This window comes from Simochromis diagramma, unplaced genomic scaffold (genome assembly GCF_900408965.1).
Source record: "Simochromis diagramma unplaced genomic scaffold, fSimDia1.1 OVJJ01000590.1, whole genome shotgun sequence".
Lineage (NCBI taxonomy): Eukaryota > Metazoa > Chordata > Actinopteri > Cichliformes > Cichlidae > Simochromis > Simochromis diagramma.
The window spans coordinates 942,808-1,013,693 of record NW_024387057.1 but is presented as its reverse complement, the minus strand read 5'-3'; the positions used below and the strand labels follow the sequence as shown (position 1 = coordinate 1,013,693).

The window sequence follows — 70,886 nt, the reverse complement described above, 5'->3', positions numbered from 1 at the left end:
GGAGGTGGCCATGCGGCTGGTGACTGTGGTGGACACGCCGGGCTGGGAGGCGGGTGTGGCAGGTGCAACTCCAGAGAGAGTGAAGAGAGAGATTGTCTGCAGCGTATCTTTGTGCCCTCCGGGTCCTCATGCACTCCTGCTGACTCTGAGGGTGGACACACTGGTGAAAGCGGGACATGTGAGAGAACATCTGGAACTTCTGGGAGAAGGTGTATGGAGACACACAATCTTGCTGTTCACCCATGGAGATCAGCTCAGAGAGGGAGTGGATATTGAGCAGCACATCCAGAGTGGAGGCAGGGACCTGCAGTTGCTTCTGGAGAAGTGCAGGCGGCGATACCACGTCATCAGCAGTGTAGATGGTGGAGGAAGAGGAGGTAGAGGTTCCAGTAAGGTGACAGAGCTGCTAGAGAAAGTGGAAAAGATGGCAACAATGAACAGATGCGAGGCTTTCTCCGGTCTGGTTCAAGAAGTCAGGGATTTGAGCCAACAAAGAAACGAAAAGTTCAACCAGCGTCTGAAGGAGATTGGAGATAAGATGCTTCGTCAGGAGGCAGAGCTGAAGAACATGAGGGACAGGGAGATGAAGAGCATCAGATGGTTCTTTGATAGAAGGAAGAAGGTGAAATCTCCAGGAAAAGCTGACATTCAAAAGGAAGAAGCGGAGGATGAAGACATGAGGGTCGGCGAGAGGAAGAACGATTTCGGTGAGCTGGAGGAGAGGATGCAATGGCTGACAGAGGACAGAGAGAAAGAAATTCAGGATCTGAGCCTGGAAAAGGAGAGAATCCGCATAGCACTGAGCCAATCTCAACAAGAAAGGGAAAAACTGCTTTACAAACTGGAGATAAAAGAGAGAGAGATTGAGGAACTGCAGGAAAGAACCGAGGAGCAGCAAATTAAGCTTCTTGACCTTGAGCGTGTCAGCGTAGAAAAGGAACATGAGACGAAACAAAGGGAGGATGCTTTTAGAGCAAAGACACAAGAATGGATGAAAGAATATGAGAAACTGAGGCAGACCATAGAGCTCCTCAACAAAGAGATATCTGACTGGACTGAAAAACACGAGTCTTTAATAGCAGAAATCAGCCGGACTAAAACCCACTATGAGAACACTCTAAAGAGAACAGTTCAAGAAAAAAACAGGGAGACGGCAGAGATGGAACAAAAACTAAGGAGTGAGATGGAAGTAAAGCTGCTCGAAAAAGACAAACTGATGGAAGAACTGAGGAAGAAAGCCTCGGAGGAAAAACAGGTAACTCTCAATAACGTAAAACAACATGAGACAGATATGGAGAGGAAATTGGAAGAAATCAAATCACAGCATAAGAAAGAGATGGAGGTAAAAATACAGGAGAAGGAAGCAGAGATAAAAGGCATAAGGAAGCAGCATGAGGAAGAGATGGCCACAAGCATTAATGAAATAGAAAAAATGATGGAGACAGCAAAAGTTCAACAACGGCAAGAATATGAAAAGAAGCTGAAAGAAAAAGCTGATGACTTGGAAAGGATGGCACAAGAGCACGGTGATGAAATAAAGAACATACAGCAAGAAAAACAAAGGCAGGCTGCAGAGCTGAAAGAGCTGTTTGCTAAAGAAAAGAAGGAATGTGTGGAGGCCAAAGAGAAAGCAATAGCAGATATAGAAGAAAAGTGCCGTGCACAAATGGAAGAAAAGATGCTGGAAAATGACAAAGACAAAGAGATGATTCATCAAAACCACAAAAGAGAACTGGAACAAAAGATGGGGGAGAAAGAAAAGGAGATAGAGGCCTTAAAACATCAGCATCAAGAGATGACGCTAAAAATCAGTGAGATGGTAAATCTGATCGAGACGAGAAGTGCCCAACACCAGGAGGAAGTTTATAAAAATGTGAAACAAAAGGAGGAGGATGTGGAGAGGATCCAGCAACAGTATACTGAAAAACTAAGGGGCGTAGAGCAAGAAAGGCAAAAGGAGACCGAAGAGCTGAAACAACAGTTCACAAAAGAAATAGATAAACAACTGCAGGAAAGACAGAGACAGATAAGAGACTTGGAAGAAACATATGCTGCCCAAGTTGAAGAGATAAAGCTAAAGCATGCAAAAGAAAAGCAAATACTGAATCAGAACCATGAAAAGTATGTTCTGGAAAAACTGCAAGAGAGAGATCGGCTAACAGAGGAGTTAAAGTGTCAGCTTAAAAACGAAATCGAAGAAAGTGAAAAGGACAAAGAGCGATACAAGAGAGAGATGGAGCAAACGCTGGAGGAGAAGGAAAAAGAGATCAAGGAGTTTAAAGCGTTTGTGGAAGAAATGAAAGAAAAAATGCAACAACAGCAGGAGAAAGAAAGGGATCGCTTAAAAAACATGCAAGAGACTGAGCAACAGCTGCAAGAAAAGGAAAAGGAAACAGAGGAGATGAAATCCAAACTCGTGGAAATGAAGGAGAAGCTTCGACAGATGGAGGAGAAAGAAAATGATTATTTGAACTACAAAAAAGCTTTGGAGCAAAAGCTGGAGGAACAAGAGGCAGAATTAGAAAGGTTGAAAGAACGTTTAAAGGATCTCGAGCAACGGTTGCAGCAGACAGAAGAGGAAAGAGAAAGAGACAAGTTAAATCACGATAAACAGATGGAGCAATCTGCGGAAGAAAACAGCCGAGTGATAGAAAAGTTAAAACAGCACATTAAAGATATTGATGAGATCCTGCAAAGAAAGGAAGAAGAAAGAGGGGAAATCATTCTCAGCCAAAAGAAAGAGGCAGAGCAACGGCTGCAAGACAAAGAACGAGAGATGGAGGAGATGAAACGGCAGCTTTTAAGTGACATGGAGAGAAAACTGAAAGAGAAGGAGGCTGACATTGAAGGCGCCAAACAGCTGGCCGACTCCAGGGAGACACGATGGAAGGAAGAGCAGATGGTGAAGGATGAGAAAGCGGCGAACGAGGTGAACAAGCTGATAGAGATCATCGACAAGAAGACAAAGGAACTGACACAAGCCCAAAGTCTTCTTGCACAGAGAGACGGCGAGATTGATGAGGCAAAACAGACATGTGCGAGCTCCTTAAGAGAAATAGAAGAGCTGAAACAAAGCAACGACCGCAAAACATCCGCTATCGACGAGATACAGCAGCGGCAAAAAGACCAAGAGAGGGAAAAGGATGCGGAAATGACGGAAAAACTGCAGGAGAAAGAGAAAGAGCTTGACCGCCTCAGGCAAAGAGACAGGGAAAATGAGAAGGAGACCGTCCAGCTGAGGCTAACAATCGAGCAGACAAAGTCAGAGCTGAAGGAGCTCACTGAGAAAATGGAAAAGGAGATGACGGCCATGATTCGGGAATACGAAAAGGAGATCAAGATGAAAGATGAGGATATTGAGTCAATCACACAGGAAAAGGACAGCATCATAAGTCAGCTAGAGGAAGAAACGCTTAAGAGCATTCAGGTCATCACAGAGAAATACAAGTTAAGTCAGAAGAGAGTTGAGGAGCTGCAGGAGCAAAATGAGATGATGAGAAAAGAGACTGACAACCTCAGAGCTAAGTGTGAGGAAGTGAAGAAGGAGAGTGACGAAGAGGTCAGGAAATATCTCAGAGGATACGAGGAAATCCAAATCACGCTAAGAGAGAAAGATCTGGAGCTGGGGCCTTTAAAAGACACCAGTGCCCAACTAAAAGTGGAGCTAGAAATGGTGAAGGAGAGAGAAGATGAGACTAAGGCGCAGATGAATGAGCTGAGAGAGCATTTTGAGAAGCAGATGATGGACAAACAAAGCGAACAGAGAACGAGGGATGAGGAGCTCGAAGAGAAATTCCTAAGAAGGGAGAAAGAGGTGAGTGAAAGGGAGCAAGTTCTGCTACGAAGCGAAGAAGGGCTGAGCAAAAGACGTCGCGACATCGACGCACAACAGGAGGAGCTTGGCGAAAAACAGGCAAAGTTGGAAAGTAAAGAACAAGAACTTAGAGAACTGGAAATCAGTCTGCAAATAAAAGAACAAAAGAAACGAGAGGAGAAGGATAAATACGAGCAAGAAGTGCAGCAGAAGGCGCAGAATGTTGAGAAAATGGAGAGGGAGCTGGAAAGCTTACTGAATGTCCTGGAGGGCAGACAGAAGGAGCTAAGCTCTCACGGTCACGATCTACAGAAGAAGGTCAGAGGACTGAAAGACCAAGGGAAAGAGCTGAAAGACAGGGAGTACTACTTGAAGAACGAAGAACAGGAGTTGCTCAATTGGAAGTCGGAGCTGCAGATGCAGAACGAGCACGTGAACTACACAACACAGCAGTTGAATGAGATGGGCAGGGAAATGACTCTGCTGAAGGAAGAGCTTCGCAAGAAGGAGAGGAATCTAAAGGAGTCGCTGAAAAAACTGAGCACGTGGGAGCAGAACCTCAAAGAGCGAGAGGAAGAGTTGAACCGGAGACAGCACAGCGTTTTGGAGAACGGACAACACGGGACTGATGATAAGAGATCGGAAGACAGCTCGCCTTTAGAGTGCCGAGAGGTCAGCGAGAGGAGGGAAAGAGGAAGAGGAAAAGATTCAGATAATGAAGATCAGAGGATGAAAACAACTTTGTCAGCTGCAGAGAGCAATAACTGTCATCTTGAAACACTAAAAGTCGAAACGCTGACGGAGACAAAGAAGACAAAAGTGAGACAAGAAGCGGTTGAAAGTGCTAAGGTGATCGGCGAGTTGAAGCTCCTGTCTCGACCTCGCACAAGAGCAAACAACAAAGGCTCTCCCGGGTCAGATTTGAGGGTGATGGTTTTGGGAGAGACCTGGTCTTCCTGCTCCCCTGCTGGTGTCACCATCTTGGGTGGAGAAGCGCCCAAATTCAGCGGCTCTAGTTTCAGGTCGTGGAAAGGCCAAATAGCCGGAAGGCGCCTCGCCGTCGCAGAGCCGCTCGGCCTGAGGTGGCGAGACGGACCCGACGAGGCAAACGCCTCTCAGCTGAAAGGCATTCTCGACAGCATCTCCTGGTGTCACCCGGGTCCCCACGTCGTCCTGCTGCTCATGCCGGCCTTCCTGACCTGCACGCAGAAGTACAGACGAGCCGTGGAGGAGCACATGAGCCTGCTCGGACAGGAGATCTGGCAGCGCGCCCTGGTGCTGTTCACATGGGGGGAGATTTTAGGGGAGAGCGCAGAGCAGCACATCCTCAGGAACGGAGAACTGATGGGGCTCGTAGAGCGCTGCGGGGGCAGGTACCATATGCTGACCAGCAAAAAGAATAACGCCGCGATTGAAGGCTTATTCGACAAGATGGATGACGTTGTTACCCTGACCAGCAGAGAGCAGTTTCCGGTGTAAAACTTTTACAGAACTGATTGAATTCATCATGCAAAAAATAAAAATGTTAAAATGTATATTTCCTCCTAATATGTAAAAATATTTGAATAAATGTGAGTAAAGGAAGAATAAGCTCTCACATCCGGATTTTTGCTACAGATAATCTGTAATCAGTCTGATTAGTTTTACCTTTTCAAGCCTCGAGTTTAGAGTGTTTGATCGAGCTGCTGCATTTATAACACAGTCTCATGGGTGTCAGGCCACACAATGAACTGATTCATGTGGGACAATAACTGTAGTTTGAAAAAGCAAGTATCATTTAACCGCTAGATCCAAACAGGTCTGCTGCATTTATACTTTGGTATTTGTTTATCTCCAGGTTTAGAATGATTCGGGTTAAAATAGAGCTCATGCCTCTAAGTTTAAAAATCTTTTCTCTGTGTCGCCTGGGTTAGATTTAACATAAGATAAGTGCGATGTGAAAAAATATGTGACACATAGAAAAAAACACATCCCACTGAAACACATTTAGTCCAAAGCTGTGCTGACTGTCACAAAAAAGGCAGTTTGTGTGTGCGCACATGAACAAGCACCACATTCTGTGACTAACTCAGGATTAGCCATGAGACTGAGCTGACATTTAGAGCCACAACTACAAACTGACTGTGTGTGTAGGAGGTTACATGATTGGTAGTTTGTCTTTTACCAGGATTACTCAGAAAGTTATAGATGGATGTGGACGGAAATATTTTCGGAGATAGGTCTTAGCTTAGGAATTTTTTTAATGTATTCTTTCTCACTGTGATATAAGGCAAAACTGAACATTTGACATCACAGCTTCACAAATACCTATCAATGTGACACAAGGACGCTTGGGAATATCTTTATTTTCTTAAGAAGACTGTGAAATTCATCACCCTTTATATCCTTCTGGATCCAGGGATTCAGTCTGAGCGTGGCGTCAGGGGAATTTTGAGCCTCGGTGAAAGTGTGTGGTCTACTGTTTTTATGAGGTCACGCTAGCGATAAAGAACAAAGTGTTTTAAAAGCTTGTCATTTATTGGATAAACGTGAAATCTTAATCTAAAACCTTTATGGCTGTTAAAAAATTGTAAGAGTAAAATGTACGACGACACGACACCGGTGTGTTTGAAACATGTGGGATGCTGCCTGCAGGTCAGCTAAAGTTCATCTATATGTGTTTCATCATGTTAAACTTATACATCATGCTATTTAGATCTCTTAATAAAGCTATATATATCTTTATCTTCCTATATATCTGTATTGATATCTATATATATATATACATAGATAGTGATATATAGACACAGTATATATCTCCTATCCGGCGTGCACCCTGCCTCTCGCCCTGTGACAGCTGGGTTAGGCTCCAGCCCAACCGTGACCCTGAATTGGATAAGCAAAAGAAGATGGATGGTTGGATGGATAAATACATATACATATAAAATTATCCAACATGGTCTCACACGTACACATGTATATTTACATATTTCTATATATAAAATAATGGAACATGATTTTTCAGATGAACCTTGGCTGACCTGCAGGCAGCATTTAAGTCACTTTCATACTTCATCCACAAGGTGGAGACCTTGTGTCAGTGTAGAGATTACCAAAGTAATCAGTGTTGAAAGTCACAGATTATAAGGAGTTGATGGTGAAAGTATAGTGAAGCTACTCAAATATATATATATATATATAAATATATATATATATATATATTCGTTTTTTACCGTGTTTTACAATTTTCTGTGTAAATGGCTACTTTTAAAAGGAAAGAGTACACAAAGCCTGAGTAGCAGGCCCGTGCTCCGTCTTGCCTGGAGGCATTTCAGGAGAACCAAACCGTCTCGCAATTATAACCCCAGGGAGCCTCCCACATGCTGAGAGGACTCCTGCTTTGACAAGTAAATTATGACTCTTGATGAGAGAAGTACGGCTTTCTCAGAATGCAATTTTTGACAGCCAGAAAAATGCGGGTGGATACATACAACAACTTCCATCATCCGCCGAGCCAGATGCAGCATCCAAAAACACTTGTGTGCAATCATCAGGCTAATAATTATGTAGTGTGAGTGCTGGTCTGTAGCTAACATGGCAGCAATGTTTTTATAATCTGTCCATTCAATGCGAGCTGCCTTTAGAGGCGAGATGAGAGGGTGTTGTGTCAAGATGGAGCGCTGCTCTTTTGATCATCTCCGCAGGGTAGGCCTGCTTTCAAAGCGTCTGGGGGGAAATTAGGAAGAAAAAAGTTGTCAAATTAAAGTTGATGGAGACATAATTTTCATACATTTAGCATAATGTCTTAAAGATATGAGGCAGCCAACACAAACCCAGCTATAATATCCCATAAGCATTGCTCTTTTTCATTTGTAAATCCTTTAGATTTATCATTACATATATTATTTATAATATCACAACACTTGATTTATTGATTATAAGTTTGCATTGATTGGAGTGCATTTCTGAAAAAATGATAATAGCCATAAAGATAGATAGATAGATAGATAGATAGATAGATAGATAGATAGATAGATAGATAGATAGATAGTAGATTCAGCATTTAGTGCTTTACCACATATGTCTTAGAGACACTTCTACCAGAATACAATAGAAATTCGGTCTTTTAACCCAAAACCGGAACCCCATGTTTGTGCGTGTGTAACATAAATATTATAGCAAACAAATAATAGTCCTGTAAATTTGCACTCGATCTTTGAACGATTTCACAAACTGACATAAGACTTTGTTGTCCTACAGACTAAAAACTGCTGTGATTATACATTGAGCGGCCACTTTATTAAGTACACCTTGTTACTACCATGTTCAACCACCTTTTGCCTTCATAACTACTTTAATTCTTCATGACACAGTTTCAACAAGATGCTGGAAACATCCCTTCAAGATTTTGGTCCATATTGACATGAAAAAATCATACAGTTGCAGATTTGTTGGCTGCTTATCCATGATGCGAATCTCCCGTTTCACCACACCCAAAAGCTACTCCATTAGATTCAGCTCTGAAGACTGTAGAGGTCATTTGAGTACAGTGAACTCACTGTCAGGTTTAAGAAACCAGCTGAAGATGATCGAAGCTTTGTGACAAGAAGTTCACCTATTTTCTGGAAGCAGCCATCAAAAGATGGGTACATTGCGGTTGTAAATGGATAGATATGGTCTGTCACTCCGTTATACCACCATCAGCAGTGTGAACTGTTGACACAAGCCAGGATGGTTCTGTGTTTTTATGCTGTTTATGCCAAATTCTGACCCTACCATCCGAATATTGCAACAAAAATCAAGACTATACAACATTTTTCCGATCTTCTTTTGTCCACTTCTGCTGAGCCTGTGCCCGCTGTAGCCTGAGTTTCTTGTTCTTAGCTGACAGCAGTGGCACCTGATGCGGTCTTCTGCCCCAGCCCATCTGTGCATTGCGATGCTCTTCTGCATACCTTGGTTGTAATAAGTGGTCATTTGAATTATTGTTTCCTTCCAATCATGTGAAAGCAGTCTGACCATTCTTCTTTGACCTCTGGCAAAAACAAAGCATTTTCACTTAGGAAACTTAGGGAACATTTTCTCATGTTTGGACCAATTCTTGAAAACTTAAGAGATGGTTGTGTACAAACATGCGGGTACTTGCCTTCCAGAAAACACAAATAGGCCTTCACCTAGTAGAGAAAAACTAATAATCTACAAGTTTAGGATTTTAAAAGTAGAAGCATATAAAATGTGTTTATTATGTGAACTGTGACCCCAGGAAATCCATCACGCCTGTTCTTCTTTCCATTCAAGGTCACTCGCCATCCAAAAATCACCACTATATCTGTGAGTTCAAAGGTGAATACGTGCTCCACATCAGGATTGTCTCACTGAATGGTGAAAACAGTGTTTGATGAAACGACTCTTGGGCACTCATTTCGGTTTTAGCTGGCATTATTTCAGATTAAGGCAAAATGCTAACCCTAGTTTATCTTTATTTGGAACCTTTTAAGGACCTGGATGAGGCTTTTTGGGAAATATGGAAGAGGGCCACATTTACATCCACCACAATAGACAGGAACAGCTCAGTCAATCACGTCCACAAATGCTGGAAACAAAATTACTGGGCTGCGTTAAAACAGAAGTTAATGGTTTGGCTGATTTCTATTAAGGTCTGTGCACTCTCATTTGAATAATGGTCTTTCCAGCACTGTTTTTTTCTTTTCGGTACTTGACCCGGGAAGGAAATAAATGTGATTCCGCTTTAACACCTCCATTAATATTCAAGTGCCTTTAATACTCCAGGTTTAATTCGGATTCACCGTAATTAGCACGGCAGCCTGGTGCCAGTTTATGACAACTCATGTTGTGATTGCACATTTGCTGTTGCTAAAAAAAAAAAGTGCCATTCAGAAAACACAAAGCCACCGCGAGGATCGAATACCTGGAAGACAAGATAGTGATTTGTTCACCGTGCTCGAGGATGATTAGTCACAACAAAGAATCTGATGCTTCGGTCACGTGTGACGAATGCTTTGGATGAGCGTATCTTTATCACCATGACGCACTGATTTAAAGTTTCAAGCCAGTTTTCTTCCTTTTGTGCCTGTTGACATGAAACCCCACGCTTTTGATTCAATTACGCAAATCCATTTGGTCTTATAGCGTTTTTATAGCTGCATCTTTAAATTAAATCTAAATTGCCCATTAGTGATTAATTGAAGTGAAACTAATGGGATTTATTAGAAAGCATGACTCCTATGTTGCATTTCCAGTTTGAAATGTAGGTATCTGCGTGATTGTGGTTGCAAAGGTCAGCACTGATCCCTCGGTCCTTATTGAACCTGATGGACCATGAGGAGATCCAAATCTGCGCTCCCTACTGACTCTCCCCACCCCAGCCACCTCCCAGGGGATGCATTTAGATAGCGTTAGTCTTTGGAAATGAGAGGGACCGTTCCACACGGTTACATAAACCACCCATGGTCCCACACAGGCCCTCTGGAGTATGTACCCAAAATAGTTGTAGTGTAAAGGAGCGCCACAAAAGCACAAAATGTTCCTGCCGGAGTAAAGAGGTGGCCAGATGTCTCAGAGAGCAGCCACTTTAGCTGAGCTTGAAACCAGAGTCGACTTGTCGTGTATGAATTGTTCATATTTTGGATGTTGGAGAGAGTTGGTTATCAAAAAATCAAACTGTACAGTGATCTAGTGTGCAACAACACACAACAGCACAAGAGGCAGGCACTGTTGGCATTAGCTATGTAGATATATGGAGAAACCAGCTAATTATAACAGAAAAATGTGTAAAATGAGGAGATTATGATTGTTGAATGACAGTGTGTTTATGATTTTCAGAAAAAAAAATCGAAGAGGCTGCCATTTTTTTTTCCCTTTGTGCTTCAGTTCAAATTCCTCCTCCTCCTCCTTCTCGTCTGCTGAAGATGGAGCAAAAGAAGAGAGAGAGAGAGAACGAGGAAGAGGAGATGATGCTGCAAATGATGAATCCCCCTCTGGACTGCATCCTTTCTGGCTGAGCGCTTCCAGTGGGCCACAGCCAGGTCCTGGAATCTAGCTAATGAGACCCACACCCCACCACCGCCACCACCTACCCACCCACCCCGAGGGCTTAATGTCACCCTATTGGCTGAAAACCTGTCAGGAGGCAAATGATTGGCTGATCAAGTCCTGCGCGAGCAGCTGTCAGAGCGTGTTACGAGTCAAACTCACAGCATTCATATCCAGTGTGGCACAAGGTAAAGAAGCTAAATAAGCGAAGTATAAGTATAGACAAACTCAACAACTTGCACACTACAGGTGCTCTGTGGGGCAGACATTTGCATTTTTCTTTCTTTTTTAAATGTTATTAACTTTTGGTGTAACACATGAGAGTGTCGAATTATCTAAAATGATGTAAAAATGTGGCAACATTCGTTTACTGCTTTTTTATTTGAAGCAGTTTCATGCACATGTACATCACTCTGTATCTGCAGCAGGCGAGCTGTATCGTTCGTGTGTTTCGGTTCCCTCTTATGGCTGAATGAGTTATGATGCGTCCACAGAGGATCTTTTTTTCAGGGCCGTAATTCATTCTTCCTTCAAGACTTCATTAAACGTAAAAACATTGCAAAACATCATCAGGATATGATTTACTTCCACTCACTGTAAAAAAAAAAAAAAAAAAAAAAAGAGTATGTACATATGGCTTTTATTTATTCAGAGAGACTTCTAAAAGGGGGGATTGCAGCAAGAATAAAATATTTTAGTTTTTACATATTAAAGACAGAACCTCTTATGTGGAACATCCTACAAATGTTTTTATAGTTGTACTTTGACTTGAATAAGCTGAACAGGATCTGGCCAGCTGGGTCAAAGAGAAATTTTTTTTACACACACTGAAACTTTTGTCTTGACAGGTGGTGATGATAGTGGTGAAGAAAGACGTTCCTGGATCCAGGCTTAAAAACAGATGAGAAACGGAGGCTTTCACTTGTTCTTTAGCAAGATAAATGACTTTTTATCACGTGAGCATAGTCTGATTTATTTCTAAACTGGTATATGCGGTGATGTTTTCATTTAGGTTTATTCTGTACTGGTTGAATTACAGTTGTTAATTGTTTGTATATTTTGCACAGCCTGTACAATACTTTGGTCACCTGAGGTTGTTTTAAATATGATATCGATACAAAGCTTGGTTTGACTTGACCTGACAAATGCCACTTGTTGACTGGGTTTGGTGACAGTCTTTTTTTTCTTTAAAGTTTGGGGTTTTCTATTTATTAATAAATATTTTCTGTTTGTCTTATAATCAGCCAATCTATCCACCCATGTTCTTCTTTTTCTTCTTCACTTCAGGTTCGTGGTGGGGCCGGAGCCTATCTCAGCTGTCTTTGCAGAGGAGTCTGGGAACACCATGGACAGGAAGTCTATCAAAGGGTTACAACACTTACATTCACACCTATGGCCAATTAGCCTTTCACTACCACTGAGACCAACCACCAAATGTTGATGCTGATGAAACTGATGATAGAGTAACAAGCTAGCCGGGATGCTGACTGAAGACAGCAGTGGCTCTCATTTGAGAGTGATTGACAATGCTGAGAAAACTACAAAACAAGTGGCGGAGTGTGGGGCACAGAAATGAGAACAAACAGGTGTGTAGTGCAAGTAGTTATGTATTTACATATGACAGGAAGGGACCTGCAGGACACCGGCAGGTTAGAGTTTAGAGTTTAGTTCCCTGAGTGTTGTTCTAACCGTTCCTCCTTCTGTCTCATGGTTCTCTGTTCTCACCTGAATTAGCTCGTTCACATGTACTATTTCTTTTCATGTTTCAGTCATGGCTGGTTGCTCAATATCTGTTTTACTTCTGTAGTCGCCTCTATATGGGCGGCAATGGGTGGAGGGAAACCTAACAGCCACAAAGTTAGCATCACAAAGATCCCCATCTATTCATAGTGTCTTCATCAGTGACTGCCAAGCCAGCTACTCGTGCTTCTGCACCACACAAATCGGTTGCTTGATTTGGCCATACATACAAGGGGAAATTATCTGAAATATTCAGACATATTTTCTACATTTTGCCCCAAAAAATAAAACCAAGGGGGACAACAGAAGTTTAAGACATTAGAAATGTACTGAAGCTTTTTCAGTCCATGTTTGACATTCAGCCTTTCTGTCTGAGTGGCCTCCTTGGAGCTGTGAGTTGAGTTCAACAGAAGGTCAGGATGCAAGAAAACCAGATGACGAACATTTCCAGTCCTAGGTGAGCGCGCTCTGATCAGTTCACGGTGGCAGATGCCCGAAGGCTGATAAACGGCAGGAATAACCAGAAGAGGGGGAGAAGGCAAAGGAGGACAATGGTATAGCTACAAAGTCATGAGAAAAACAGATTGATATTGGGGAAATCCAAACTGTGTCTGACAAGAAAGCATGAATGGGTTTTAAAGCTGTATGTCCTTAGACATTCACATGTAAAATGCCCGCCAAGCTCTCCACATAGGAGCCAGATGCATCTCTTCCTATTTATTTGATTGACTTATAAAGCATTTTAAACCTGAGTCCCCTGACCCCTGAGGTTTCTGGGGGCAGCAGTGCAATTTAGTGATCTAACCTTGGTAGAAATAGATGAAAGATGAAGAGAGCCATCAGAGCTACACATCTATGAGTGGAATCTGTTGGCACTCTTGTGTCACCCACCCTCTCCCTTCTCCACCCACGTTGGCATCTTTCTCTTTTCTCTTCCTCCTCTCTTTCATAGTTTGTCAATTTGCATCCCTTCAAGGCTCTGCTTGCGTTGCCCCTTTAATCATCTGGCAGAGGTTCTGTCCGCATTTGGAGAAGCCAGTACTACCATGTTCGCCTAATACATTAAAGTTGGATCACGTAATAACAGATGTTGTCTGAATGCCCAGGAGCAGGGGTCAAAAATTCACAGAGGATGAGCGCACTCTAGCGGCGAGCACAAATCCCCGTGTGTGCAGTATGTGCTCTGTACAGTCTGTGCTCTGTACAGTCTGTGCGCTCTATAATGTTTTTCGCTTATTGCGTAATGGCTGTCAATGTATACACCGTAGCGATGCGAGCGTGAATGTACAGCTGTAGGCAGTGTTTATTCTAGCGTATTTGCATCACTTGCAAATGGTTTCTCTGCCTCTTCCTGTGCACTGACGCGTCACTGGCAGTTACACACACTGAAACTCACACACCACATGCCTAATCCAGCATATCCTCGAATGACCTGGTAACCTTATGTAGCTACTTTATATAAGACTGAGCAGAAAAAAAACAGATCTCTGTGATGGAGTAATGGGGTATTACACGACTTATTACTCATGCCCTCGCTCTCTTTTCCACTCTGCAACAGGACAAGGACGCTTTTTACCTTATTTGAACTCCTTACTTTCTTAATCTCTCAAAGATAAAGAATTTCAATTGCATTTTAGAACAAAATATCCACCCTCTACGCAGAAAATCCTTAGCACTATGAACCACACATACACACACAGAGACCACTCCCCTGGCCCCTGCAGAATATTTTAGTGGCTGCATATCTGGGAAGCGAAGCCAAGTTGGAGAGCTGTCTGGCACCATGTAACACCTTGAAAACGTTTTCTTTCACCTTTCCTCCGGGATTACCGCCTTTCCTCGGGAAGGAGGGGTTTTTTTCTTCTAGTTTTATCTCGATTACTCTTATGAAATTTTGATAAGTGACAGCTCTGGGTTGAGGGTGAGGAGATTAAAGATTAATTTTGCATGTACGCTGAAGTCACTTTGAGAAGAACTATTCTTCCACTGCTTAGTGTGCAAAAGTGTTACATGTTAAGTAGACAGTATCGGTGGCTTGCATGTTGTGGATAAATCCATGCAACTACTGTCCAAGAGCCAACTCGTATTTCTTTATGTTTTGCTAGAAAGATGAGAAATAGGTGCAGTAATTTACTGAAACATGTACAAACATACATAAAATGCAGTTTTAAAAAAGGTAGAGATTGTATAATTCTAACAAGTTTTGAAAATAATATGTAACTTCCAGATGGTATTACATGGTGGATCAAATCAGTTTTGACAAGGTCTCCAACACCACTGACTGCAATGTAGCAACGAATCATGACAGAGCCTCCACATGGCTGTAGACACTCACTTCCATATCCCTTTCCTTACCTCCTCTCAATGATTTTCCTTCCTATTTTTTAAGACGATGACTTTCAGATGGGAATAACCTCATTGGTGCAAAAATACTATTTTATTCCTGTGAAACTGCATCATCTTTGGCAATCACTGCAAATTCAACTAAAGAAATGGGAACAAATGATGTATTTTTGTGACAGGCTGCTGATGACAAAGTGTATAGAGATAGAATTTCAGTTTTGTTCTTTGTTAAGTTATCTATGTGTAGACACAACACTCGTTTATTTCTTGAGTTAAATAACTTTTATGTTTGAATGAAGGTCTGTGTTAACTAGTTATAGTTAACACAGAAAGAAATAATCAGATACAAGGACTCCACTGAAAATGAATGAAAACACATCAGCAAGGCAAACTTTGAAAGAACCCGGAGAACTATTGGTTTAAAAATGACAAGGAACTCATTTTTCCATTTCTTCTGGAAGAGGAGACAATTTTTAAGCTCCTTCTGAGTTTCTGAGTGCCCTTGTTGTTGTGTTGTCTGTTTTGTTTTGTTTTTTTCTTTATATTAAAAATCTTAATAAACATATATTTTTTTAAATGACAAGGAAGACTGGCTGCTGTCTTATATTAGGGTCTTTACCTTATGATAAAAGCTCCTTGAGGCAACTGTTGTTGTGATTTGACACTATATAAATACAGTTGAACTGAACTGAATTTAATTGGAAGCAAACTGTAAAGAAAGGAGGAGTGCGTCAAGGTTTTTGCACAGCACTGTGAATAAATGCAAACTGTAGGCACCAACAAGTCCCATTGTTAAAGTGTGGCCCGAAGTAAAACGAAGCCCATGAGTCAGTGTGGCTGAATGTGTCAGTGACCCTAATTTAGAAATAACGAGAAAACTAAATAAGCCTCCACATACGAAACTGAACGATAACGAATTTTACCAAGCAACATGTTTCTGTTTCAGTCAGTTTCAGTTAAATAATTTCACTAATTTATTCAGTAGATCTCACCATATATGCACCAAATATCTCAGCGACAAGAGACGAGACAACATTGTTCCCTCAGTAAAACACAGTCACGATTGGACAGCAATTTCAAACAAGAGAAACTGAACACATTATTACTGTGAAAAACAAATCCATTTGGTTTTGTTTTTTAATTCAATGTTTTCATTGACAGTTGTGAAATGGCTGCAATCACACCGCCAGACAACATCTACTCCATGTATCTGATGAGCAGGTTTTTTCCATATAAAGCTCAGTTGTTCATTCATATATATCTACTCAGATAACATAATTGAGTATAAATTGTTGTGTTTCTCATTGTTCCCATGTTCTAGATTTATTATTGCTTTGGTTTAATTAATAAAAGAATAAAATGCACAAAAACAAGTTTCGCAAGCAAGCTCATCGGATGTTCATGAAGGAAAAATAGCAGTCTTAAAAATCTAAATCGTTCTACTGAATACCAACTCCACTGATTGTAGTAAATGAACCACCCTCAGTTGTCTTACGACAGAAGATATTAACACACACACACATGCAGAAAAATTTCTAGCTGGTTAACTGAAAATGTCTTGGCACGCATGATGAGGGCCACATTTAATGCCTGAGTCAACAACCACAAGTTCACAGACACCTATAAAGTCAATGGACTCACAAGATTAAGCTGTTGTCCTACCACTTCTCTGACCCCAAGTTTTGTGTTAGAAGCATTTTAGAAGAAACGAACATCAAACACCCTTGTTTGTTTCCACATCATAATCTGAATACATCAACAATGGTGAGACAATAAATACCAGTAACTACACATGGCCAGAACGTTAATAAGCCATTTGACTGAACATGATGCTGATTATTTCTATGTTGTAGCTAAAATCTAAGGTGAGGATGTCACACACGCTGCCATGCTTTCTATAAACAGTACCCATGACCTCATAAGAGCTCAGTCTTGATGATCATTATGAAATGATGTCAGTTTTATTTCATCCATCCAGCAGAGTTTTATTTAAGGGAAAACACAACAAACCTCACAAATTCAAGGTTTCAGAATTCCAAGAAGGAAAAACACTGACCTTAACTTCATGTTAGGTGCCTGGAATTCATAGTTAGTTAGCGTTTCTATAACTCTTTCATATCTCCCTGTATTTTCTTTTAATTTGGCACCAACCCAACATAGTCGTTTGCATACTACTCCAACCCACCTTGACCTGAAACACCATTATAATATGACCTTATACGAAGTCATCAGGGTATGTCTCCAGCACCTTCTACTTTATAAGCGATAAATGACGGGTTTTTAAAAAAATGATTCGTTTTATAGCGCCACACACCCGCGGGTCAATGTCGCTTTTTTCAAACAAATGCCATCTCATTTTGAATCACACATTTTCCTCACACTTTGATCTGCAACCACGTCAAGGCTACTGTCAGGGACGCAAATGACATTCATATCTGAAACATCCAGTATGGCGACCTTGTGGTAAAAGAAGCAATCCTGTAATGGTGAGATCATTTCCTCAACCCCTGCAGTACCCGATGTGTCTTTTATTATGTCCTTGAGCGAGATGTCGCTTACCTCAAACGCTATAAAAACAAGACCCCCTGAACCAGAGAGTTTAAACCAAGAGGTACAAGGCCTGTCATGCCTCTGTGCACTGGGAAGGCTGATGGGTGGGGGAAATAATCAGCTCAGTGGCCGGACAGAAATGGGTTTGTCTCTTTGTGCGTTTGTTGTAGAACTGACCCAAATTTGGAGTGAATAAGAGGGCCAACTATGAAAATAACACCATTTTTAGTTAACGTTTTAGCAGCTTAGGCAGTTTTAATCTTAATAAGTCAGTAAACAGGCATGAAATAGAGAGAAAGATCATCACAGAGCAACAGTAGAGGAAAACACTACTTACTTTCTGACTTACTATATGTAAACTAAGTAGTTGACTGTATAGGAATACATAGGATTACATTTTTGAAGAAACCTAATTAAATAAATTATAACAGACGAATTGAAGTTTTTGGATTCTTTCCTAGAGTCCAGCCTGAGGCCAGTTTTAACAATGATGGCTTAATAATCCCTGAAGTCTCCTGTGAACTCGTGGGAAATGATTACAGGATACAGCGCAAATCTGCTGCTAAATACACAACATAAATGCTACCAAAAGAGACAATCATCCAGCTTCTTGTCTGTGTATGTAAGATGTCACAGTGCCTCTGCACACTGCATATTGTCTCCTTTGAAAAGCATACAGAAGAAGGCCCTTATGGTTACTGTAGCTTTGCTGTGACTCACGTTGTGCCCAAAGCCATTAAGGCATATTTGTATCCCAATCTGTCAAATTAGATCTACAGCGGGTTCAGATGTGTGTGTGCGTGTCTGTGCACGTATGTTTGTGAGAGTGTCCCATTCAGCAGGTTCAGCCATTCTGCATTCGATTGCAGTGCATTGTTTCCACTACACTTTGATTTATTGCATTGATCCTCGTCTACAGCAGAGCCAGAGATTTAACATGGCTGCAAAAAACCTGCTGGAGGAGACAGAGGTTTGACTCTAAAGAGCCCAAAAGCAGAGTGAACGTGCGCCGCAGAGGAGCCTTAAACCTGGCGAGCAGAGTAAATCATTAAATGCTTGCGAGTAAGAAGGCCCGCATCATGAAAAATGCAAACGGTGGCATATGGGGTGCCAAGCTGTGTCAGAGGCAACATAGTTACAGCCCATACATAAATCCATATCCATTACTGCCATTCCTCTCTCTCTCTCTCTCTCTCTTTAAAGGCAGAGGTCAAGAGTTCAAATCTCATCACACAGGAAACACCCCTCGGTGTCTGCTTCTGTTGCCATGGTAACTGCCTTCGCCTGCCACCGCCATCTGACGGACAGATAAAAACGAGAACGAGAGAGCAGGGGGTGCTTTCATTGCTGCAGGTGCATTTTGATGCAGTCTGACGCAAACTAGACGCCTTTCTACAGCTCTGCAGGTCTCGGTCCCCCAATCCTCTCACACACCTGGACTATTACAAGTGTTTTTCCAACACATCGCAACGCATCTTATTCACACGCTCCTGAAGGGAACATGTGCAGCAGCACCGTACATCAGAGAACTACAACGATACGTGTGGGGTTTGATATATTAACCCGGTTCTGCTGAAGAACACTCTGTGGAAAGTGTTCTTAATAGAGGTGAACTCAGGTGCTCTATTCTAAAATGTTCTGAAACAATATAACAGAATGAATATGATAATATTAATAAATGAGCAAATATTAACACAACATAAATGTTTTAGTACATAGTGATTACTGAGAGTATATGGGCCATAGGCAGGTCATTTGATAGTGAGATGAATATTGCTATGATTGATTAGGCAGGAAGGAAGGGGATCATTTAAGTTTGTAGATCGTTATACTCCTTCTAACGAGTAAAAATATGGCTTACTTATATACTATTGATTAATATAATGAGTGTTTTGTTTAGTTAAAAGTCAATATATGTCAGTTGTACTAGCTATCTATCTATCTATCTATCTATCTATGTCATGGTCCCTTGGTATCTGACTTGTGATTCTTTGGGGGTTTGGGGGCTGGAGAATTCAAGTTCAATATTATTTGATCCTTCTAATTTTGTATTCATTAATAGTTCTTTTTATTCTTGTTAAATTTTTATACCTTTGTTAGATGGTGGTTTAGATTATGTTGGTGACATCCCATTTGTTTCTATTCCGTCCCAGCCTTGTCTCTGTGTTTTGTACTTTAATATCTTCTCTAAGAAGTCAGTCTTGTCTCCATGTTTGTTTACCTTTTGTTTCTGTGTTAAGTTCGGATGTTTGATGTTCGATGTTGACTGTCGGTGTCTTGCTGTTGGTTAGTTCCTGTTTTATTTTGGTAGTCTGTTGTTTCGCGCAATTTGTTTTGAGTTTTACCTCTGCTGCCTTGTTATTTCCTTATTTGTTGCTGCTGTGTTTCCCACCTGTTTACTCTTCTTTCATTACTTGGTGTATTTATTGTCTGCCTCTTCCCTCATCCTTTGTGATGTCCTCCCTCAGTGCTGTGTCTGCCTGGATTCCAGCTTAATTTTGAATTCCTGCCTGCTGCTCTTCATTTTCAACACAGTTCCAACAAAAAAGCTGAGTTTAAGTTCAGCGCCTTCAAAACCCTGCATTTGGTCTCTATTCTGCCTGTGACGCAGCATTTCATCGCAATCTTATATATTGTGAAACTAACCTCCGAAAAGTTTTGAAATCATTTTTATTTATTTGAAATCTTTTGAAAGTTTCAAAAAAACCCCACCGTAGTAGCTGTAAAAGTGGTCAAGTTGTGAATTTGGATTTACGTGATACACTGAAAAAGGTAAACTATCATTTATTCAACTATCTTATGAAATATAAAAGTTCAAATTAATAAGAAATACAACAGGGTCGCGACATATGAAACGTTTCATGCAGCTAGCATCCATATCCGTGCACGCAGAAAGGAAGTAGCAGTAAACCAGCTGGGCCTTTAGCATCGAGCAGTAAGTGTAGTTGTTCCATCAATTTTAAATGTAACCTGAAGTGTCTTTTTTATGTCAGTGCGAACCTCTTCTTCCCCCCCAAAAAACAATAAAAGTGTGTGAAAGAAGGGAGAAAAGTACATTCAGGAAATATATTTAATCAGTCATGAACTTAACTTGACCTAATTATGTTTGGATTAAGCCTCAACACGTGTTAACCTCCGTTTAACTGCATCACTGTAAGGCGCACACTCAGCTGTCGGGTGTTTTAAAGGAGAACACACACACTCACATAATACACACTAATGCGACTCTGTGTTTGTGAGTGCTCCACTGGAATGCTAATTTGACGTTAAAGAATTACCAAGGGACATAAAGTGAAGGAAGCGGGCTAAAGTAGCAGCTCTAATATGAGACTTAAGTGACTATTGAAGAAAAATAACTTCTGGCATTTTTTTTTTCTTCCTACACATAAAATGCTGATCAGAATTTGTTTTCAATATTTAGCTCCACGCTGACTTTATTTAATCCTCTGAGGCTCCTCCCCAACACACTGGCTCAAAAAGAAATATTAGCATATATCCACTGGCAAAAGTAAGCAAAGCTATTACACAAATTAATACTTAAATTAGCTGTTTGGAGTTTGTCGTCTTCCCCTCGCAAACTGTGCTCAAATTTGAAATTAATTTCCCAGAATGTGTTTTCAAATTAACAAGAGGGTTAATGCAGGGCTATTAGAAAAATATTTTTCTCACCATCACATTAATTTAATTTCGTGTTTAATTGCACCGCAGCAGAGATGGGAATAATAACAATAATAGTGATTGTGATATATTTGAAAAAAAAAAAAAAAGGCAACCAATTATCATTTGTGATTCTGACTGTGTGATGAATTATTCATGAAATCAGAGTTAACGAGACGCAGAATGAAGGGATCAGCTTGCCCACTGAGGAGAGATTGGTATAAAGACAGGAGACTGCCTTTTCTGAGAGGACACACATTCAGGCTGCTGATGCTCCTGCTGCTGCTGCTTGGTGACAGAAATCAGGTAAAAAAAAAATTTTTTTTTCTCAAACAAATATAATAATTTATAATTTAGTGGCAATTTACAGCCTGACTTGTTGTTATCTATTTTTAACCAATACTTTTTAAATAATAAGACAGCTTATTTACCTCAAAGAGCTTGCAGTGCTTAATGATGTTTAGAATTATTTTAGAAATATTGCGTGGAAATATATATTTTTAGATACAGATATCTGCTTTTAAATAACAATTTGTATTTTTTTTAATTTACAAAACAGTCACCTTCATATTTTATTGCATTCTTCTTGCTGTTAATATTTTATTAACTGTTATTAAAAATATATATATATTTTTTTAAGGCTCTATAATCTAATGGGAATGCAAACATATGTGTTAAAATTTCTACTCTACTTTTTTTTTAATGACACAGGGATTAATTGCACTACTCATTCAGCAAACTCAGGCATGATTATAAAAACACTCCCTCAGCACAGTAACCTTCCCCTGAACTCGGTGGACGTCAGGACCCGGGAGCCTCAGCGTGGCCGAGTCCCTCCGTGCGGTTCTTTCACAGTTCACAGGCATCTCGACCTAAATGCGATGTGACGGGAGAACCTTTACAGAAACAAACGGGAATATAGTATCAGGGAAGGCTGACCGAGCTGTGAACCAGGGCCCTAACACAGAGCAAATTAACATCAGCAAAAATAGCTCCACGTTTTCAGATCGCTTATGTTCCGGGCAGCGAAATGCATCAAGTCCTGTCAGGTCATTTTAGTCCGCAGAAGCCTAACAAAAACAGGCCAATGTGAGAGGGCTCCTTTGACCAGGCATCATCTTCAAACTTTGACCATTGAGCTGGACCAGTACTGAGGTGCTGCTGTTTGTGTCCTGCGGGCAAAAGTCCCCCTTGGTATAAGCTTTCAGTTCCACTATAATCCATCATGAGATCTCTTTTCTGATGCCTTTGGCTGAGCTGACTTGTCTAATGATGCCATCTTTGCCACTCTGCCCATCCAGCCGGAAGAAAGACTGAAGAGGCTGTAATACAGTTAGTTTGTAGGGCCACTTAAAGGCTTTTCCCTGTACTGTGATTGTGCAAGGTCAGCATTTAAAGAGCGCGACAAACAGCTGTCAAACCAAACCCTCTTTCCAGCGGACAGAAAGCTAATCATAGAGCCCAGACTGGACTGGTCTGGTGATATTAACATAGGACAGCTACATAAGATGGATTTCAAGGTCAGTCTGGTTCAATAGATAGACCAGCAAAGGGTTTCAGACCAGTGCAAATCAGGTCTTGAAAGATCTAGTAGGCATACAGGTTTTGGTTGCTCCTTTTAATTGCATTTGACTACATGAGCTGATTATACCGACACAAACACCTAAAGTAACGAATTCCATTTCTTTTAGACTGATATGATCCTGGATCAAATCACTTCTTGCATTTCCAGCGTGATCGGTTTGTGCTGTTTCAGTCATGCAGTGAATTAATTGATCTCCCTCATTAAAGCTGCTAATGAGGAGAAAACATCTACACAAAAGGGGGGCAAATAGTAAATGAACTCTCTCCCCAACCATCATCCCAAGGCTGAACCCAGTCTGACTGTGATCTCTTCAAACATGTGAAATGTTCGATTTCTAAGCATCAAACGCGTAGCTTCACCCCAGCGCGTGCCTGTCGGCGAATTCTTCTTCTGATTAATTGTAGACCAGCAAACTCACAGGAAAAATACAGCCAGGACCAAATACTGAACCGAAAATATGAAAAGACGGAACATGCACAGGAGAAAACAGACAGGCAGAGGTGTGAGATAGCCAGCCCCCTACCCCTCCTCCCCGCCCTCAATGCTTTACAGCCCATTAGGTCAGAGCAGAGCAGGGAGCACAGCTCTTAGGCTGGCGGTGTAATATTGGAGAGGACACAGCTGAGGAAAGGACCGGGGAGGTTTTTAAAAGCCCGTGTTGTTGGCTGTGTAGGTGAGGTGAGATGTCATTTCCTCTCACTGCCTGAGAGCAAAATCGCAGTGATATAAAAGCGTGCGGTTCCTCTGCAGCTGCTGAAGGGTGAAGGGACCTGGCGGGGAGCAGATGATGTGGAGGGTAAAGGATATTCTGACATTTGCACGGGCGAACAGAATGTGATGGAGCTGCTGCTGCATAGGAGCAGCAACACCAAAGGAATTGTTGGTAGGACATTACAGTAGAGCCCACTTGGGAATAGTGGGGTAATATTTTCATAATAGTGCTGTAATAAAGGGTAAATATTGTGTAATTACAAAGTCATAACATAATAAAGCTGGTGCTATTAGAATGACGTTTAGATAACAGGCAAAAGGGGCATTTAGCAGCCTATAATACATATAATATATAGTTTATCCTAATGGGGATGTCTGGGATTATAATATGAGGTGGAGTGAGTAAGATGTCATCAACATACAAACAGACCATCATGTAAAAAAGAATGTTTTCACAGTATTCGACAATGTCCTTTAACCTCCTAAGACCCGAACTCTTCCACGGCATGCATTTTTAATTTCTCTTTGATATTCGGGCATATTGGGGCCTGATGAATGTAAAAACAAAGAATTACCAGATTTTTCTTTTACCTTATTTTTGTTTTGAAGAAAAATAAGAGCCACATATGAGGATATTCGTTTAAAATTTTGATAGAACAGTAGCAGTATAACGTCTTCGTAAGTGGATATCAGGCCAAATTGAGTATTTTGGTCTAAATAACCCAAAATGTGATGTCCACATATGTGGACGCCAGGTCCTAGGAGGTTAAAGTTTGACAATGATGCACTGTGCCACATTAGGAAAAAAACTAACAGAGCATATCAACACAAACAGCTATCAGCAATTGTCAAGCACGGTGGTGGAGGGGTGATGATTCTGGCTTTTATTTGCAGCCAAAGCACCTTGCAGTCATTGACTCGAACCATGGACTACTCTGTATACCAAAGTATTCTAGATTCAAATGTGAGGTCATGTAAAAGCAAAATGATCCCAAACACAGGCAACGGTCCAGTCAAAGTCCAGACTTGAGCCTGATTTAAACGCTGTGGTGGGACCTTAAGACAGCTGTGCATAAATGAGTGTCACTAGACATCAGTGAACTGAAGTAATGCTGTAAAGAAGAGTGGGACAGAACTGCTCTACAAAGATGTGAGAGACTCAGAGACTTACAAGAAACAATTACTTCAGGTTACGTCAAGTAGTTGCTAAATGTGATTATACAAGCTCCTGAATTATGGTGTGCAGTTAATTTTTCTCAGAATTGGTCTCCTTTGAAAATTTTGCTTTTTTATATAGCTGTAACTAGTTTCTGACACAGTGAAGCTGGGTTGGATGAAAGTCCAACCCAGCTTCAGCGGTTGGAGGTCTCTGTGTAACTGATTGTCACATCAACCAACAAATCTAAGTCAGCAGTAGATTAATCTGAAAAACAGACAAATGGCAGGTGTCCTTTTGCACGAGGTCCTTTTGTGCATAACCTTTGAACACCGCGAGCACTAAGATGACTCTCTATCTCTCAACAAGCACTTAAAAGATTACACTAAAACAGCTCTGTAGTAATATATATGTAGAGTTTAGTGTCTCGTCTTTTTAACCGTCATCTTTGCAACTATTAATTTCAACTAAACTTTCGTGGGCAACATAACAGGAGCAGCAAATGCCGTTTTTGCTGGCCTCTAGTGGATTAACCGGCTATCCAGCAGCGGTGACGTAGCGGTGTACCCCAGGTTATGTCGGGACATCTGATTAACTGTGAGAGCACAGTAGAAGACAGCAGAAACACGAGCTGCTCTATCAGTTTTTCTTTCCTTTTTAGCATCTATATGGTGCACATGCTGTACCTCTGAGTCCTTTTTTATAAAGTTAAATATGTGTGGGGACAAACCAAATATTAAAGCTGCTTTCTCTACAATAAACTTTTCCCCCCTCTCTCAAAAGAAACCCTGCAGTGCTCATCACCCTCCCCTATGATCCTCTCTGTATCTTCACCCTGCACGTTTCTGTCTTGTCATGTGCCGCGCTTCATTTTCGGTGCATATATTCATATTCATATCTGCAACTCTGGAGTTGTTACACACAAATGTTGGATAATATGTAACTCTGCTTGTCTCCGGGGAAACTTTTACTTTGCTTTCAAATCTGTGACTCGCCGGTGTTTGAGATGAGAGAAACGTGAGAGAACAATAGCCCTCTAACAATGTCTCTTTGTCCACCGCTTTTATGAAAACACCCTCTCAACGCTCCTCTCTTCTCTGCACATTAGAATTATCTGAGGTGAGAAAACACCTGAGAACAGAGGAGCTAGACTCCAGGTCCAGGGTGCGATTCAACCCTGATTTCTCATGCCCAGACTTCTTTTCACACTTTGATCACAATTGCTAAGTCGACCTTGGGTCAAGTATCTGGAGAAACCCTCACCTGACTTGCCTGAATTTATGGGTCATAACCCATCAGCGCAAGCTGGAAACAGACAGAAGTGACCGTGTGAAGCCGCACACGCATAGCATCCACACGTTTTACTGATATACAGATCATGTGACAGTGTAAACGAGCACCACATGTTGCAACTATACGCACAAGAGGAACGAGACGTGCACCAAGCTGTAGGTGTCTTCACGCGGACTGACTGAAAGTGCAGGAAAACCCAGACATGCCAGACGGCATCAAAATCTATTGCCCTGTGCCCCGCCGACATCGAGACCCCCGGTAAGAGGAGCCGGAGAGGAAGGGTGGCAGACCTCAGCGTTGGCACTGCAGGGAATGCCAGGGGAGGTGAGGATCACACACTTGCTGAAGAAAAAACATATAGCCCGGCTCCTCTTACTGTATCTGAGAAAGCAGCGTATCACATTTTCACATTTGAGTCAGTACTGTTAGTTAAAGCTGCTCTGATCACTATACTGAACTTTATGGGTCTTTATCAGTTATAAAATAATGACTTTTCAATAGAATAATACAAACTGAAGGGGAAATCTAGCTTTAAACATTGAAACAATAATATTATTGGGAGAATCTTTTACATATTTGTGGAAATAATACGCACCGTGACCTCAAACTAATAAGCAGCTGCAACACAAATTGAGTAAAAAAAAAAACATTTTGAATAATCTATCAAATGTTTTCAGCATTTTTAATCACCAGGAGTGCTCAGACTGAACACTGACGACCTTCCATTTATGCCCAGCAGAGGAATGCTGGCTTGATCATTTTCATTTCTGCTTTTATTTTTGTTTCTTTCGCAGGAAAGAAGGAAGACCTTTGTTTGAACTTTGTATCCTCGTGCTCTGCAGCCTGAAACTGCAGTCCCTTTACTGATGATTTTTACATCTGCCCAAAGGGGAATCCCTTCCCAACCTCTTGAACTTTTGAACCCCTTTCATAATCAACCTGATAATGCCAAAAAAGGTTTGCTGTCAAACTAAAAACCAAAGTTCTGTTTTTTTCATCTCCCCCCCAAAAAAGCCAGCGTTTACGCCCTTTTTTGCGCTGATTCTAAAGCTGTTTTATCTCTCTCCAAACAATATTGACCGAACCAGCAGCAAAAGAAGATCCAAACTACGCCTCACATAAACATCGTCATGAATTCCCTCTGACTTTTGCTGTTTTGCTTCCACCACAATAAAATCACACTTCATGCACATCTCTCTCTCTCTCTCTCTCTCTCTCTCTCTGTACTTCAAGAACAGTTTCCCATCTAAAAATCTGTTTTCTGCATTATCCGCTTGCTTGTCACGCACAAGTCTACCATTGTTTTTTCCTTTTACTTACCTCATTTCTTGAAAAGAAAGCCTCATTTCTGCTCTTCAATAGGCTTCTGAACAAATGTAAACTTTTTAAAATTATGCAAAATGCAAAACGCTTAGCCGTGTCTCTAATAAAACCGCTGTAACTTCAGAGGTAATGTTCATATGTTCATTAATGGTTTTCTTTCGTTTTTGATGTACTGCAGAATATTTTTATAAAATCCCAGGCCAGGAAAATCACCTTCATGTTTTTCTGTGTTTTATCTTCAGCTACTTTGACACAAAGGCATCTGCTGTGATGCTCACACCTTTGATAAAGTCTGGAAAGTGTCAGCTTCCTTTTTATAGATACAAAAATATGTAAATGTACTGATCTGAATTATAATATTTCTGACTGTCTGAGGCAAAATTTCCCAGATTTAAATCGAATTGAATCGAATCGAATTGAATCGATTCTAGAAATCAGTGATGATACCCAGCACTAATACAGAGCGCCTCTATTCTGAGCACCATAGTTAAAACATGCCTGCTCTCCCTTGTCAGACCAGCCACTTGTACTCAGAGAGTATGAAGAGCAATAAGAACTACACATTTATGCACTGTTTCAGTTTCAGTGCACCCTAAATTGCTTTCCAAAGTGGATGTTGGTTTTTCATGCGTCAACCGGTACTAGCTGTTTACCCTCAGCTGAACTTGATGCGCTAAATATTTCTGCATAAGACATCTGAGTCTCCCACATGTTGCAGGAGTGACGTGAGTTTAATCAGAGTTCTTCGAGCACAAGTAAATGTGGCCTTAGAAGATTTGCTCAACAATAAACTGATTCAGCAGGTTTTATTTGCGATGCTATTCACTTACACTTCTTCAGTTTGTTTGTTTTTTTTAATTTATGTGCGCTTTAGTCATAATACTGGTCTTCCTCAGTTCTATCTGATAAAACCGGCAGCACATCCAGCATCAATAAAACAGCAATTAGCGTGTGATACACGTGGTGTGCAGCTACATCATTTTAGCCTGAAAATGGACATTTTATTTTGCATGTAACTTCCATCCTACTGAATCATTTAAGGTGGTAACTGGGTGATTGAGGTTGGTGTGTGGCAAGTTCTGTCAGAATACTCTTAGGTTTTGTTTTTAAGAATAAGTGAGGGCTTGTCAAACTTTTGGGGGTTTCACAGACTTCCTCTTATTCCTAAAGGAGGCTTAGCTAATTCATGTGAACTGACGCAAACATTCCTCTGTGCTTACCACCAGCTTACTAGTTGCTAATACACCAAGAGGTTTGTTGCGGTCTGAGACAAGTGACAGAGGACAGTGTTTCTGCTGACTCAATGATGACATGCAAGGCTGTAATGGATACACACTGATGACAAAAGAATTAAGGGAACAGTGGCTCATCAGAGTTTCCTAACAGATGTTTTTCTATTTTTTTCTTTTTGCTAGCATTCTTCTCACTACATGAAATATATACATGGTACCTGTTGCCCACTCAAGTTGCACTGATAGACCAGCTCTTCCACATCCATCAAAAGAAAGTGTGCTGTTCCTCCCATCACAGCCTCAAAGTGTGGAGGAGATACCACACAAACAGAACTGGACAGAGTCAGGGCAGGAGGACTGGTATCTGCTCTTTTGTGGGTACATAAAGACCACTGCTGGAACCCTGCAATGACCTCCAGCAGGCTACTCATCTGGATGTTTCTATCAAAACTGTCATAAACAGACTGCATGAGGTCCTTTAGTGGGACTTGTGCTCACAGTCGAGCATCATGCACTGATCATACTCGGATTTTCTTTCCACTTGTCTTAACAAAACTTCCTCAGAGCCTCTGTAGGTTCTTCAGAACATCACTGCTGAATAAGTCCTCGAAATGATCATACGAGGCTGAAAACTGAAGGTAAAGGTGACAGACGTTTTGCAACAATGCCCCTCAGACTCTGAAGCTCTCCACCTGATCTGTAACATTTTATGTTTATTTTGCAGTAATTTGGCCTCTAAGGATTTTGTGATATTTATCTTAAAAGATATGAGATTAATTAATTTTACTGTATTTACTTATCTGGACATATTCATATCCCAGAAGTTTGACTTTGTGCTATGCTGAGTTATACTACTATACTAAATATTTTAAAACCTGAAAATTTTGCAGACTCCTTAGCTATGTGTCACCGTGCCCTGTAGTGATAACACTCTGAGATCCAATCAATTAAATCATCATATCAGTTGTCCATCTACTAGACACACATCTATCCATCCTCCACAAACATCACTGTGTTTGCTTTGGCCTAATTCCAGCACTGTGGCTTCAGAAAATGAGTAAAACGCAAGCACTTTAATTGAATAGATAAAAAAAAAACCTCAGGCAGAAAACACCATTTGTACTTTGTGTTGGCCAGCATGCTTGTGTGTGTCTTTCACTTCTGGTTGTATCATGTTTGTTTAAGCGTTGTGTGCACACATTATAAAGTGGCTGACTGACCTGAAGCTGTTGTGGTATCACTGTCCCAGTGGCATTAGCATTTTGCGTCATGGTGTCCCTTCCAACACCATTTTATGAATATAATCAGGATGTGTGTCAGAAGAGCAATGAGTTTTGTGGAGCGCTGCCCTCATGATGACCCGGGCTGATTCAATGCTCTGTGACCTGGATGGAAGAGGAGAGGTGATCCTATAAGAAAGGATCAGAGTGTTAGTTGCAACACAACATATGACTCTGCATACAGGACAGATTGGTTATCGTACACTAAGTCATGTTGTTTTCAATTTAGTGTCTCAACGTTTTAGGTTCATCTGCAGTGCAGCTGCTAAAGCGCACTCCCCTGACAGATATAAAGTACATGTAAATTCGACCTTGTCTGTGGTGTTGCTGAGTGGTTGATCTTTGCAGCTTTACACACACTGACGGTAAGTGCACGCAGGAGTTGAGCGAGTAAACTGTGAGACCGTAAAGTCAATGAGTTTCAAAGAAATCTGTCTTCAGAGTGCTTTTGTATGGTTTATTGATTTTATTTAAGCCCTCCTTTGTTCTTTTACCATCTTCAAAGCAACCATATGATATATGCATCTCAGACTAGTCCCTGATGCTAGGAGAGACGTGCTTGTTTTAATGCAAGTTAAATTTAAGTTTGCTATCTTACCCTGAGGCTAAAACCCACGTTTCCCTGCTAACAGTTAGTGACATTGCCTGACCACTGGCACTAAATTTCATTAAAAGGAAAACATGGATTATAATTTATGGCTTACTAATGATCTAGTGGAGCAAGTAATGAGAAGCAAAAGAGTATTTACATATTGCAGATTGAACTTGATGCAAATATTCAGTCATTTTCAGCTAGAATGAGCAGATGTGGTTACTCAGACTGAAAAAGCCATGTAGGCTCTCCTATACATCCAGGTGATGGTTGTCTTCACTCTTTACCTCTTGAAAGCCTACTGGGGTAACCCTAGAAGCTCTTTTGTCAACAGAGCAGTTTGTGTCGTGTTTCAGGCCTGCTCATACAACAAAATAACATGGTGTGCATCGGACGTTAGTGAGGGTGGTCTCTGTCTATGCAGCTACCACTTGGAAAACCTGAAAGCTATTCTAATGGCCATGAAAACACTTCTTCGTTGATGTATACTGATGTGTAATTCTTCATCATCTTCAGTTTATGAACTGAAGATGATTTTTGGATGAAACTTCTTTAACAACGTGGTCTGACGTGCTGCTTGTTTGCTTGAATAAAGTCCTCGTCAAAAACTAGCAGACAGTTTACTTAGAAACTAATCTGCTGAACAAGAGTGTTATAAGAGTACTGAAGTACATCTCACAGGTGTGAGTGCACTCACACAGACACACGGGTACGCGCACACACACACAGACACAGAGTTTGCAGCACACCATGGGGGTTTTATGATAAGGTCGCTTCTATAAAGCTGACTGTAACAAACAAAGGAGTGAAGATTTGCAGAGGGACACCGGCCTGGCACATCTCCCCTTCTAGAAGATGCATGCTTAAATGAAGATGAATAAAGATGAATAAAGGTTTTTGTGAAAATGACTACTGAGTCCGGTGCCGTCTCTGGATGCGGATAAAAAGAACCGGGGTGAAACTGATTTCGTAACACAGGAAATGTGTTTTTTTAATCAAATAACTAAATAAACCTGTAGATTTACAGAAAATTACTGTAAATTCTGTACTGTTTAAAAACATATGCCCTTCTTCATTATATAACTAGCTTTCTGTAATCAGAGTAGCTCCATTACGATCATTTTTATTCAAAAAGAAACTCGTGGAGAAATGGAGTAGAGCTTCAACACTCAGTAGTACTGTCTATGGCAGAGCAATTATAAAGATGGACATACTCCCCATCAATATTCACGAGCAACAAATAAATAAAACAGGACAGGTTTACCGTGAAATATTTGAATTCCCTTATGTACAAAAATTATAAATTTCCCTCCTGCTGTCTCTCTTCCTGCGCTCCACACCCACCCTCATAATATTGACCTTTAAGGTCTCACCACTCCTTTTCTCACTATCAAAGTCCTTTTATCTCTCTCCTTCCCTCTGGTTGTTTCTGCTGAGCTGTGAGGACTGAGAAGAACGTGTCTGAGGGATGTGGGAAAAAAAACTCAGGATCATGGGAAGGTGTGATGGCAGGAAGCTGTCGGGACCTCAGGGACAAAAGAACATGACCTGACCAAGGCAAAGAAGAAATAAAGAAAACAGTTTTCTGTTGCAGCAGCAAGAGAAACATAAAAATAAATGAGATATTAAATAATAAGCTATCTATCCATTCTCTTCCGCTTATCCTTATCAGGGTTAATATCCAGTGACTCCAGTGGGTCTTCTGGGTGAAAAGTAAGAAACTATGTGCTACAACTGCACACATAAGCGCTTGGCTCAGGATATTTCAGCCATTTTCAGCTAATTAATCTTACTTTCATCTGAGGTGATACCTGTGAGAAGCAGAATCCTGCTTACTCGCACCTCATCTCTTTTCCATACTCTTCTCCTCTCTTCTCTCCTTCTCTAAACCTCCACCCATCGCCTCCATCCTCACCCTAAACAGGCCCTGGTACAGCACAGTGCCTCTGTGCAGCGATGCTGAGGGAGGTCGCTGTGCGGTCACTGCATAAAGCCTGGTCGCATTGTGACTCGAAGCTGCAGAATGTGCCATGGTGCATTAGCACACTGCCGCCTGGCTGAGCACGAGGCTCAGAAAGAGAGGAGGAGTGGAGGGGGGAGAAGGGGGGAAGGCGAGAAAAGGAGGAGCTAAGCAGAGGATTAAGAGGCAGAAAGACAGGGAAGCCAAAAGAGGGAGGAGAGCCAGCAAAAAGAGGAGGGGAAAAGAGAGGAAGAGAAGGAGTAAAGTGAGGGCATCAGCGCACTTACACAAGCAGGGTTTGGAAGCCCCAGGGGCACAGGGTCCTTGTAAGAGGGCTCATCAAATATGAAGGCACATTGAGGGTGTGCTGGCTCAACTCCTACTTCTCTCTCTGTGTTCTCTCTTTCTTTTCCACATTGTCACTTTATAACTTCTTAACTCCTCAGGACTCTCTCCTCTCTGTTGCTCAGTTCCTCTCTTGTTCACTTCTCCACTTCATTGCTTTTTTTGAACTGTTACTAAGTGTTTTCTACATCTGTCTCCTAATTTTTTTCTATTTATAATCAGTCAGTATTATTGTACATAGTATGGTCAGCTGGTTTTTTGAGATTATTTATTAAAAAGAAGGAAAATATATTAATATCCATTAATTAGTGTATAATTACATCTTTCAACAAATTGATGTGTTTTCAGAATGAATCCATTAAAAAATTGGGGTACATTTATATGTATTAAAAATACATAGTCGGACATTTACGTTCTACATAATTGTGTTTTATGTTTGTCGCTAAAGACCAATCACATACATAGTAGTTCAAAGGTGAAAGAGAAGAGATCGTAGGTGTTCAAGTGCAGTTTAATTTCTGCCTGACCGTTCAGATTCAAGATATTAAGGTTTTATTATTTGAGAAGGGGTCGCCTTCACCAAAGGAAGCAAAAATGGAAAGGAAAGAGATAATAAGACTGGCTTCATTCTCTTCTTCCTCAAGCCTCACCTCCTGAACTGCACGTGCATTAACATGCATATTAATTAGTGCCATTGGAATATCTTACATGTATACTGCACTCTAAAACAGATCAATTCTTTAAGGTGTGGGAACCATACTTGAATTATGTGGAACCTGACGTTTCTAATATTATGTTACAAGGATTCTCTTGAGTGTTCAAACTGCAACGTACTACTGGGACCACAGGTATTGTACTGTATTGTATTCTCTCTTTATTCATTTATTTTTTTATTTTTTTATTTTTTTAGATGGAACTGAGCTGGTGTTCTGTGCTTAGTTATCAGTCTGTTTGTTTTTGGTTTTTGTTTATTTATTTATTTTTGGTTCTGAATTGTACACTTTATTATGTTATGTAATTATGTATTATTTGTGAAAACAGAAAAACTAATAAAAATACATTATAAAAAAAACATGCATATTAATTCCTGATATTATCCCAATTACTTATTGTCAACAGATTAAACGTGCCACCCATCTTAACCATCTCCAGACAGCTGGCTAAACAACAACAGCTAATTATAACCTGATATTGTGCCAGCTATTGTTTAGCTTGAGTGTCCTAAAAATCACACTTTCCCTCTGATAAACAGTTAGATTACATCCTCACTTTATTCACTAAGCTTGTGAATAAACTCTGATATGACTTGGATCCAAGTTGGATTCAGATCCAAGTTTGTTTCATCTAAGTCGAACAAAGTTAGATCCACTTTAAAGAAAGTTTCACTAATGCCTAGTAACAGCAGCTAACTCAGGCTAACAGCAGATAACAGAGGCTAACAGCAGTGCTTACCAACGGGAAAGTTCCATCATCCTGAACACTTTAGTACCACTGTCATTGGACATAAGTAAGTGTCACTCACTCCATGACTTGAATTCGACTCCTTTCACAATGTTTTACAGCCTCCTCCGGACATACCACCCCGCATATTGACAGCTGAGGTAAACACAGCTATATTCATTACATCGGCCATCATAGCTAGAATGCACTTAAATTGGGAGGGGAAAGAAAACAGAACTTAGTGGACTGCAATGTGCAATATACTGACATCTAGTGGTGACATTTTAAACACAGTACCTTTAAAAACTAAATTTATAAATAACACTGTAGCGCTCATCATTTTAGAACTAAATCAACATTTTTCACACCCACTTAGCTGTAATCACATTAACAGTCTGCCAATAATTTCAGCCAGCTTGCACTATCTACCATTTAAAAAATGTATCTTTTTTTTTTTTAAATATAAAAAGAAAAAAGTTAAGTGAGCGTTTTTCTTCCATTTCCAATAGCCAGTGCCACTAGCCAAAAAGGAGCTTGTATTGTGAAACCAAGAAAAACAGATGGGTTGTGAATGGATGATGTAACAAACCAATGGGAGAGCCAGCTGCGAGGCTGTTGGGATATGATCTAATTTTCATCCTCACCCTAAGCAGGTTTACATGGCTCTGATCAGCCCAGTGCTAATCGCCACTGCACCATATGGATGAGCTGTACGCATGCATTCACAGGTTTCGTTGCACTATTTTAAATTTGGTGAGCATTTACGAAGATCGGAGAGTATATTTAACTGACCTTTGAACTTAGAGTAAGAAACTAATCTGTAACTTAATCTCCAGACCATCATATGTCAGAAAGCTCTTGTGATTTTTTTGTGGGGGGGAGCATTTCATTCAGTTCAGCTTAAATTTGTTTAGTCATTTGAGGGCAAACACAACACAGTAAGGTCAAGACCTTACAACGTTAAAGAGAGAAACATAGCTATTTTACTGGGCACACAGAGAGAATTTGACAGCACATAACAAACACACACTCAGCTGTCAAAAGGAAATGGTCATGCTGGGGGGTCACTGTCCAGGGACTTGTGCTGAAAGTCAAACATGAAAGAGCTCTACACTAAAGTTTCCACTCAACCTCCACGGCATGTGACCGAGGTCAGAGGAAGCCGCTGAAGCCACAGGGGGGCTGTGCTGCTCTCTTACTGTTAATCGGCACATGCTGGCGTGCACACACACAAAGACTGTTCATACATTAACACGCACGCACACAAGGTTCACATATACTCACTGTTTCTGTACACCCAAACCTACGTCACCAAAGTAGCTGAAAGCTTCAAGGACATGTTGTGACAAAGGCAAAAAGCACCTCGGGGGGGGAGACAAGCGGGTGGTGGCTCGTCCTTGACCCTTCACCGGACCTTGATCGCTTTAACAGAGAGCGAAAGAGTGAAAGGAGGAGTCACAAATGTGAAAAAGGGTCAATAAAAATGGGTTTAAGCTAGTTAAGTTACGTACTCGTGATTTTTCATGATGTTTTTATCATTATGTGAGGTGAAAAGCTCCGAAAGAAGTGTATTTGTGTGACTTAAATAATTATATTTACATACCAATTATATAATAATAAAAACCGTTATTATATAACGATAGTATAATTAGGTAATATTCATCCACACTCTTCGCACAACCGTAGAGTTTAAGATTTCACACCAAGCTAATTTTTGCTGTGCATGTTTAGTTTGTTGTGTTAGTTATTTTAGGTTAATTTGTTTCAGCATAATGAACACTGCACTGTACCCTAAATAACAACATAAAAACAACATGATTTATATTGTTTTTTCATATATTTATACACTGTAAGGACAAATCTTCTGGACCACCCACAGATTACACCTACAGGAACTGCTCAGCTGTTGAAGCTCATGCCATGAAGCTCCCGGTGCACAGTTTTCATGCTGATGATAATTCTTATGATCTGTGACTGCAGCTCAGCACTCAGTGGCCCCACTCTGTAACTTTACCCTTTTTGGATGAGTTGCTGTGGTTCATAAACACTTCCACTTTACAATAACACCACTTAGAGTTGATTATTGAATATCTATGAGGCAAGAAATTTCACAAACTGACTTGTTGCAACCGTGGCACCTGTTACCCAGTAATCCCAGTAAGCTCTTTACACTGATTCGTTCATTCACAAATGCTTGTAAAGGCAGACTGAATGGCTATGTGCTTGAATTTAAAGGTTAAGAAGAGTGATTAAGATACTTTTTTGTCTGTGGGCTTTGACTTTTCACTGACCTGCCTGGTGCAGCAGTCCTTTTCATTTGTATTACTTGTATTGAGTTTTTTTTTAGTTGTCCCTGTTTTCTTTGCTTCCATTGTGTACACAGGTAATTGTCTTTCTCACAACTTGTTATCTTGTTTTCTTTGCTTTGCATTTTGAACTAAAGCAATATTTAGAAGTAAAATCAAAGCCTGGTTTTTATCAGTACACCTGTGTCTGTGTGTTTCCACTTTTTGTTCTCTTACAATGGGGAAAGTATTTACAAAAAGAAATGAAATTAATTTAAAATGTCTAATACAGAGGATGAGTCATGAGTCCTTTTGTCTCACTACAGCTGACAAAGGACTTGCTAGGATCTGTGTTTTGGTAAAGCTGATTCCCTCATAGATTCTTTAATGTTTCTTTCAGTGCCAGAGGTCTTTCTTGATGTTCTGTGAGCTGCTTTATAAGTTTTCTGTTTCCAGGTTATGTTAATCCACTATTTTTTTCTATCTTACTGTTAAGAAGTCTAATGAAAAGAATCAAACTAAACAATAAAAGTCCTGATGTACCCTTTTTCCTTTCTTGTTGACCTCCCTGCTGTCTAAAAACGACTTCTTTTGGACATGTGTAGAGGAGGGACAGTGGTTATAGTGTTAATTCTCTCCGTTTCTTAATTGCTGCATCTTTCCCTAGATTATTATATATTCTCCTTATCTCTACTCACTAATTTGTTTTTGTTATCCTTCATTTTACTGTGTTTTTAATTTTTCATTGCTCAGTGTAATCATTTATTGTCTATTGCTTTGTGAAGCACTTTGTGTACCCCTGGTTTTAAACGTGCTATATAAATAAATTTGTATTGTATTGTATTATATTGTATATAGTGGACAAAGGATGTTGAAAATTGAGCCGCTATGCAGGAGGAAGAGAGAAAGACCACAGAGAAGATTCATGGATGCAGTGAAAGGGAACGTGCAAAGGGTTGGTGTGTCAGAGGAGGATGTCAGGGACAGGGTATAATGGAGATCCTGAAAGAAGAAGAAATCTACTCTATAATGTTAAAATTAATGCACCACTGGTTTTAGTCTTTTTCTTGTATTTACATGCTTGTGTTTCTAATTTGCTCCAGAAATTGTTAACTCTCTTCAGTATTTCTGACACGGCACAGAGTTCTTAGTGACATCTGTATCTTCTTTTTATTCCAACTGCTCACTTTAGGGATTTCCGCAGTTTATTATCTCCCTCCATCTCACCCTATCTGTGTCACACCAACCCTTCAGCATATCTGCCCTCACTTCTTTTCTTCTTGCCTGGCAGCTCCATCTTCAGCATCCTTTGTCCAGTGTGTCCACTCTCCCTCCTCTGCACATACTGTATCTGTCTACTGAGTTGCACTCCGTCGCATTCACTTTGGTCAGTAGCTGTGATCAGAGAGGCCTGCTGCCACAGAGATATGGAGACCATAAAGTAACTGTTTAATCTATATCAGCCTCATATGTGGCCTGCGCAGCACGAGCAAAATTGATCTACTCTGCTAAGGCCAAGAGCCAGCAGGGACCCGTAATGAACTATCAATATGAGCACACCAGGGATATATGAGGAGAGAGCTGTGGACTCTGCGTGAGAGGGTAGAAGTGCGCCTCTGCCATGCATGCAACCACTGATCTACCTTTATCTGTCACAAGCTATTACACTCAGACATAACTCGTGCTATCAAATGTGATAGAAATGACTTTTAATTTCAGTTTTATTGAAAAGATAAAAGAGCAAGTATATCGTGTAGATATGAGAAGAAGAGCGACCAGGCCTGCACAATGTGTGGACCATAGGGAATGAAAACACTGGCCAGTATTGCTATCACAAAATGATTTACTATCACTCTCTGATGTGCATGTTAACTAGCTGTTGCCCAGTTAATAGAAAATTGATGTTAATAAGTTTGAAAATGGTTTTATGTGTTTAATTCACATGCTTTTATTGTGATGAAAATGAGAATGGAATTTATTTATAATGTTAAGATAGTAGTGCTTAATGTTTGCCACCTCTATTGCATTATATGGAGGAAAATATTATTTGCTTGAATGTATCTAATGTCTAAAGCAAGGGTATCAAACTCGTTTTACATTGTGGGCCAGACCAGTGAATCTCCTCCTTCTGTCAGTGCAAAGAAGTTAAATTACAAACATGATATCCTGAGATATCTCAAGAGATGAAAAAGAATAGCAAGTTAAACAGTATGTGCCAGCTCTTCTACATCATACAAAAAAAAACTGCTCCGGCAAATGAAGAAATAAGTCAGTGTGACTGTTTGGGCTTAAACTGTAGGACATAAAAGTCTAAACTTAAAGAAAAAGTTCAGGTATCTCATTGCCCAGACTGTCCTGTAATTATAAAACAAAAATACTTGAATTCATAGAAAATGTACTACTTTTCTTCTCTTAAATTCTTTGTTGTTGTTTTTGTACTGTAGCCTACTGTCTCATTGTATACAAGAAATTTCTATTGTTGATAATGAAAAAAAAACAGACATTTTCTGTATTTTCTATTGTTTAAGTGTTACTTAATGGGAATGGGAGAGGTCTTTTTCAGTGGGAAAATATAGTTAAAAGTCCAGAATTTATGCGCTCACTTGTTCCAAAGCCGATCCTGGGGACATATGTTTGTCGCCCCTGTTTTTGGGGTTAAAAAGTTTGAATGACCAATGACTGTAGAAAACTTTTATACACTCGTTGGTCTGAATACAAATCACGTGTCGAACAGCGCGTGACATCAGATCTTTAAATCGGTTGAAAAACACTGTCTAAGCATGTCTACAGTTTTAATAATAATAATTTAACACATAGGCTATTGTAACCGGAAATAACAATTCAACGCTTTTTCTCCTTCATGTCGTAAAGCAGGGTTAGTTTCCCGGTTACAGTTCCATGGCAACCATGGAACCTGTCAACAAGCCCGGAAAACGGAGACGTGGAAGATGTAAAAAAGGGTAAAAACTTTGTTAATACTGAAAGCCTGGGTGCTGTTCTTCAGTGCATATGCACTTAAAGTGTAAATTTACACCGTGGGTTGGTCAAAACAGCCGCTTTAAACGTTGTAATGAGCGTTTTAATAGAAAACTATATCTTGTAAGAGCAGGCTAATAGCAACTTTAAAAGGGGGGATATGTAAGGAAATATGTAGCTTAAATCTCTCGGATGTTTTGAGGTTTCACGGCTTACTTCTCACAGCATTTTTTCTGCGTGGATTAATCTTGCAGGAAACAGTCCCATTATGATGCGCTGAGCAGGCAGATGTTCCCAGCTGTGGCTCCTGGGAACCCGGAGAAGTGTGAGCTGAATGAGAACCAGCTCTCCCTGCACCAACAGGTAAAGTTATTAACAGCTGATCAACATTAGGACTTTCAAAAATCTTTAGACCACTTTTGTGCATAAGAAAATGTAAAGCAGTAGTAGCCTCTACATTACAACATCCTGTGGAAAAATAAATAAAACATAGGCATTATTATTAATAGTAATGATAACAGGTTTTGTTATTTAGGCATATTTCAAACAGCCCGTTCTCACTCCCGGGGCGTAGCATACCGACGTTTTGTCACGTCATTCCTAACATTAACCAGCAGTTAAAGGGCGTAAAATAGTGTTTTCCAAGGCGATTTTAAGAAAATGAACGAACATGTGTAGTTTGAGTCCAAACGGTTCTCATGTGTCGTCCTTTTTCTGATGTTGTCATTTAGGAACGTGTTGGGTACCCGAAAGCGAAAAATGTTGACGATTTGTCACCTAGCCTAAAATGTTACGTTTTGGGAGTGATAACGTGTTGATTTCAAAACACTCGTGATCACCTTACACAGAAGAGTTAAAAGGAATTAAAAAAAATACCTATCAAGCCAATAAACACACTGAAAGGTAATTCAGAACAGCTGAGAGAAATCAGTGTGTGGGGGGATATTACAAATTTCTAAAAGACATTCATATATTTGAAAAGAAAACTAAAATATAAATAGAATTAACACTTAAGGTGAATCACTAGCAATTGTAAGTGATTTAGAGCAGTGGTTCTCAGACTTTTGGGAACCCCCTTACAGGGGAGAAAATCTTCCAAGAACCTCCTCATAATCCTAACAACCATTTATCTGGTTTGGATCAGATGATGTGGACTCATTCAAACTTTTGTCCATGCTCAGCAGCTGGCTAATCAGCTACCCAAATCAGCCAGCTGGAACAGCTCAGAAGTTCTTGCTAGCTGGTGTCTGCTAGCTAGTTGTTGACTCCTAGGACCAAAGTATTAGAACTGCTGATTTTGAAAAGTCAGAAGTTTGTCTTTTTAAGGGACTGAAAGAAGATTTTCAATTTGTCACAACAATTGGAGGAACTGAAAAACATTGCTTTGTGTATATAAAAATGAGCTGTGACCAAGATATCATTAGCAAAACTGTAACATTTTGTCTTTTCTTAAACATTTGCACAAAAAGGTATCAAATTATCATTTTTACCCACTTATACACTTATTCCTAAACTATCTTAACAACGCTAATGATACTCTCGGGATTTAAAACATTTTTGAGAAAATGTACAAACATTATTTTCCAAATACATCACTGCCTATGATGAAACAGGCAAAGAAAATCACGTCATTTTTAATTTTGTCCAGGCCAAGGACCCTGAACTTGAAATATCTAAACTGAAATATCTGTTATTAATATTCTTAATTACACCTTTTCGTTTTTCTGCAGTGACATCAAATCGTCCTCTGTAAAAAAAAAAAAAAATTAAAATAAAAAAGACCTAAGAGTAGAAACGTTATCTTCCAGAGTCTGCCGCCGCTCCACGTGGCCTGCCTTTATGGCGAGTTGGGTGATGTTCAGCTCCTGGTGAAGTTCAGGCAACAGTGGATCAACAGCAGTGATTCCCAAGGTCGCCGGCCCCTCCACATGGTCCTGTCCTACAAGAGCTTCCCCAGAACCTGCGCCTGTCTCAGATACCTGCTGGAGCACGACGCCGACGTTAATGTGTAAGAAGGCTGCGCAGCCAGCTGTATTTTCTATTTTGGGTTATTTTAGAAATATGAAATTGTTCACGCTCAGCGGCTGCATACACAACATTCAAATTACCAAAGAAATGCTTTTTAAAAGAGATAATGATTGCAATGATGATAATTATGATGGTGATGATAATAAATAAAGCTGAGGTTTTTTGGGGGGGGGTGTTTCAAACCAGCACCACAGACTTGGGGCAGACCCCGTTGCACCTGGCCGCCTCTGAGGGCTTTCTCGACTGTGCAGAGATCCTCGTGAAGGCCGGAGCAGATGTTTTGGCCAAGGACAGCTTGGGGCAGACACCTCTGGACTTAGCCTGCATCTGGTGCCACAGGAAGGTAGCGAGGTAGAGCAAGCTCACACCAAAATCAAAGTTTAAACTGCTGTAGTTGAAACAGCTACTTCCTTTAAACAAATCTCTTGTTTGTGTGTGTGTGTGTGTGTGTGTGTGTGTGTGTGTGTGTGTGTGTGTGTGGGCAGGTATCTGAAGAGCTGTATGTGGCATGTGAATAAAGAGAAAGAAAGAAAGGAGAGAGTGCTGGTTCAGGCCTTATACACTGATCTTGTGGGCATGGCCAAACAGAATAATCTCACCAGAAAGGTTAGTTTATAGGAGTTTGTTTATATGACATGGAAAGTTAAATAGAATATTATGTGTATGTGTATACTCTTTAAATATAAAGAATATACACATACATTATCAACGCCTTGTCTTAAACTGGCTCATAAAGTATAAAACCGCAGCTCCCGTGAGGCAGGAAGGCCTCTGCAGTGTAAATGGGGGCTTTATTATAGTAGAGTCAAGGTTTTTATGAACAGCTTTCTTATGCTGATTGCACTTTCTCCCTCCATCATTAGACACTCACTGATGAAAAGGTGGCTGAGTGGGCAAAGAAGAAAGGCGTGGCCCTCCTGAAGGATTTCTCCTTCAGGGGGCAGGTGAGCAAGTATCACACCAAGTGCTTCTTAGCAGATCAGAGCAACTGTGAGTCAAAGCATGCAAAGGCCCACTGTGAGGAGCAGCAGCCTGAAGGCATTAAAGAGGACAGGAACACCCTTCCTAAGCCACCCTTCAAACCATGGAGCATCTTCACAGGCCTCCAGCCAAAGAAACCCCTCGCAGAACCCGACCTCCGTGACAGCGTCACCATTTGGAGGGACAGCTCCAGCAGGCAACTTCAGTACACCACCAGGTGGGACAGCACGCCTCGCCCCGCTCCTAACCTGCCTCTGGATGTCCTTGAGAGGGTGTTGTTTCCCAGAGCCTTCCCTTCCAGGATCACCTGGCCACAGGACTTTGAGCCACAGAACATGGTGGAGGTCAAGCATCAAGGATGCCCTCAGGAGCACAACACCTCCCCCTGGACAGAGGTGGCCATGTGTCTGGTTGAGGTGCTGGAGTTTAGACAGTACTGACTTTCCCAGTCTTGGCTGAAGAGATTTAACCTGAAACTGGGGAACAGGCTCCGAAGAAATGCATTAAAAGCTCGAGTGTCACTATGTTTATAGTTTGTCAAATAGCTTTTTCAAATGGAAACATTTGACATCAACATATGTGAAAAAACATTTAGTGGAACTATTAAGCTCATTTCCAGCTTCATATTTTTTCATTCTTGAACTCTACTAGGGTAGCTTTGCATGACTCATAGATCATAATAATCCTTATACTAAACATTAGTGCAGCACCTCAGATCATCATGTCTGAAACAAGCCGTTCTCAGCTCCTCTCCATTTAAGGACACCATTCTTCTGATTGGCAGCCCCTCGTCAGCAGATTTAGACAGCTGGTGGCCAGAACAAGATGAATATAACTGAGATGACTAGATTAGGAATATCTGATCCCATTAACATCACACTGAGGCATGAGCAGAAAGAAATTCTCTGAAACATGAGCGTTTGCTCCAGGGGATTACCTGTACATGTACACATAACTTGAAAGATATAAGGTCCCTTTTAATAGTTTTTAAATCAAGTTAAGTAAAAAATAATCAATAAAAAGGTCGTCCATAAAGCTGTTGTTGCTATTTTTTTTATTTATTTTGGAACTATTTAAAGTGTCAACCTACTCTTCCACCTGCACCGCAATCTCAGCTGCAAGTGACAAACATTAAAAATGCCACCCGCTCCTGAAGCTGAACTTATAAATGCGGGGTGAACAGAGGGGTGAACGAAAGGTGAGAAAACCTCCGCGAACTGGGTCGCCTGTCACAGGTGTATCCCTGCACTCTCACTCATCTCCCCCAGGGAAGTGAATCGGGATCCAGGTGAGGGCTTGTCAACAGCATTAGAGTGTGAACTCTGAGCTGTGGCCTGTCAGCTGAAGGCTTGTGTGTGTGTGTGTGTGTCTGCATGCATTATTTTTTCTCCTCCTTCCTTTGAATTCATGGAGCACTTCACACCTTGATGGGGGTCAAAGTGCACACTAGCATCAACCGGGTGTACTCTGTGATCTAGGCCACATGGGATCTAAATAAGAAAGCCATCTGCCCCGACACACACTTGACAGGTCGGGGCGTGACAGCAGTTAGAAAATCCATCACGGTGCAAACACAACGTAACAGACTGGAAGCTATAACCTGATTTAACTGTAAATAATAAACATCAGTAAGTGTTTCTGTTCCCTTTATTTCAGCCTGTAAAAAATAACCATTTAATCCAAAGTTATTTCACTAAACTCTTTTAATTACACAGCTGCGCGCATATCAGCCTGCAGTGAATCACACTGGGGAATTGATAAAAGGAATTTTGTCCTTTTTAATGTTTGTCTCTTTATACCACACTGAGCAGCTTTTCTCCCCAACAGCAGTGAGCTTAAAAAAAGTCACTGCAAAAGTTTGATCTCTACAAGTGTTTACATTTGTCTTTGATGTCAGGTATGTCAGTTTAAATTCTTACAAACAGTCCAAAACAAAAACAAAACAAACAAAGGATGCTGTAGTGCTGGTGGTTTATGAGTAGAAGCACATGAAATCTTATAGTTTCTGTGGCCAAATGCTGATGAGCATGCTGAGATCCAGTGCAGGAAACATGCCTCGTAGCTCACTTCAATAGTTAAAAGTAACCCTTCACAAGTGCCTTTGCTGAATTCATTTTCTGAGATATTATATGCCAGGCGGGATATTGTTTATACCATGTCATACTTTGTAAAACAGAGCAGGACTTCTCCACAGTTTGTCCTTCTTCATTTCAAGTAATCGAATTAAAATGTTTGTTTGGCGACCTGTAGCAACTAATGTGCCATTTTTTAAAAACCAAAATCCAAGTTTGGACTGCAGGAATTAATCATAAAGTACCTCTGATCTGTCTCATATCTAAGAAATCCTCTTCATCAGAATTTCTTCTTATCTTTAACACTACTCTTTGTATGGAATCAGATGAAGTGTGAGGCCTTTGACACACGTACGACAGAAAGGAAAAACAAGTATTTATCTCTGGTTGTTATTTTTTAAACCCCACATGTAGATATTTTATTACTAAAGCTTTAAAAAATGAGTCCAACTTGACATGAAAGCATCACGCTACACATAGGATCCCCACAACGAGGTCTCTGGTGGGTGTTACTGGCAGTCAGTACAGACAGAAAGACAAAGACAGACAGACGTGGCCTGGGTAAACTCGCCGGGCTCGTCCAGCAGGAAGCTCTGATCTGTTCATTGGTCCGTCCTTTTTTTTTAAGTTATTTATTTCTTAACATGCCTTTCTTCCCCATTTGGCCACAGCGTCGTTTTAGTCCCATCCAGAAACAATTTCCACTGTCCTTCCTGCTTCCCCTTTGATCTTCAACACGTACTCGCACGTCCCCACCGACCCCCGAGGCAGCGCCCCAGACTCTCAAGCCCTCAGTACATTTTCTGTCGGCTGGGCAGCACTGCCTCCTTCAGGAAAGAGAACACCAGGAGGATCCCAGACCTCTTCCCCCGTTTGCCCTTGGTGAAGTAATTAGATACTACATCATCTAAAAAAAAAAAAAGGGGGGGGGGAGGGGGAAACAGGAAATGTCATTTAAAACATGAGTTTTCTGACTGCACTGACACATAGAAGGCAGGAAACAGGTTTTAAAAACTTACAATGTACTTCAGAAACTAAGAGCAAGTGCAAAAAAGAACGCGCCCAACGTGGGGCTCGAACCCACGACCCTGAGATTAAGAGTCTCATGCTCTACCGACTGAGCTAGCCGGGCTAATGAGCAAAGTCTGTTAAAAGCAATGGCAGCATTGAGACTTACCTCCTTGCTGCATGGTGGACGGGAGAACATTTTCTCCTGCTGACAGCGACACAAAGAAGGCAAAGGGGATCACCCACAGGCAGATGGTGAAGTAGGCAAGCACCTATGTCCAGTTGAGCATAAATGGCACATGATTATACAAGAAAGAGAAATACAAAAAGATCTATATCCAAAACTGTACACAGTATTGTGAATCTGAGATTACATTACCTCTGAGAATGGGTAATACTCTTGTGCAAAGTACTGGAAGGCCATGTAATGGTTCACCACCACCAACACTGCAGCGAGAAAATTTACACTCATTACACTGACAAACGCTGTCATTTGACTCACAGTTTAATGTGTAAGAAGTCCATATTAGGACTAAAGGAAAATGAATCTATCCTTCTAGATGTGCACACAACAACCAGGCCAAAATATTAAAACCTCCTGCAAAATACTGTTTCACCAAAACAGCTCTGACCTGTCCTGGCACGGGGCTGTTGGTAGTGGAAAGTTAAAGTGGATTGGGCTTGTTTCAGGATATGCTGCATACGTTTCATTTGATTTGGATCTGGGGAGTCTGGAGGCCAGAGAGGTGTACTATACAAGAAGTTTGACAAAGCCAGGCTTTCTTTCCTTTAGCTGGCTCAACAACAGTTATCACAAATGGCAGCTATAAAAACTCCTGTTAAGCTTGCTTCAGGCCCTCAGCACTCACTTATAAAGGAGCATTTCACAGGTCATGTGACTCTTCATCAGCACAAAATGATCCCTGTGAGTGACACCTACTCCAGTCAGAGACATTAGTAGATGATGATGATGATGATAAAAAGTACAGCTTAACAATTTAATTATTTAAATCATACAGAGAATCTTTAATGCACTTAAAACGAGCTCTAAATGAAAGAAACAGTAAAAATGCGGCGCTTCCAGGTGATTTTTAAATCTGAAATTGAACATGATTTTGCTCCAACCAAGAATCAGTATTTGGCATGAGTTACCATGGTGATTTAGCCAAGAAAAAGAGAGCCGCTTTTGTGACACAAAAAACCTTTTCTTTAAGCTTGACACAGCTCACCAAGCCATTAATCTGGCTTTATAGTGCAACCCTGTGAACAAAACCTCAGGCTGTTTGTTGTGTTTGCTGTGCAGTGAAGCACATTATCCTGCCAGTGGAGGCCACTACCAGAACTCAAGGCTTTCCAGTGTAATATTGGTTGGTAATGATATGATCAATAAAACACAGTTAAAGCAGTTCAGGCTGATCAGTGTTAATAGCAGATGGCATCCTTATTGATTTGTTAACTTTCCCCCCTATTCAGATTGTATTTGCTTAGTTTTACCAAATAATTCAAGGCAAATGTGTGTTACACTTACCACAGGAGAGGATGAAGTTTGGGGAGCTCAGAAGTATGTAGGGGAAGGTCTGCAGGAGTCCGAAATAAACCAGGTTTGTGAAGAGGCCGACTCCCACCATCAACATTGGAAAGCCTTCGAACATATAGAGGCATACCAGCACCCCTGTAGAGAACTGGACACATCCACAGAAATTGTAAAAACCACTGTTGACCTGCATGTACAGCACATCATTAAAACAAGTACCTAAAGACAATCTCATCATTAAGTCACACCCAAATACTCACCAGTATCATGTACTTTATTATTCGGCTGGTGGCTACTGTGTACTCTTCTATTAGTTCAGCCAGGTAGTAGAGGCCAGCAGCTGAGAGAAAATGAAAGGTAATGAGCAACCACAGAAGAAGACTTGGGGGGGATCAGTGTGAATAAAAGGGTAAGACGCCGTTACTTTTAGGGTTGTTTTTGTTTGTTTTTTTATAGACTGCTAAATTTGTTCTGTCGCTTTTGCTGCAAATCATTCTGCTTAAAAAAATAAAGAAATAAAACATTTACATACAAATTTAGGAAAAGCAGGTGGTACAGTTTAGGTTTTGGAGCCACGAGGAGAAAGGATTCAACACCTGAGCAGCTAAAATTTACTGAAGGCAAACTGAGTATGTGACATTTTTCAAGATTGTTTGTTTGTTTGCTTTATCGACATTCAATACCTAGCTCCTGTGAACAGCCGTGGCAGAGCAACAAAGACGGACCAAATAACGTAGGTTCATTTGAGCAACACTGACACGACCCACAGTTACTGAGCTCATGTGGAAGGAAGGCCAAACAGACAGTAAATTGATCAGACTTCTCAATATGTGTGAACTGGATACTACCTGTGAGGGAGAAGCCAAGACATAAAAGATGTCTGTACTTCTTTCACTAAATATAACAGCTTTCTATAACCACTATTGGCTAAAGTATGATTTTTTTAAAAAGAAGTTATGCGTTATTAATCAGAACAAGCATCTGAGTTATGAGTAATGGCTTTGTGTGTTGAAGGCCATGTGTTTGCAGCTTGCACACACAATTAAACTTACTCAAACTATAGTCCTTAAACATTAATAACAAACACTGTTACATGTCCAAAAATATTAAAACAAATCATTCTAAAACTAATGAACACTTAATAAACAGTTAAGCTTGGCGTACGCTGGCCTTGATCTATAAAAAAAATGAGGACACAATGAGACAACTCATGACATGAGTTGTCTCATTGAAAATGAAAACAATATACGTCATGAATATTTGCCGTTTTATTTTCTCATCTGCTGACAGGTCAGGTCACATGACTGAGCGTGTCATGCAGTAGGTGTTACGTGGCCAGGTAAAAGTCTACGTGGACGGACCTCTGGCTTTGGGCCAAGCCTTCATTAAAAGTTTCGTACATGTAGGCTGCTCCTCTCCTGCGCTAACATCCTCCTCTCTGATGTAAACAGAAATACATGAGCGTAATTTAAAGCCTTCACGTTAGATTAGCATGAATCCTGCAGTTGGAGTCGGTCTTCACACCAGATTACAAAAAGAGGCCGAACTCTGTGCTGCTGAGTCGGCTGATCAGTTAGTATCGATTAGGAGTTAAAGACAAAGAGAAAGTGATTCTACTGCCGCCGCCCCCCCAAAAAAAGAAAATTTGAACATTTACCTAATAAAGATTGTCTGTTAACATTTAAAGGTAGTCATTACAAAATATCTAATATCTTTTTTTTCAATCAATGCTCTTCCTCTTAACTTCCTGTCCTTCAAAGCTAACTAGCCCAGACGCCAGTAGGTAGCTTTCAGGACTCTGCTTCGTTCACTAACACGGCTTACATGCATATTTTATTACTGCGTTTTGAGTCGATAGCTGTTGGCAAAGCGGAGCTCAGTTATCACTCGCTAGCGCACCTTAATCTGCTGACTTGATCCGCTAGCATTGGCAGGCAAATATGAGCTACCTAGGCTAACAGCTGCAGGGGGATTTCAGCAAGCACTTACCTATTGCTAACGTGACGAAGGATATCTGGATGAGCAGCGACAGCCAGCTCAGTAAATAAATAAACCACATTGCTCTGCATATGCAACAGCACACAAAATAAGAAAATAATAGAGAGAGCAGCTAGCTGGTAGCTAACTAGCGCTGGTCAAAGTTCCTCCCCCTGGTGTTTCAGTACGAGCTGAGGAGAGTCGTAAAGCCAGGCCTCAGAGCCCGGAAGGACTGACTTGTTTAGTTACAGCCCCACCTGTGGTGGGAGGAGTAATGCAACGCGAGAGAAATAATGTTTTTTGAGTTAATAATAAAAAAATATAAAGGGTGGTGCCTCTGTGTGTGTGTGTGTGTGTGTGTGTGTGCGTATGTGTGTGTGTGCGTGTGTGTGTGTGTGGGACGGGGACGGGGGGATCTCCGGGTACCCTCTCCAAACGCCCAAAGATATTTTTATGATATGTTAAATTTCAGCATGTAAATCTATTTGTGCCAACAACAAAAATACACAAAAATTTAGAAATGTGAAAGAAAATACAGTAAGTCAAAATTTTTGTAAAAGTGTTCAAGTCAATCTTTAAGAAATCAAGTCAAAAAGTATTTCTTTCTAAATAAGAATTACTACATCAACTATTTAATAAAGGTCAAAATTGTGATAAATTGTACTGGCATGGTCAAAAACAAACAAACATCTCATTAAATGCGCCAAAAATGTGATATGAATGTTTATATTAAAGCAGTTACAGCAGTGCAGTGGTTAGCACTACAGCCTCACAGCACGAGCGTACAGTGGTTCAAACCTGCCAGCCAGCTGTGTCAGGTTTGGACGCTCTGTATGGGCTGCATGGGCTTCCTCCCACAGTCCACAGACATGCATCTCATGTCAACTGGTGATTCTAAATTAAGAGTAGGTGTGAGTGTGCATGTTGGTCATGCTGCAGACCAGCAACCACGTGACAGCTGAGATAGAATCTCAGAGTTAGCATTAATTCACCTGTTAGTGACATTAACATTTCATTTTCAGTTGTATTAATTTATTTAAAACGTAGATTTTGTCATTTTTATACTTTTGAGGCTTTTAATAGAAGCAGATTTATTTAATGGGTATTCTTTACTTCTTTATTTAGTTTTTTATTTATTCGTGTTTAATTATGGCAGTTTCAGGCTTCCACAGCTGTAAGACCAAATGTGTCCTTATGAAGTCAAAATATTTCCTACTATAGCTCATGATGGCGGGAAATCTGTAAGAAAAAGTGAGGAAAATGTGTGCTCTAAGTATTTCCACCGTTAATTAAATATACAAACCACAGACATCAGCAGCAGTAGGACGTCAAACCTCGTTTCTCTTGGTCCCCAAGTAGCCACATTGTATATACTTTAGATTAACAATATCTGTGTAATTATTTTATTCTGCAGCTTAAAGCAGTTTTTCAGCCTCCCCTGTAGGAAGCTGATGAATACAAAAATTAGTTTTAACCAAGAAGACCAGATCTCTGTGTTCGTTTCTGAAGAATGGGCCACTGGCTCAGTTAAATTTGATTCAGGATACGTAGACTTAGAAGTGGGTTTAATAGCAGCCACGATTAGAGCTCATTGCAAGGAAATCAGCGCGCATTTATAGTTAAAGAAAAACACATTAAGAGGAAAATTAATTTACATTATTTGAATCTCACCTCAGTGTGAGTCAATGACACATCTTTAATATCATCTGTATCTATAGGATCCTTTTCAGAGGGCTTCGTTTCTTTCTCTCGCACTTAGACACGAGCTTTTGTGTGCATGGATTCAACAGCTAGAAAGACGCGAGTACACACTATGTCTCAAAGCCTGACACTTCTGAGACTGAGATATAAACCCATAAAAAATGCATGATTAAGAGTGAAAAGGCAGACCTTCTGGTACAGAGCCAAATAAAGTAAATATATAATGTGAAACAGTGTGAAGACAGTAAAATGGTGTCAAAGTCAAAGGTGGGAGTAATTTCATCCTCTTTTCAAACGCTTTTAACAAACGCAGATAGACAGGGAGGCAGGTAGCACAGTGTGAAGGTGCATGGATTCATTCATGTATGCATGCATGCGCACATATATATGCAGGACCTGTGTGGAGGTGAGAAAACAAAAGGCAGCCTGCTACATTTTAAAGAAACTTTCAGGGGGGACACACACAGATCACCCGAGGCTCTTATCTCAGCAGCACCTCTGGGCTCTCGGTGCGACAGCTTTAATGTGTCCAAATGAATAGCAGCCACTATTCTTCTGCTGGATCGAGCTTTAAGAGACAGACACCTTGGGAGAGGAGCGGGCAATCACATTCACGCAAGTGTTTCCTTTAATGGCTCGGGCTATTTTCCATCTATTTTCTGCACTTAGATCAGCTGAAATCCCAGTTTCTGAAAGGGATGATGCTGGCTATTAAATACGGCTGAAAGAGTGCCATTTCCTTTGACACGCAACAAGGTTTTTATAGACCTGGGTTAAACGGCATTTGAAAAATGCTTTTCTTTGTTTTTCTGTAGCTGGAAATGCAAGATTTAATGTTCGTTTACGATATAATCCTGACCCTCGGATTCCCTCAAGAAGATAAAACAAACACAAGCAACTGCTGTCGGATAGAGAGCTGACAGCTAAAGTTTTTATTTAAAATTTTCAAGGCAAGTCAGGCAGTGCTGGTTTGTTGTAAGACACCAAGGAGGCAGTGCATTTAAATACCGAAAGATGTAAAGATAAAATGGATTCTTTTAAAGTCAAACATGCGTAGTTTGCTCAATCATCTTTGGTCTATTGTCATATAAACCTGCAGTATCATAATAACAATAATAATAATAATAATAATAATAATAATAGCAACCAGCATGTCCTCCTCTCACAGCCGTCAGGCTTGGTGACTGATGAACAGTGCTGATGCTCTGATGCGAGAGTCTCTCTTCTCTCGGTTCTGCTTCAGCCTCCGGAGCACAGGGGCGCTGCCGCTCTCACCTGCCCAGGGAGCGTCGCCTGCCACTGGAACACACGGCAAACCTGGTTGGACATCTGCACAGAGATCACCGTATATTCATTTTAGGCACGAGTCTGAAAATGGGAGCTAAAGGGTGGGCTAAAACAACTGAAAGCAGGTAGAGAATAGAGAGGTTTTCTCTGATTAGGAAATATAGGTAAGTCAGAGGGAGCGAAATGGCTCTCGGCCTGAAAGGGAGCCAGTTATTTCTCCCTTTTGTGTCTGTATCTTTCCCTTTTAACAGTGAATTTGCATAACTTCTTTCCTTTTTTTAAAAATAAGTGGATGAAGATCACTAGAAGTATTAATGCAAACAAATACTAAAAGCTGGCATCTAGAATTTCTCTCTTTATTTTAAACTAATGAAAAATATCTAAAAGCATATGTCCTGGTTACATCCTGGTAGGCACTTTGCATTTGTAACTAACCTCCTGGTTGTAAGCCACCAACCACTCACATCTGCCCTAGACTCATGTGCTATTTGCACTAACACTTTGAGTTTAATGAAACGTGTCACGTGCATTTATTTTTGGACGACTAAGTTATAATCATGAGAGCCATCAATACTACAGAAGGGCTGGCTCGCATACGTCTTCAACCCAGCAGCACAGAAGATCTTTACAACCAATCAGCGTCACCTATTCAGTACCCTACCACATGTGAAATGTAGCCACAGTGAAGTTGACTTTTGACCTTTTTAGTGTTGTCACAAGCCGCTAGCGACATGGAGACAAGCGCAAAGGTGTCCTTAGGTCTTGGTGCCAAGACGCCACCCACAGCAATCAGGAGACAAATGTCACTCCCAGCTTGTCATTTATGCACAGAAACCCTTCTTTATTAAACATTTAAATGCAGTGGGTGTGTTATTTTTGATGTGCATTGAACACACACATGCATTATTTTTCACTGTGCAGGGTTTATGATTTAATGGGTATATTTCCAACGCTAAGATAAACAGCAAGTGAAAGCAAACCTAAACAGATGGTAAGAAATGGCTCACTGACAAACTGATGATCTGCATCACTGTCACTCCTACTTCCTCGCAGGTCTTGACCCATCAAACAGAACCCACTGCATTTCTCTGACATCATCAGCTTCAGACAAAACGGCAGGATCCGATGTCTTGAGATGAGAGCAGGTTGATATAAATGGTAACATCTTCATCGTTCTACACTATCAGACATTTCTGTGAAATTGTGTCTAGTTGGTAAATGAAGTCTCCATGTAAAGTCCAAAGCTGTTTTGTGAGGTCAGAGTAACGCTGACCTTCCACCACCAAGTTCCACTCATCTTTGAGTCAAAGTGAATGTTTGTGCCCAATCTGACAGCATTTATGAGATATCAGAGTGGGACGTATGGAAGGCAAATTAAACTGGCCTCATTGAGCAGGGAAACAAATGCATCATATTTATATACAATAGGCACAATTAACAAACAACAACAGTAAGACCGATCCACTTAACCCTTATAGTTCAGGTTAATGCGCCCCATTTTAATATATGACAAATATTTGAACAAAATCCAGATTGGAGACTCTGGTTCCCCCAACCTTATGTTTGAAATACCTGGCATAGAAATTATATGTGGTGCACATAAGCAACAGAGGACACACAGAAGTCAGAGGGTGCCTTGAGAGACAGTGCCTTGGAGCAGACATACAATCAGAACTGGTGGCATGGTGGTGGAGTGGTTAGCACTGTCGCCTCACAGCAAGAAGACTCGCGTGTTTATCCTTGGTCGGGCTTTTCTGTGTGGAGCTTGCATGTTAAACCCATTGAAGCAGGTTTTCTCTGGAGACTAAGGCTTCCTCACACACTCCAAAGACTTGTTGGGTTAAATGGCGATCTAAATTGGTCATGGATGTGAGGTAAATAAAGAGCCTCAAGTGCACACAGTTAAAGTGTGACTTGTAGTTAAAAGAGCTTTGAGTGTTCTGTAAGGCTAAAAAAGTGTATTCATCTGTTTGTGCTCGTGCTTTGCACCTGAAAGCACAAATAATGTAAGAAAACGATCTAATAAACAAATTAGAATCAATTTATTGTGATCTCATTGTAATTTAAGCTGATTAAAGAGTACTAGAAGAACATAAGATTATAAAGGCACCTGAGCTGTCATTTTGCTGAGTGTGGGAACACATGCACAAAACCCAGTATTTGTTTTGGCAGCTATGTTTTCATGTTTTAGATAGAACAAAATCGGATATTGTGTGATAATAGATGCTTTTTTTCCAAAAACAAGTGTTGTAAAACCTTTAAAAAAATCACTCTCTGTTCTTTGAAGCCTTAATTAAGCATGAATCATTCATGTATTAATGGCAGACAGGCCATTTATAATTAGCCAGCGTCACACTGTGAAGGTATAGTATATGGTTAAGAAAACACCATGCTTGTCAGCGTACCCTGTGGTTGATTTGAGGGTGGTGGTTCCTGATTGTCTCCCATTGCTCTCCTCCTCCTCTGGAGCACCATCAGGAGCTCTGCTTCGCCCACATTTCGGCCAGTTCCCCTCCTGGATGGCACTCTGCGGAGGTGCTGACGCTTCATGTTGTCCTGATGTATTAAATAGTTAAAGATGGATCAAACACAGCAGGTCAAGCTGCCATGCATCGCTCACGGCTGTAAGGTTTTTTTTTTTCTTTTGCAACACGGATGTGACTTTCAGCCCACAGTGAAATTTGATTTTATAGTTATTACCAGCATTCCTTTCAACTCCAGGATGGCTGACTTTCTGTTGTCACTTTTCTGGTCCTGTAAGAAAAGTGTGGATTGCAAAAAAAAATATATCTGTCACTGACACAGATCACAGCTGTGTTATAACAGAAAATGAAGAACGGCGGGATAACTGACCTTCCAGGAACTGTCGTCCTCCTGTGGGAAGAAGTTAGATGGTTATGAGACAGAGTTTATATTTATTTCTGCAGGCTATGCTTTTTTATCAGTTTCTTTGGAAAACACTGATATATCAAATGTCAATTCACAGTGCGACTTTTCTACCTGTATTCTCTTCATAGGTCTCAGGACGATGCCTTTCTTTATTCTCTCCATCATTTCATCCACTGCTCTTGCCTTCATGTCCAACAAGGGAGCTGCTTCTTAAGTAATGAAAATGAATATTGGTGCTGAGATTGCTTTCTTAGTCTTCTATGACAGTTTTTTTTAAATCAGTGTGGTGTATTGTCCCTATTTTGACAACTTCCACTATTTAGGTATAACATTATGACCGCCTGCCTAATATTCTCCTTTTGATGCCAAAACAGTCCTGACCCATCAAGGCAGGGCCTCCACTAGACCCTGTAGCTGTGTTAGCAACAGATCTCGCAAGTCCTGTAAAAAGTGATTTGAGGCCCCCATGGACTTGTTTGTCCAGCACATCCCACAGATGCCCGATTGGATTGACATCTAAGGAATTTGGAGGCCAATTCAACACCTCAAACTCGTTGTTGTGCTCCTCAAACCATTTAGGTTTGAGGAGGAGCAAAGGGTGAACATGGTCTGCAACAATGCTTAGGTAGGTGGTACATTTCAAAGTAACATTCACATAGATGACAGGACCTGAGGTCTTCCAGCAGAACATTGCCCAGTGCATCACACTGCTTCCGCCAACTTGCTTTCTTCCCATAGTGCATCCTGGTGCCTGGTGTTCCCCAGGTAACTAATGCACACAACTGGCCATCCAGGTGATGTGAAAGAAAATGTGATTTCTCAAATCAGGCCACTTTCTTTCATTGCTCCATACTCCAGTTCTGATGCTCACATGCCCATTGTTGGTACTTTCAGAGGTGGACATGGGTCAGCATGGACACCCTGACTGGTCTGTGGCTTTGCGGACCATACTCAACAAATTGTGATGCTCTCTTTCTATCAGAACATTTTCAGCAATTTGAGCTACAGTAGCTCGTCTGTTTAGACCACACAGGTCAGCCTTCACTCAATGTGAATCAATGAGCCTTGGCCATCCATGAGCCCGTCACCGCATCACCGCTGTTCCTTGGACAGCTTTTGATAGACACTGACCACGGGAGTCTCTGAACACCCCACGAGAGCTGCAATTTTAGAGATGTTATGACCCTGTCATCTAGCCATCACAGTGAGTCAAAATCACTCAAATCCATACGCTTGCCCATTTTTTCTGCTTCTAGCATCAACTTTCATGGTAAAATGTTCACTTGCACCCAAATATTTCCCACCTACTAACAGGTGTCATGATGAAGACATAATCAGTGTTATTTACTGCACTGTCAGGGGTCTGTGTATATTTGCGTGTTTTGTATGTTTGTTCCATCAAATGTTTTATGCAAAGAAGAGATGCTGTAGAATTACTGCCTGAAAAAATTAAGATGCTTTCCAGGAACACAGGACATATATCAAGATGAGGGATCTCATCGATAATCTAAGATTAAAGCAGAGTCCCTGTTAAATCTCAGTGCTTTATGCTGAAGGTTATGTTGCGTGTGGTTAGACGTACTGTTTAAATCATCAGCAGCCTTGGCACCATGTTTCTTCCTGCTCTTCAGGAAATCCTTAAAGCTAGCGGGAGGCAGAGAAAGGGATTAAGTCTCTGAAATCAGTCGACCATTGAGTTTTACATATGGACATTTAATATTAAAACATCATCCTCACCAGCATAATCACAACCAACTTAACTCAGCTGATGTGCATTCAATATCTGAAACCATCCTGTGAAACTTAGACTTGTATTCTTAGTAGTAGACGAAGCTATGGCTTTAGTTTTTCATACTTGGTAACAGTAGTGGGAGGCGGAGGAGGTGGAGGAGGCGGAGGAGGGAGAGGGAGAGGAGGCAGTGAAACGGAGTCAGGAATGGCTTTCTCTCCTGGTTCATCACTTTTATCATCGCTGTTGAGTGTCTGTTGTAACTCTTTCACTAAAAAGAAAGAGAATAGAGAATGGGAAATAACAAAAGCTCATATGGATGAGCTGATTAAAAGTCTCTTTAATGCACCGGTGCTCAAACTGATGAGGCACAGGGGCACGCTGGAAGCGAATCACTGGTTGCACATCCGTTTGAAGGTGATGACCTCCAATCACTGCTTCAAGAGAACCTGAATATTTCTAAGACATCAGAAGACTTTTCTAAAATGTATTCCATGTCATGTACAGTTATTTTGTTGTGATAAGGTCGTATCTTCAGGCACAAGGGAGTACCTTCTTCCTGGAGCTGGGTGACCAAGCTGTTAGCGTCAGATAGCTGAGTTTCTAAAGTCTTCCTCTCCTCCTCGCTCTTCTCCAGCTGCTCTCTCAGGTTCTGCAGCTCAGAGAGGGCACTGCTCTCCTCCACAGCACTCTGGCTCTGTTTTAACTGATCACAGGAGAGCAGAGGCATGATGAAGACATCAGTTATTTCCACTATGTTCTGTTATCGTGACACTCTCAGTGATCACGTTTACCCACCCGGTCCTGGTAGTAGAGTTGTATGTCACACAGGGCTGTGCTAAGTTGGGATATCTGTTGCAGTGCCTGCTCCAGCTGCACCTGCATTTTCAGGTCTGTCTCTGAGGCCTGGGCCGCCTTCTGTTCCAGGATCATCTGATGGGGGAGAGAAATAAATGGAGCTTTGACAATTTCAACACATATTTGGATTCTTTGTTTCTAAGAAAATGGAAAAGAAATACATCACTGACAATGAACCATAATTAGAGGAAAGATGAAGTGAGATCTAAAGGACTGGTTGCTGATTGTCTCCCAGCAGGTGGTTGTCAAACCAGCGTTTGACTGAACAATGACTTGGAAGCTTTGTTACGTATTACTCATCGGCTTCACTGAAGAGCAGCGGCAATGCGAACAGGATTATTTTGCTGTGAGACAAAGCATCATTGTTCTCGCATTGTGACAAAAAAAAAATATCTGACTTTGCCTTGAATCATTTGGAAAATGTGCTTCTTTCTTCTCTGCTGTGGAAAATGAATACACCAGCTGTGCTTAATCATTGCTGTGTAGATCTCCTCAATCAGCAGAGTGCTCTAAACAAACCTTTTGCTCTTTTGCACAGGCGTTTGTGACATGTGTTAATGTTGTGCTAGTTGTGCACACAGTTATATAGGCAAAATGCTGGGTTTGAGCAGATTTGATTAGTTTTCGAACCGATAAGGGAGACGCAGTTAGCACTGTTGTCTCACAGCAAGAGGCTTCTTGGTTTGAACCTTCTGAATGGCTGGGAGCTTTCGTGTATTCAAACATTTTCCATGTGCCAGTTGGTTTTCTGGTTTCCTCTCGTGTCCAGCAATATGAGCATTAGGTTAACTGGTGATTGCAAATTGGCTGCAGGTGTGTCTCTCTGTGTTGACCATGTGACAAACCAGCAGCCTGTCCAGGGTGAGCTGGGCCCCTGTGATCCTCAAGCTCCTCTATCCCTAACTTGAATAAGTGGTTAAGAGAATTAATGCACATGTGTAGCCAAAAGAAGTGCAGAATGATCGTGCTTCGCAATACTGCAAATGTTACTATTGATCTGATACCAAGTAAATACAAAGCCAGGATTGCTGATACCAATACCGATAACAGTACCGTAAAGACAGCTTATGTAGGACAGAGCAGTTTGTCGTGATTTTTGAGCTGGATGCTAATTCTGAACACATATTTATGACCACTAAATTTTCCACAACAATTAGCACAATTGTGTCGTGCTGGTATCGATCGAATACCAATACCAACATTGGTATCGGTGCTATCGATATTTGGATCGAGGAGCTCGCCTCTAATGCACACAGACAGTTGAATTAGACACAGGAAGGATCAGTCATTCAGAGAGAAGACAGAGACAGGAAATCAAGGCACGGGAGACACGCAAGGAAAAGCAGTTGCCAAAGTAAAACAGGAAGTGGAAGCATGTAGGACAAAGAAAGGCAGGAAACAAAAACAAAACATGAACAATGGGAAAAGAACAACAATGACATCAAAACCGAGATGTCATTACATTACATTACATGACCCCCATGTCATTTCCTGACATGGGGGTCCACAGCTGAGCAGCTGCTGTTGATATCATCTGTAGGTGGCACAGTACTTTGTCCACATAGTCTTGTAATGTGTTCCCCAACCAAAACACTGTAAGTGACACAAAAAAAAAAAAAAAAGCTGACCACACCTAAAGAAGTATCCTGACAGAGATAATTATAACCTTAGAGATGGTCTGGTGTGGTGGTGATGGTTAATTTAAATGACACAAATAGCCAGATCCAAAATAAAATCAGCTAAGAAAACCTGCTACGTATTATTTTGTGTGTAACTGCCCCTAATACCCTTTAATTCCCCTCAAAACAATACAAGGGACGTGACCTCGGTGCACTCTGCTTATAATGGGCGTCTCTCTGATAGATTTTCTAGATTTTTTTTTGAGAGCAGGTCCGTGATCAGAGAACAGGAAGTGTGAGAAAATGAGGTTTTCATTTCTGTGTTTTTACTATTGGGACAAACTGAAGCAGCAGCTTGGTGTCGGAGCATGCAGCACGAGGCTCCGCGCTGCAAATTACACTGCTTCAATCTGTGGGCTCCCTTTAGCAGAGAGCAATTTTCACACAGCAATTAGCACAATTATTTCATACATACAAACACACACACACACCCCGAGCACACACACTGCAACACAAAGGAACAAAGAAGCACACACAGAAAAAAAAAAAAAGCTCCAAATCGTTTCCTGTTTGAGGCCCCCGCATCATTATACCACCGTGCATCACACAGGAGAGGTGTGAATGGTTGTTGTTTTCAAAACACATGAAAACAGACAAATAGTGGTGCACACAAGAGGCATTCAGCGCAGGGGGGTCTTTTACCATGAATTGAGAGTAAAGGGGCTGAATTGTGTGGAGAGTCGGGGGTCCTTTTCACAGGTAAGGACCCCTGTGAGGAAGCCCATTGTGCGCCTGTCCAGTAAATGGAGGAGGCTGCGCACAAAAGCGACAATTGCTATATGCTCGGCAAAACATAAAGGTGTCAGGCGAAGACAGGTTGTGCTTAAAGACCACTATTCTCCTTCGGCGGCAGTGATGACCACTAATTATGGCGCAGGGAGGGGCTAAATGGGAAGAGAGACAGCTTTTTTTTTTGGAAAGAAAAGCCCTTCATTATGGGAGCAGCTGGGACTGCAACAACTGTGCTGTGTGTGTGTGTGTATTCTGCTCGGGTATGTGTGTGTGTTTTTTAAGTGAATTGATGTTTTTCGTCAATGTGTACAAGTGCGTGTGCGCTTTTGTCTTGTCTCTTCATAGAGGCGACGCACATTTGACCAAAGTGTCGTCGGTGTGAGAAACGATGAATGGAGACCTCTTGTGCTGTCCCGCCACATCAGCTGCGGTGCGACAGCAGAAACGTGTGTGCGTGTGTGTATGTGTGTGTGCATCCCCCTCCCTCCCCTTTCACTGGAGTGTCCGTCCGTTCCCCACACCCGCCCGAAGGTCAGCGCTAACACTCCTTGTCCCGTTCCTGTGGCACGACCTGTCACCCTCAGTATATATAGGTGTGAATATATGACAAAATGTTTTGTCCAGTGCTGAAAACACACACACACAAACACACACACACACAAATACACGCACACGCTCGCACCTGGGTGGCTAAGACTTCAGCGTGTTGCCGGAGGCCCTGCTCCAGCTCCAGCTTCTGAGACATTTCTGTGAACTCATCGGTGACAAGCTGGGACACTGGGTGTGCACACGAGGGGGGAGGGGGAGACACACAAAACAAATATTAATGACGAATTTATGATGCTTTTGATTTAGAAGCAAGCAGACTCCTGATTGCATAATGGTTTGGGGTAAATGTCATTTATGAATTAAAAATACACAATGTACCAAATATGGCTCAGATATGTCTATAAGATGGAAAAAAATTGCATAACTAGAAGTGGTGTGTGTGTGTGTGTGTGTGTGTGTGTGTGTGTGTGTGTGTGTGTGTGTGTGTGTGTGTGTGTGTGTTGGTTTGTGTGTGGAAAATTAATGAACCACAAAAATGAATAATCTCAAGTCTGTTGATTCATGAAAGGATTTTTTAAGTGAATCAATAATGAAAGTAATCTTCAGTCTTCAGTTTCATCTAATCAGGACTTACCTCGTTTGAGTTTATTTACAGTCTTGTTTTGTTTGTTCAGTTTCCTCAGAATGGCCTCCTTCTCTGCAACCTCCAGAGCAAGCTACACACACACACACACACACACACACACACACACACACACACACAATATTAGTCTTGAGTGGATCCAGGAGCTGCCAGAGGATCTGGACGTGTGCATTGCCCAGAGAGACTTCGAGGGTGCTGCTGACCTGCTGGACAAGCTCAACGAGTATCTCAGAGATCAGCCTGTCACCCCGAAGGTTAAAGAGCTTAGGGGGAAGGTGGATGAACGTGTGCGGCAGCTGACAGAGGTCCTGGTGTTTGAGTTGTCTCCAGATCGGTCACTTCGTGGCGGTCCTAAAGCAACCCGGCGGGCTGTTTCCCAGCTCATCAGACTAGGTCCTTTTATTTTTTTGTATTTTGTATTTTCTCCAAAGAATCTGATTCATACTGTTTCAACATCTCCTTCTGAATCATCTTTGAGCTCCTGTGCGTGGTAAAAACTGTCAGAATCATGTCTTCAACCCGGCCACGGCAAAAGCACCAGGAGATAAAAATCAAAAAAGTACACGACAAGCTCACACCGGCAGATTGCTACGGCCACAACGGGTGCTATAAAAGGCTGTTTATTGACCTCCTGAACACTAATTGGAACCATAATTTGCTAAATGGACAACATGTATTATTCAATAAGACTTTAAACAAATGATTGAGACCATAGAGTGAAAAAGTGTTTACTCAGGGTCGGGGTAAAGGGAGCCACAGGCCATTTCCCCATTAATTCCATTCCATTTCATTTTATAGCTAGATGAGTCGGCCCCTGCTGGCTATTAGAAAGAATGTAGCTTTAAGGCATCTTTACATACTGTGTTTGGTAGGATTCTTTAAGACAGGGGTGGGGGGTCTTGCAGGTTTTAGATGTGTCCTTGATCCAACACAGCTGATTTAAATGGCTAAATGACCTCCTCAACATGTCTTGAAGTTCTCCAGAGGCCTGGTAATGAACTAATCATTTGAGTCCGGTGTGTTTGCCCAGGGTGAGATCTAAAACCTGCAGGACACCGGCCCTCGAGGCCTGGAGTTCCCCACCCCTGCTTTAAGTGCTCAGACTCCACAAATATAAAAACACTGTCTACATTACCTGCTCTCTGAGCTGCGTCTGCTCACTGGTCAGATCCTCCACTTGTTGCTCCAGTTTAAGCTTCTCAGCCAGCAGACCGTCAACAGACGCCTGCAGCTCTGACACACATGACAGGAACAAAAAACAAAACAAAGCAAATAACAAGATTTTATTTTCTATTTTTTCCCATTCTAATTTCAAAATAGCTGTTTTCATATCATGGGTAGTGCCAGCTAACCTGTGATCTTGGCTTGACTCTCAAGCAGCAGCATCTCCTCGCTGCTGCTCCCTCCGGCACCATCCACCTCGTCACCATCCACCTCGTCACCATCCACCTCGTCACCATCCACCTCGTCACCATTAACCGCAGGGTCAAAGGTCACATCAGGCAGGTTTTCAGGTAGTTCAGCGATGAGTGGCAACAACATCTGGCTCTTTCTCTTCAGGACTTTGTTCTCTTTGGTCACCTGGGGAAAAACCAGATCAAATAGAGATCTGATGATTCAGGTGCTGAAGAAAAGGAAAGGAAAGGAAAAAGAGTCCAGTAGTTAACAGACATACTTTGAGAGCCAGTGCCTCAGCGCTCTCCCTGCAGGAGCGCTCTATCTGGAACTGGATCTCCAGCACGTTGATCTCTTTCAGGAGCTGATTGGAAGCTGATAAAGAGCACAGTGGTCAGTCACGAGCTCTTCATATAAGCATACTGAAGAGGATACAATCATTCAGAAAACACACAAAACAAACACATTCACAACAATTTCCTGTGCGAAAGCTCCTCATTTGTTTGTCCCACAGTCCTGTCATTTAAAAAACATGTAAACAACGTTGATATTTGAAGTGAAGAGTCTCACCTTCCTCCAACTCCGACAGCCTCTGATTGGCTTCGTCCCTCTGCTTCTCCAGGATGTGCCACTGGCAATCAAATGTCAACCAGCAAAACGGAAGAAAGAGATCAATCAAGCAACGGCAAATTGACACAGCTGATTTTCATTCACATTTTATTCCATTATCAGACAGCTGAGGCGCGAAATTACGTTTCAACGTAATCACGTTTATGCGCTTTTTAGACCATTTTGATTTGGCAATTTTGTTTAATTTTTGTGTCATTTCATTTTTATCCTTTCTCTATAATAGCAGGCTCTTGGCACACGGGGAAGATTTCTAAACCAGAGTCAGTCAAATTTTTCCCTTCCATCAAGCTAGCAGTACACCAGCCTGAGCAGGGCTCAGCGATCCCTCCTGTGAAAGGTGTCAGTCACATCAGTACCTGAAGGTCTTCCTCATCTTCGGAGGAGAAAGCAAACTCTTCATCCGAGTCTGCGGGCAAAAACATGACACTTTATCTTGTGAAATGGCACCTGAAAAAAAAGACACTGGCAGACGACCAAAGATCAGAATGAATAGAAGAGAAACTCCATGAGGTTGTTGTGCTCTGCGGGGAATACGGGAAGTGGAAATCACATGAGGAACCTTTAAAGGTTTTCGCTTTCCGTGGCCTGTGACTCACTGAAGTTTCCCATTGTTACTTCACTTTGTCCTACAGACTAAGGAGTCAGCAGTGTTGAAATCAAAGAAAGAATCCTCTTTCTTGCTGAGCGTCAGATCAGAATAGTCATTCCTGTTGCAGCACATTATCTATGAAACCAAAACTACTACACTGCTTGTGCAGGTTAAACAACACGTGTAGCAGCACCTCCAAAAGTCACAGATTAATCCCTCATATGTCTTTTGTTTAAGCTGTTTAAAAACTGAGGTGTAAGAAACTCACTGCCAGAGAGGCCGGCTCCAAAAGCAAGTCATTACCAATAGACCCTCACATTAAAATGCTGAGTTTTAAAGCAGAAAAAATGTTCCTCATCTCTGTACGACTTCATGACAGCTGTGCGGGGGTCAAAAAAGATTTAGTTGCAATGAGATCAAAAGTCATGGAGGTTATGCCTGTCTGCTAGGCCCCGCCTGCTCTAATGAAATCTACCAAACTGGACCGCAAGACCATGTTTTGTGGCGCAGGGTCTTTTGGAGCGTTTCTTTTGAAATTATATAGCAAATAATAAGAATTGCATTCTTGTTAATTCTACAGAGGATTCAGGGTGAGTGAAATTTTAGCATTATTTTATTTTACACAGTCGAATTTAGCTGGTAACAAAAGCTGTTGTAAACAATCAAACACAAAAAATGTGCATCAACTAGAAAACCTACACAATGAACATCCTCGCAACGTGAAATTTTTTTTATTTTTCTGACGTTTTAAATGCTGAAACTTTTATTTAGCTCCTTCAGCACCTCTTTAGGGCCAGATTATTGAGTCTTACCTGCAGCCGCAGTGTCCTCATCCTCATCTTGTACCCACATCCTGCAATGCTTTCAACTTTTCGCTCTTTAGTAAACAAAAAAAAAGAGCTACACGTTCCAGCACACACACAAAAACACAACTTTCTCCTGAACAGCAACGGCTTTATTATGAAGAAGCAAAAGGGAATTTCAGCTTAAACCCTCCCCCACTTCCAGGATTCGAAAAAGAGGAACCTTCCCCTGGCGTACGGTCGAAAGCTTCTTACTAATCACAAGACCACGTCTCCAGAGTTTATGAAAAGGATGAGATTATATCTTAATGCAAATAATGATGCTGGATATTACAGATAACACCCCCCACCCCTCCCTTTTTGATTCATATAATATAAAGGGGGAAAATCCATGCATGTGGTCTTTAAGGGAGGACACTGTCTCTCTGCTGCACGATCAACGTCACTCAAGGAGCCGAGGCAAAGGCAAAGCTGCTTTCACTCCTCTATCAGCATCTGCACTCAGAGTTCATGACCTCTGAGGCATCAGACATCTGCCACAGGAGCCACGTTTCTGCGTAATAATGCAGGAGATGACAACGATGGGTGGGAGCATGATGGTGATGCTGATGACACGTATTTCTCTACTGTGAATCATACAGAAACTTCTAATTTCTGAACCCTCACTCCTCTTTTATTCATCCACCTGCCTTCTGGGAGTATATTTTTAGGAGTTCCAAGCTGGGCGGGTCGATGATTCAGGGTGCATGAGGGGTCATATGGAGATCACAGTATTTTTAGTGAAGAAAAAGAAAAAAAAACATGGCTCTCCATCCCACTCAGTCTATTTGTTTCTCCTGAAAGTAACAAATACACATTTTTACAGGGGTTCTTTAGCAGATTGTCACAAGTTAAAGCGTAGTAAATTTAGCATTTTCACAGTATTGCTGCCTTCAGAGAGACTACAAATATATATATATATATATATATATATATATATATATATATATATATATATATATATATATATATATATATATATATATATAATTATATAATATTGACCTTCAAACCTTATGTTTCATACCTAGTTATGTACTTGTCCACAATTCATTGTCTCCTTTGAAGCTATAAGGTCAAAGAAAAAAACAATCTATAGCACTTCTTTGAGTCTTTATTAATTCCATAATTACAGCTATTATTGTTGGAAGAGAGTCAAATAATGCTCCAAGAAGCCAGCTTGTGAAATAAATTAGCAAAGTGTCCACTGGCTTCTTTATTTTATGTCAATTAAAATCAGAAAGTAGTTTCTCTTTAAATCCCTCGACAAGCTGGCATTCATCATTTCCAGCACAAACACTGGGACAATGATTATTTCCAATAATTCCTGATGAAAGCAGGACGCTAATCAAAGGATCTCATTGAAATGCTTTTCAATCACTTTCGGTGCGCATATGCAGCTCAAGTACAGAGATCTGCTGTGGTTCACTGCAGAGGGACATCCTTGTCGTCTCTCTCTCAGTGTGTTGCTCTCTTTACAGGCACCACCTGAGCACCAAGCCCTCCTCCAGCCTGTCACCCTGACCTTTACTAATGATTTTTCACCATGTTAATAAAGGTGAAATTGTCACTTAAGATTAGCCGTTGTCTGGTGTTTCTCACAGTGTGCATCAGTGTCAGAAAACCTCATTAAAAACCAGAATCTTTAATCTTCTGATTAAATAGAGACAGATTAGAAAACCAGCAGGTTTTATTTTTCATCCAGAGAGACTAAACAAGGATGGCTTTGGGTCTCACTCAACCTTTGGTCCTGATATTACTCATGTTTCTTTGTTTTACTTTTTCTCTCATTTGTCAAACATACGAGGAAAAGTTGTTACAAAAAATGTGCAGGACAGTTTTAGACATAAAAAGCTGAATCCTGTGATTTGGTGAAATGCTCCTTTACTAGTTTACTAATCAACATGATTATTATTACTAATGATTATTTATTATAGCAGGTTATTTTAGTTCATATTAGTTCTAATAGAATAAAGCTGTGTTGAAAGCATGACCAACAACGACTTCAAGCATTTAAAACTATCTTCTGGGAGTCGACATTCGTATAATTGAAAACGACCCAACTGGCAACTCTGGTCTGATCTCCTAAACACTCAAATTTTAACAAAGAAATTCACCACAGTGTCATCATGAGCAGATAAAAGTGTTTTCACAGGAACTGTAACGCCTGCTGTGAGCATCCCCATGTAAAGACGATAAACGACAACATAACAAAATACACATGTAAGAATATCCCTCAATAACTTAATATACAGTTATTAAGATTTTATATTATAAAATACAAAAAAAAGAAAGTAATGGCAATATACAATAAATATTTTTAGGATTACTTTGTAAATAAATAAGAATGTTTCCACCAGATTTTCAGGCCCAACGCATCTGAATACTTTATATTTGCAAGTCCGAATTTTTAGACTGAAGCATAATAATAATAATAATAATAATAATAATAATAATAATAGGGGTCCACAATTTTCCCGTCAAACTGTTTTATGAACGCAGCATTTTTTTATTTATGTCAGTCATTATGCTCTTTGTTCACTGAATGTCTTTATTTATTTATTTATTTATTTATCCTCGTTGACAGTCGTATTTTTATATTTCTGCTATATTAAACCTTTTCATTCTTTCACTGGGGTAAAGTCACAGTGCTTCATGCTGTCAGCTGTGTTTCCCAGCCTGCATGTGTGCATGAGCTGGAAAGTTTTCTATTTTAGGTTGGAGATACTGGTTACTGGCCAGAGCTGTGAAAGGCCGCTCAGGTTTCCTCTTAACAAATTCAATAAACAGGTTATCACTTAAAATCAAGCGGACTTGATTCTCACAGAGCGAAATTATAGCAGCACCTGCGTTTTGAGAGTGTTGACACTTGATGCCACCCCGTGAACAGCTGACTAAAATGCGACATTTTTAACCCTGAACGCGGCGGCGTGTTAACTAACAGATTCTAACCAACCCCGAGGAGAGCGAGCTGTTCGCGCTGCTTGTGAAAAGCTTCTGTCAGAAGTGGGATTCGAACCCACGCCTCCAGGGGAGACTGCGACCTGAACGCAGCGCCTTAGACCGCTCGGCCATCCTGACTTAGGTGATAGCGCAAGTTTTAGAAACGGAACAGTGGATATATGATGATGGGACGTTCCCACGATTCTGCCTGTAGCACATTTAGATAAAAGACAATGAGAGGAGGCGCTGAAAGCGTCAACAGAGCCGCTCCTGTGAAGATAAGGAAGCGAAAGTTCAAGTTGCTGCTCGTTTACCACGTGATAGACACGCTCGCTCTCAAACCTGCAGCCGTTTGACATTTACCTCGACGGTGTAATGTGACAGTGTAACTGCCGCTGCTTACACAGCAGAGGTGGGCAGATCGATAGCATCATACCTGCACCTTATTAGTTCTGGATCGATACTAGACTTATGCTATCAATATTTATTTCAGTCCTTTAACATCAACATGTAGCCCACTGAACTGTGTTACAAAGATATACATTAATTTATTTGGAAATCAATAAAATGTACCTCAAATATCAATGTGTTTTATTGTTTTAAATAATTATTGTTGAAAGTAAAAATCACAGTGATTTAGAGCTCATTAAAATGTGTTCAGAATATTTGCAACTAAATGATGATTCATCGCATAATCATATCGGTGATACTGGCCTGTACTGCTTCCAGCTCTGAAATATTCCAGCGCAATACACGTGGAGGTTGGATGCTGTAGTCTGCATCCAGCTGTGAGTTTGTGCTGTGTGTTTCAGCCCATCACAAAACAAAACTACAAAACTTTGAACAGAATACAGGAAATGAAGCCAACGGCTTCCTTTATCGTTTTCACGCTTCCACGGTGGCTAGTTTAGAGGCTGATGTGAGTGGTGATTTAGACCTGACCACTTTCCTGTCATCCAAAAAATAGATAAATGATTCATTATTTCCCCACAGGAGTTCAACTCGTTTTGCAGAGAAGGTTTCGCATCACTGAGACCTTGGATGGTAATTCACATAGAATACCACTTGCAGTGGCCTGGTCAGGTCTTTTAGAAGCAAGGCAATAAAGTATTATATCTTGCACGAGACACTAAAAGGATTGAAAAAAAGACTGCATAAAGAGTATCTAAAGAACAAAGCAAGGAGTTGAACAGAGTGTCTACGCAGTAAAAATAGTATGCCCAATTTTAATGTAATTAAAGTGCTCGGTTTAATTAAAGAATGTGTCATATGCAGGTTGCACTCGGGTTAAAGAGGGCTATGCTCATTATTGCTTTATTCATAATTAATCAGGTAGGTTCCACTGAGCTCGAAAGGGAGACACTGCCACGGTGAAAGGCATGAAACAATAATAGAGATCCAATTAAAAAAGCAGCGTCTTACTAAAAATTTTAATTGCTCTTTACAGCCGTTACGAGTCACCGGCTCTCTCTCACTCGGGGGATTAAAGTTTTTCTTCACGGAGGCAGAGATCATGGTGATTTTGCGAGTCTTTGTGAGCATCCTCTCCGTGATTGGCTGGGGCGCCACACATGCCTGCCATCCTGAAAATCTCAGTCCTGGCAACACCGCCCTCATCTGCATCCGCTCCCATCGACTGTGCTGTTTGAAAAAGCAGAGGGTCCACGACGTTCACGTGGGTTAGGATACAACACCACACTGAGGTGATCACTGGGGGTTTAAACACCACTGATCTGATATAGGTGGGGGTGTGGAGGCTGTGATTATCTGCTGGTTTACATACATCATGTTTGTGCTTGAAAATGAGCTGAATCTGAGCAAAAGGGAAAGATTTTAAAAAAAAAAGGAAAGGGACACACACATTTACACAAACGCTCCCACTCACCTGCTCCGGCTCCGGGGCCCGCTCAGTACTAATGACAGCGTGATTGGATTATCCAGGCTTTTAGCAGTACCACGGCTGGAGATAAGAGGGAGAGATGCTTACCCACAAAAGATCAGGCTGGGGTCAACAAGAGGCCAGCCGGGTTGTGACCTGTTGCGTTAGGACAAGGCTTTCGGCAGGAAGGCAGCAGAGGGAGGGAATGAAACATTTTAAGAGACAAATAGTAAGAAGGAAATGGTTTTTTGGGTTGATTTTTTTTTTTTTAGCAGAACGATGACAGATTAGATTTCTGGGAATTCAGAGAGGAGGATGCTCCGACCGGCGAAAGGGGAGAGGGAGCAAAGATGGAGTGTGTTTGCAGATGGGAGACGGGATGCGTTGTGACAGAATAGCCTCACAGACACTGCTGGCCTCCTGGTGACTCCACTGTACTCGGCAAACACAAACAAACAGGGAAGCCGCCACCAGCTCCACCGACTCTCTCTGATGTGAGACTTCCCTTTTTTTCTTCTTCTTCTTCATCCTCGCTCACATTTTCTCCCATCCCTTTCATAAAAATCTGCGTGCAAACCATTACATTTGTGTCCAAACACACACACACACCATCACCTTCAGCAGAAGAACATAATTTTCTATGACCCTAAACTACCCTTTGACCATCTGGTAGGAGCCAGAAGGGATTAATGGGATATTAGGATTTGGGCCACGTGTACCACTTGATGTTATCATGGATTTGTGTGCATTCATGGAACTGTGCTTTATAATCCGCTACTACACTACTGTTGTTGGACACAAATGTTTGCAGCTGCAGGTGTGAGCGAATGAGTCCAGTTGGCTCTGACTAAGAATAGCTGCCTGTGAGTCAGCTCCCAGCGGGGCGATTCGTTTCTGCATTAGTTCAGACCAGAGGATGTCGACCGAGTCTATTAGAGTGAGTAAATGACAATATTCTCATGTGATTAGGCCCCTGCACGCATTACACACAAACGCAGACACATACTGAGAGAAAATACTCCAAATGTGAGTGCAATATATATGCGTGAACTATATTGCTCATGCTGATCACTTTAAAGACGACCCGGGTTCAAAAGTTCAAAAACGGGCAAATCCAGCTCTCAAACGGGAGCCGACTATTACACTAATGTCGGTTTCCTGGCTCTCGTTTTCTATTCCATTTTATCATCTATTATATTAGTTATCCCTCGCTCTATTGTTTATGAAATGGGGCGACTAAACAGGACTAAAATGTTGGTCCAATTTTGTGTTTTTCATCTTTTCATGTTCGCAGACACACAGATTGCTTCTTAAGATGTCTGTAATGTATTTTAGATTCAGTTCAATTAGACAGTTTTAAAATATATTTTATTTTGGAAAACATGATTACGAGTTGCATATTTTTTGTTTTGTCAGAAATATATAATAGTAGTATTTTTGAAAATAGGAAAAAAAAATCCTTTTCACAATACAAAAAAATAATTATTTTTTACAAAAACAAACAATTTTTTGTAAAAAATTTCATCACTACTGAAGCTTACATATAATTTCATACATGATACCAAAGTTGTTCCGCCTTACTAGATAACATATGATGTTAAAAAACGGGCAATGAAATTTAAAAAGT

General features: G+C 41.0%; 4 protein-coding genes and 2 non-coding genes across 10 annotated transcripts in view; 2 read left to right on the top strand and 4 right to left on the bottom strand.

Annotated features, from left to right (window-relative positions):
* The window catches only part of LOC120741897 (trichohyalin-like), a 10,406-nt gene extending 3,874 nt beyond the window's left edge, over window positions 1–6,532 (top strand). For both annotated transcript variants that reach the window (XM_040045001.1, XM_040045000.1), the window contains exon 3: window positions 1–6,532. This exon is cut by the window's left edge and continues 193 nt beyond it. In XM_040045001.1, coding sequence (XP_039900935.1) covers window positions 1–5,293 — 5,293 coding nt within the window. In that variant the 3' untranslated portion in view covers window positions 5,294–6,532.
* A 32,631-nt stretch (window positions 6,533–39,163) lies between these two features.
* ankrd53 (ankyrin repeat domain 53) lies at window positions 39,164–43,352 on the top strand. 2 transcript variants are annotated; one of them, XM_040045069.1, is made up of 6 exons: window positions 39,165–39,298; window positions 39,569–39,677; window positions 41,123–41,322; window positions 41,529–41,693; window positions 41,828–41,948; window positions 42,206–43,352. In XM_040045069.1, exons 1-6 carry the CDS (start codon window positions 39,237–39,239, stop codon window positions 42,761–42,763), a joined length of 1,215 nt encoding a protein of 404 aa, XP_039901003.1. In that variant the 5' UTR covers window positions 39,165–39,236; the 3' UTR covers window positions 42,764–43,352. The 2 variants fall into 2 exon arrangements, with proteins under 2 accessions (XP_039901004.1, XP_039901003.1); XM_040045070.1 differs by lacking the exon at window positions 41,828–41,948 and having other exon boundaries at window positions 39,164–39,298; window positions 41,594–41,693.
* A 600-nt stretch (window positions 43,353–43,952) lies between these two features.
* tex261 (testis expressed 261) lies at window positions 43,953–49,123 on the bottom strand. The gene is made up of 6 exons (XM_040045095.1): window positions 48,927–49,123; window positions 47,198–47,277; window positions 46,932–47,085; window positions 45,783–45,850; window positions 45,573–45,675; window positions 43,953–45,302 (listed from the first exon to the last, which is right to left on the bottom strand). The coding sequence occupies exons 1-6, from the start codon at window positions 48,994–48,996 to the stop codon at window positions 45,187–45,189; spliced, it is 591 nt and encodes a 196-aa protein (XP_039901029.1). The 5' UTR covers window positions 48,997–49,123; the 3' UTR covers window positions 43,953–45,186.
* On the bottom strand, window positions 45,455–45,527 carry trnak-cuu. The gene has a single exon. It is a non-coding gene; the product is annotated as a tRNA-Lys (tRNA).
* Window positions 49,124–51,519: 2,396 nt separating the features above from the next.
* On the bottom strand, window positions 51,520–64,678 carry shtn2 (shootin 2). Of its 3 annotated transcripts, XM_040045042.1 has the most exons (18): window positions 64,408–64,674; window positions 63,363–63,412; window positions 62,947–63,007; window positions 62,657–62,751; window positions 62,446–62,562; window positions 62,334–62,415; window positions 62,117–62,214; window positions 60,973–61,054; window positions 60,472–60,566; window positions 57,319–57,453; window positions 57,073–57,226; window positions 56,647–56,791; window positions 56,374–56,435; window positions 54,903–55,000; window positions 54,756–54,776; window positions 54,603–54,656; window positions 54,308–54,458; window positions 51,520–51,944 (listed from the first exon to the last, which is right to left on the bottom strand). In XM_040045042.1, the coding sequence occupies exons 1-18, from the start codon at window positions 64,445–64,447 to the stop codon at window positions 51,787–51,789; spliced, it is 1,698 nt and encodes a 565-aa protein (XP_039900976.1). In that variant the 5' UTR covers window positions 64,448–64,674; the 3' UTR covers window positions 51,520–51,786. The 3 variants fall into 3 exon arrangements, with proteins under 3 accessions (XP_039900976.1, XP_039900977.1, XP_039900975.1); XM_040045043.1 differs by having other exon boundaries at window positions 51,520–51,914; window positions 62,334–62,562; window positions 64,408–64,678; XM_040045041.1 differs by having other exon boundaries at window positions 62,334–62,562; window positions 64,408–64,671.
* Window positions 64,679–67,435: 2,757 nt separating this feature from the next.
* trnal-cag lies at window positions 67,436–67,518 on the bottom strand. The gene has a single exon. It is a non-coding gene; the product is annotated as a tRNA-Leu (tRNA).
* Between the last annotated feature and the right edge of the window lie 3,368 nt (window positions 67,519–70,886).

What these genes read in the sequence shown, in the direction of transcription:
- ankrd53 (XM_040045069.1), top strand. Translation starts at nt 39,237, where the DNA reads ATGGCAACCATGGAACCTGTCAACAAGCCCGGAAAACGGAGACGTGGA. An exon ending in CGTGGAAGATGTAAAAAAGG is followed by an intron (nt 39,299 to 39,568) that starts GTAAAAACTTTG and finishes TTAATCTTGCAG; the next exon opens with GAAACAGTCCCATTATGATG. An exon ending in CACGACGCCGACGTTAATGT is followed by an intron (nt 41,323 to 41,528) that starts GTAAGAAGGCTG and finishes GTTTCAAACCAG; the next exon opens with CACCACAGACTTGGGGCAGA.
- tex261 (XM_040045095.1), bottom strand. Translation starts at nt 48,996, where the DNA reads ATGTGGTTTATTTATTTACTGAGCTGGCTGTCGCTGCTCATCCAGATA. An exon ending in AGTATTACCCATTCTCAGAG is followed by an intron (nt 45,676 to 45,782) that starts GTAATGTAATCT and finishes AACTGGACATAG; the next exon opens with GTGCTTGCCTACTTCACCAT. An exon ending in GTCCACCATGCAGCAAGGAG is followed by an intron (nt 45,303 to 45,572) that starts GTAAGTCTCAAT and finishes TTTTTTTTTTAG; the next exon opens with ATGATGTAGTATCTAATTAC.
- shtn2 (XM_040045041.1), bottom strand. Translation starts at nt 64,447, where the DNA reads ATGTGGGTACAAGATGAGGATGAGGACACTGCGGCTGCAG. An exon ending in CTGAGGCACTGGCTCTCAAA is followed by an intron (nt 62,563 to 62,656) that starts GTATGTCTGTTA and finishes GTTTTTCCCCAG; the next exon opens with GTGACCAAAGAGAACAAAGT. An exon ending in GGCTGCTGATGATTTAAACA is followed by an intron (nt 55,001 to 56,373) that starts GTACGTCTAACC and finishes TCATTACTTAAG; the next exon opens with AAGCAGCTCCCTTGTTGGAC.